Below are 72,089 nucleotides of genomic sequence, written 5' to 3'. Positions count from 1 at the left end.
AATTGATTCACGGACTTGTACAAGATTTAGTGTTTAAAAAAAGGTAATTGGCAAAATGGGGCGTGGCAGTAGGAGTGGCCTACAACAGAAAGGTGTATGACTTTTAAATTGAAAACTGTAGCATGGCCAAACACATGAACCGTTTGTTGTAGACTCTTGTGGAAGGTATCATTGCACTTTGTTCCTTTTTCATTGGCGACGTATGATCTGCCCCCTATACTTTAGCCACGCCCCCTTTCATAAGGATTTGGCAGAGTCTGTGACTTAATCCTAATTCTCATACTTTACCCTTTACTACTTTATACCCTCTACACTGCATAAATGTGGCTAATTTCTCTCTTATTTTGGCAATAAATGTGGTTGTATAACATAATACTATGTCCATGTAAGCTGTGTACATTCTTTTGCTGTAAGTCATGTACTCAGTGACCATTTTTGGTAATTGGACCTTCAATAGGCAGCTATCAGACTATCCATTAAATGTCAGAAGGATAAACATGCTTTACTTTGAAAATACACAAATGATAAAATGTCATTCATGTGTTGACTGTGGCTTTCAAGTAATAGCCTTTGTTTTTGTTCTTCACCAGGGACGTGTTTGCTTCAGAGGCCAGTGGCAGTGGCTCTGTGATAAAGAGATGGCTGTGAAGTGCTTTCCACTGTGTGATCTACTTCTCAATGTGATTACCTTAATGCACAGGAGCCATGGAAATGACTGTCTGATGGAAAAGTGAGCTGGCCTGTTTAAACATTTCCTACTGAGATACCAACAGCGGGACTCTCTCGGTGACCCGAGGAGGAGGAGGCGGTCACCATGATCGCCACAGCTGTCCTCTGGCTCTTCCTGGTGTCTTTTATCATTCTGACCATTGGTGGAAACGTGCTGGTGTGTTTGGCCGTAGGGCTCAGCCGTCGACTTTGGCGTATTGCTAACTGCTTTGTGGTCTCGCTGGCAGTGACAGATCTCCTACTAGGCCTGCTGGTGCTGCCACTGTCAGCCACTGTGGAGCTGCGCAGCGGAAATTGGCCCTTTGGAGGAGCCCTGTGTAACATCTACATCTCACTGGATGTCTTACTTTGTACAGCCTCAATTCTGACCCTGCTGGCCATCAGTGTGGACCGATATCTAGCCATTTCAGCTCCCCTTAGCTACTCCCGGAGAATTACCCCTCTAAGGGTGACACTGGCCATGATCGCCATCTGGGCCTTGTCACTGGCTGTGTCCTTTGTGCCCATCCACCTGGGCTGGAACACAGTGGACTACAAAGTGCAGCACTTGGACTGGGGCATGGGGGATGAGGACAAGGAGGGACGCTACTGCCAGTTTGAATGGAATAACAACTACGTTCTTATTTATGCCTTTGGCTCATTTTACCTGCCTCTGCTGCTTATGTGTGGAATGTATCTTTGCATATTCAGAGTGGCACGAGAACAGGTCAGTGTTTATTTTCATTTTGTAAAACACGCTGAGGTGGGATATAAAAGGTCATAACTGAAGGCATGCATTACTTTTTGCACCTGTCTGAGACTTTGGCAGTCAAGACAAAACATGATTTGGTATTCGTGATCTGCATTTTAATGGAAAAACTAACATTTGCAACAGACTTTAAAGGCAAACTATTCAGCATCCCCCCCAAAAGAAAGAATAGAAAAAAAGCTGGACTCATATAAATATCTTCTCTCTGAATCATCACATATATAGTTTCTACACCAAAATTAGCATATACATGCATTTTTTTAATGCGGCTTATGCACATAAAAAATATATTTTTAATTGATGATTGAAGATGAAGATGTGTTCTGGAAAGTGTGCAGGAGAGCAGAGAGAAACCGGTTTTAAAAAGCTATCAGTGCTTTTGTAGCCTTTAACTGAATCTCTGGTTTGAAGTTTAGTTTCTCTCCTGCATTGTTTGTTTGTATTTTCAAGTATCTGCTTTATTTGACTGTATCATGGTTGCTTTCAGCTGTATAGGACTCATGTTAAATTACTGCTGATTAAAGCCTAACATTTCTTGATTTTGGTGCTTCATAATAAAAGCTTTTAGATAACAAAATAATGGGGGAACTGTGTTTATCCACAGGTATATAGCTGCTTTACCAAAGATGAGTGTGACTGAGTCAAGCCAAGCAGCACATGCACATTGAAAAGGAGCCACTAAATACTCATGACTCAGGAGTAAATGCCAATTGTACCCTTTCCCATTGAAGCACACAAAAGCAATGTTAGTGTTTTTTGTTTTGTTTTGTTTTTTTGTATCATGTAAAAAGGCTTTCTGGCCTTCCAAAAGTGTGTTGTGGTGGCTGTATCTACAGAGTCCCTGTTCTCTGCCTGTATTTTCTTATTTTCTCATGTAATGCTGTGCTTGGGATGTTTCTGGGCTTGAGCTTGTTTTGTAGTCCTCGGCTAACACAGTGTGCAGGTTCTGAAGTTGGGACAACCATAAAACACATAGCGGTTTCCTCTGCTCTCTGTCTGTGAGAGCTGCAAATAGAGTTATACACACACAGGCAGAACAGACTGAGGATCACTTCAGCTGTATTCACAGAAAATCCCCTGTTGTGCAGAGGTGAGGGGATGTTTATTTGTATTTTAGAATATAATTGCTGTGAAACAATCGGAAAACTACACTTTATTTCTTTATATTTGCAGTTTTGTTTTCTCTAATGGTGCTCACTGTCTTAATTCACCCTGTAGTCCGTTCGAGGGGCTTTACTGTTACATGCACATGTTTAGTTGACTGTCTGAATGGTGGATAAACACTCTATTTCCTAGAAATTCTTAACAATAGAAGTCCCCATTATTTTATTACCTAAGAGCCATTGATATGAAGCACCAAAATCAGGAAAAGAAATCATGAAACAGTAAAATGAAAGTAGATGCAGGAAAAAAATAAACTTCAAACCATAGAGATTCGGTTAGAAGCTACAAAAGTACTGAGAGCTGAATACATAGAGACTTTTAAAAACTTTCTCTCTGCTCTCCTGCACAAACAGGAGATGAGTCTTGGCTTTCAACGCACATTAAAAAAACAAACAGAAAGGCAAACTTGTGTACAGGCAGGGGGAAATGAGGTCAATAGCCTACTTTTAGCTGGTTTAGCTGTGTTTAAAAAAAATGCACATACCTGCTAACTTTGGTGTAAAAATGGTAACACACATACAGGCAGAGTAGACCAAGGATCACAGGCTGTATTCACACAAAGTTCCAGTGTTGTGCAGAGTTGTGGGCATGCTTATTTGTGCTTTTATATTGCTTTGTTTTTGCTAATGGCACTCATTCTCTAAATTTACTCTGTGGCTCCCTCCCTCTCTTTCATTTGTTGAGGAGGGGTAAAAATTAAAGTGTGTGCTCCCTAACAATGCTGTATATCTTACCTTTAAAATTACATTTACAAAGTTACAGACACTCAGTTAAATCCTCTATCATTAGACCAGAGTGTCAGCTCATCTAATATTCTGTGTCCTGTGGTTCTCTAACCTTTTCTTAACCGTTGTCTTCAGGTACGGCGTATTCGTGCTGCCACTCCATCATTTGCACGCACAGCATCAACTGCAGCCATAGCCCGGGAGCACAAAGCTACAGTGACCCTGGCAGCTGTACTGGGGGCCTTTGTCATCTGCTGGTTCCCCTACTTCACATTCTTCACCTGCATGGGCATAAAGGAAAAGACAAACCCCCCTAACACGCTTCACTCTGTGGTCCTGTGGCTGGGCTATTTTAACTCCGCTCTTAACCCCATCCTGTATCCAGCCTTCAACAGGGATTTCCGCAGGTCCTACACAGAGCTGCTTCGCTGCAGAGGACTGTCGCACAGAAAACTGCAGCTTACTCGTGTGTCTGTGCATAAACGATTGACCTTTACTAACGGACAAAGGGTTTCCCAACAGTCTAAGAAACATATAGACACAGTTAAGAAAGAAAGTGAGGGGGAGAGCCTCACCCTACGTGAGAGAAATGGTATTCCTGATGAGCCAAGCTGAATGCCATGGATCTGTTGCTCCACTGCTGGACTGTAGACTGCTGTAAATTACAAACTTGTTCCACTTCTTGCAGTACAAGATTAGCTAACCATTTACAGTATCAGTTAAATACTAGTGCCAAAGATGATACAATTTATGTAAAACTTAAGGCACAACATCATGAATGTTCAGACCTCTTTTGTTATTGTTCTGGGTACAAAAGTAGTGCATGAAGTTCATGTGCTTAATTAATAAGTATACCAATAATTACATAAAATTTGTATGATCAATGAACTTCACAGCACTGAAATATCTGTTTATAAGACACATGTAAAAAAGCATATGGCAATGTCATTCAAAATAAAGCGTAGGCAGAGCAGAGCTGAGTGGAATAAATGGATGACTCAGTAAGTTTGCAAGCAAGCAGCATGGAGACACGGGTGGTTAAAAGTTTGCAAATTGTTTATTTTCTCTCCGCTCGACCCTGACAAAGAAAGTGAATAAGTGACCAGCAAGTTGATTTGATATGTACAATATGTGTATGTTTGACTTGAGCCAAGCAGGATGACGTTAATAGCTTCTTGGATGTTACCAAGGAAACTAAAAAAGAAGGAAGCGTCATTACATCAAAACAATTATTATATAACTAACAAATATTCTATGCTCCAGAGTTCTGCCATTGAATCTTATGGGAGAAAGTATGCTATTCTCTGAAGTGTCTTCTCTCTTTTTTTCATTTCTTAAGTAAGCAGAGAATACAATGTCTGTTAGTCATGTGATGACCCTTCCTGCTTTTTTAGTTTCATTGGATGTTTCAACCAATTAAGTGCAACTGAACAAGACATCCAGACAAAATGCATATAATAAGTGTATTATTATCATTATTATTAGTGAAGCTGCTAATAACAAGTATGACTTGTTTTTAAAACTTCTACTGCACACACACTGCATCACAATATAAAATAAAATCTATATACAAAATGTCATAACAAATTTGCTGTCTTGTTGCTTTGATTTCTTTCATGAATAAACATGAACAACAGTAGATATATCTTGACAATGCATTCCATTTATGGCTTTTCCACTGTCAAACCGTGCCGTGCTGATTTGCATTTCCATTGCCACTTTTATTGCACCGAGCCGTGCTGAACCCTGCCCGAGATGGACCTATCCTGGAGTGGGGCCAAAGTGAACCCGACCCGCCTCCAAGCAGGCTGTGGTGACGCCTCACCGCCCGTGGCCAACCAGTGTTGAGCCTCCTTTTCTCCACCGCTAACAAGCGAGTGTTGTGATACTAAGCTCATGTATGTGCAGGACAGCAGAGAGAACGATGTTTGTAAAACTCTCTTAATGTTCAGCTCTACTTCTGTAGCTGCTAACTGAATTTTTTGCTTTGAAATTTAGTTTCTCTCCTGTGTCGCTGTTTGTACTTTCAGGTATTTACATTTATTTCATTTCATATTTGCTCTCAGCTGTGTCAGAGTTGTGTTAAATTTATAAAATCCCCAAATGAACCTGATTGTGCTGCTTCGTAATAAAGGTGTTTAAATAACAAAACACCAGGGGACTTTTATTGTGAAGAAATTCAGGAAACGTTTATCCCAGAGATGTGTATGAACGGTTTGTCTTCTGCTATACAGGTGCTTGACTCAAGCCTCCTCAAGCTCAGTTAAAAGATACACCTTAAAGTGGGTAGCGGGTAGTTTAAGCAGAGGATGAGAAAAATGAGAAATGTAAATGGTGTACCTGATAAATTGTGAAATATTCTGGGTAACACTTTACAATACGGTACACAAAAATGTAAGTAGTTACTAAGGAACGAAATGAAATGGCTGCTATGAGAACATCATCACATGTCAGTGCTACAGAGTTCAGTGAATTCACAAGACTTTCAATTTTCTAGCGATGCCAAATTTATGATATTCAAATAGGGAACGCAGCCTGCAGAAATATTCCAATACACTCTTTTTTGAAAAGGTGACAACAACACATTTATGCAGTATGCATAAAACGGCATGGCTTTTGCCCCTAATTGCATGAGATTAGCATAAAGTGGGAACATCTGTAAAAGGGAGATGACTGGTTACCCATCGAACGTACTTTCATTCAGGTATCTTGATGTTGGAGGTCAAGGGATCACTTTGAGAATAGCCTTGTCAGTTTTTACCTCGCCAAAATTTGTAGTGTTATTTAGCACCCAGGGTTGGTATCAATAGATGCTTTGTCTTCTAGTTTCATGTGGTTTTTATGCATCTATTCATTACTTTGTAAACTCATTTTAAATCTCATAAGTTACCAGTATATTACAGATACTGTACTGTACAAGGAACAGCAGTATTGCTTTTATTTGGTGCGAAGAGTTTTAATTAAGACTATCGGGGTAATGTGCAGTTTTTCAAGCATTTTCAGGAACAAGACAAGGCAAGCTGAGTGTGATTGTAATGAAAGTTTAATGTGAGCCTCAGCGCTGTCAATGCTAGTTGAAGTAGGTTGATACAATAGGTTGAAACAGGGAAGAGAATGAAATCCCTCTTGGGATGAATTGATGACTTGCCTCAACCTTGTAAAACAGGATATGCTGCTGAGGAGAAGACATTAGATCATACTTAGATTCACGAATATAGGGCCTAAAAGTGAAAGCGAAGAAGCAAGCAGCTGCACAGTGACATCTAAAATGGAAGCAATAAAAATTATTAACTGTATTCAGGTCAGGTGGCAGAGGAGTTAAAGGTGAGAATGGAGGTGCAGGACCATTTATAGGTAGCACTAAATGCATCTTAACTAAGGAGAGTGAATTTGTAATTCTGCTCCCAGCTATGTTCGGTACATCTGCAGGAACGTAAAGGTCTCTCAGAGTTTGAGTATTGCATGTCCAGTAAAAGAGTTGTCTCTATAAAATGTAACTGATGATACTCAGTGACTGTATTTACATGTATCAAAGCTGACATAGTGCAGACCTGGAAAGAGCAAACGAAATGTGATATTTACAGGCTGAAGTAAATACTGTATAATTAAAAACTACAAAGGGAAAGTGACTTCCTGGAATCTCTCTTGGTTGGCACAGTGACACCAAGACTCCAGAAATTCACTGCTCCCAGCCAAAGAATATTTATACCACAAAATTCCCTGTAATAGTTGTTGTTTTTATGTTTCTTTTTCTCATTACTATGCTTTAGACATGCTGATAGGTACATTTTTGAAAAAGATGTCATCCTAGTTATTAGGAGCAGTGGGTCGCGTGTGTGCAGCACTGCGCAGTGTCTGGGGACAAACTCCAGCGCCTTGGTCAGGGTACTGAGTGGAAAATTGATCTAACACATTTTTCCTTGCGGAGGAAACCAGACCACACGTAGGAACCCACGGGGAGAACATACACAACTCCTGCCTGAAGCAAACATTCTTGCTGTGAGTTGCTAACCACCGTGCTGCTCACAGAGAGAAGTATTGATCATCCACCTCTCAGTAAGAAAGCAATGAATGATGAATGAATTATTCTCCAAATATTTTAACAGAATAATTATGTTTTCCTCAATAGACTGGTCATTTCACTATCATGTTGGGTGGGCCTAAATGAAACAACAAATCAAATGACAACTCATTATCATACTTTATCACTTGTCAAATGTCACCATGGTCAAATGTTACTAAAATATATTGTTTATACAAATGCACTGTTTACTTAATTTAACACACACACTTAAAATAATATATCTATTAAAGGACCAGTGTGTAATAATTACAGGAATTTATGTACATAAATGAGATATATTATATATAAGTATGTTATTTATTATTAGCAATCAACGTAAACTCATAATCTATATGTTCCCGTTACTTTAGAAATAGCCATTTATAGTTACATACTGTCTGGTCGACTTACGGAGATCATCATCCTGCGCCGTCTACGGCAGCGCAGAGTGGACAAACTGCACTAACAGTGAGTCTTGGGAAGCCCATGGCGACCTTACGTAGACGCCGCAGCGTAAACACGGAAGTAGACGGGGAGGATAGATGCGGGTGATTGCTGGCAAATCATTTTGCATTGTGAACCTTGACTGGCACAGTTTTGACAAATGGAGGATCATACATACACTGTACCAGAACAAAAAGCAGCGGACAGTGAATCCCCGTCATCCAAGAAGCGGAGACACGAAGAAACGGCAAAAACACGAATCAACATCAGCATAGTGTTCACACGATGGAAATCGCTGATGGAGGACAAACGTTTTCACAGTGACACCGAGGTTGCCTGTTCTCTGCTGGACAGGTAATTCATCCTACACACATAATTGTAGTTTGTTGTGAGATAGCTTTCGCTCGCCATTTCGTCCGCTGACGGCCACCGTACTCTTGGTGAGAGAGGGGCGGTGTCGGGGTAAATCCTCTTAGTTGCAATCTAAGGTTTGAACGCTAGATGCCACTGGAAATCACACACTTCTCCTTTAAAGCTGTTTTCAGTTATTCTGGAAATCTATAGTTGATTGTTGATTCTAATCCCAGGTCTTCAAATTAGAGATAATTTGGGTTTGTGGCTCAAACATATTTGATTGTTGAGCCTCATTTCCAGATTGCCAAATACTGACCTTTAAGTAACGAGACTCAACAATTAACTGTTGTAACCAACCCATGATTGGTCAAAGACTCCCATCACTGGCTAGATTTTTTTTTTTTTTTAAGTTATGTTGTGGGGCTTTTTTACCTTTATTAGATAGGACAGCTGAAGAGCAGACAGGAAGGGGGGGTGAAGAGAGAGAGGGGATGATATGCAGCAAAGGGCCGCAGGCGAGAGTTGAACCAGCAGCCGCTGCAGATGACTGACAGCCTCCATACATGCGACGGACGCTCTACCAACTGAGCTAAACGGCCCCCCACACTGGCTAGATTTTCTAAAGCCTAAAAACAGAGCCAAGAGGTGGAGCAGAGGTCCAATCTTGAAAAATACCATTGACTGTTCCAATGGATCATAGGAAATTTCTTAAATTAATTTGGAAGGTTTTAAAACCTGTCATCTGGAATGCATTTGTGATGATGAATTATACAGAATGTTCCTTTTAAAGAAAATGAATTGACAATGTCAGTCATTTGGTTGACATAAAAAAAAAATAAAAGTTAAAGTTGTTAATGGTCTTTAAGTTCTGAAATGTATGTTGTGTTTACAAAAGGTGCATTATAATGAATGCATAACATACATCATAGATACATTAACCGGTGCAAAAAAAAGTTATGTATATATTGACAATACAAATATCTGTGATATAATGCATTAGTTCTGGTTTAAAATGCATTCATAATAGCAAGTTCCATTCATGAACAGGCTCTAACCATTTAAATCTTATCAGCCTGGGCTCAGTGCATCTGTAAATGTTTGATAATAAACAATCTGCTGCCACTGAACCTGGAGTGAACCCCAGAAAATTACAGAGCAAAAGGAGTAATACAAAAAATAAAAGGCACCAATGCTGATTATTACCATCCCAAGAGTCAAGACATATGATAGAATTGTCTTGACTTGTTGTTGTACGTTACAGGAACAAAAATGTGCTTTTTAATCCCGTTAAAATTGAGTTAATAGAGTACAGATCCACAATGGTTCCAGGCAGTGTGCGTCATCATGTGTTTTATGAAAACGTATCGCTTGCTCAGATGTGGACTAATCCAATATTGTGCTTGTCTCATTACTTACATAAGGCCTGGTGACTGCACGACTTACTGTGATCTCAGATGTACAGTCTTTCATTTTCTTTGTGGTTATCTCTGTCATTTCATCTCTACCGCACAAAAATAAATACAATCCAAACACCTGTATGAGAGAGGAGCATTTTTATCTCAGTGTCAATAGTTGTATTACCCTCTTATTGTAGGTGTAGGTACAGAGTTTACAGTGTTTTAGGAAATAATCCAACCATGGGGATGGATTCTGTTTTTAGGATGGACATTTCAGTGTGATTACATGAAACACAGCATACCAGAAAGTAGAAACAGCACCACAATACTGTGTGTGCAAATTCAAAGGAGACAATAATGACATTTATGGAAAACAATAAAAAAAGCAATAGAACCAGAACAATAAGAATATTATTCCTATCTTGCCAATAACACAGCACAACAGCCATGCCTTTAGAAACTAATGTAAATCTTAAAGACACAATGAATAGAGAACTTCAGTCATAAAGAGATGTACTTAATTGCTAATTGCTTACTTAAAACAATAGTTAATTTTGGGACATAAGCTGGTCAGCTTACAAGTGACTGAACACGACATGAATAAATATTTAATATTATCTCATCAGTCTCAGCAGATAGATTTTCATCAGCTATGCTAGCTGTTAAACAGTGAAGACAACAACTCCCATGATCCTACTCCATGTCATCATCAAATTACGTTGTTGTTTTAACGTGAAAGAGACCCCTGGTGGCAGAATTTACATATTGTACGTTTAAGCTAGTTTATATATGAAAGCTAGTTACTGTACAAATGTAAGAGTGGCATCGATCTTCTATCTCTCTGATAAAAAACAAATAAGTATATTTCACAAAGAGTCAAACTATTTTCTAATATATAGAAATGTTCTGATGCCATGGTCAACTTTAATTTTGTTACAGCAATTAACTTGTGTTAGTTAATACATTCTTTTAAAGACTTTTTCATATTTTCTTTGACCATGTGACAATGATGGCATATACTACAGTAACTTAAAATCTGGAAACGGTTACAGGAATGTCTATCCATTGAATGTGGGCAAACTGCCTCACCAAATATGGGAAGGACAGAACTCTGAGTAAAGAAAGAAGACAATATTCTTCTGCCTTCAGAGGATGAGTAAGAGCAGTACACCGAACACAGGAGCAAAGGACTCACTGACAAAAGGCCCGCTGCTGCCAACAGTTTAACTGTAGCAGTGTCACACTCAGTGCTGAGGCAGGAGGAGTGCCATTGTGTGTGTTTGAGTCAACTTCTGAAGAAGCCAACTGAAGTGGTTTTTTCAACAGCTTTCTCTTAAATGAAAAAGTAAAGAAATGACAGTTCTTGGGGTTGGAGAAGAGGCAAAGATGGCAGCTTCCTCTGGATCCTCAAGGCCCCCAAAACAATGGGTGCAGTTAGTTCATCTGTGGTCCTGTCCTGTCTACCTGTCTTGTAGAGGAGCCCTGTGCCAAAACATACATTGCGCATACTCCTAAATAAACATATGTTTAGCAAATCACTACAAACAATCTGAGCCCATAGCTTATTTATGCTGCAGGGCCCCCTAGTGGGTTAATTTTTGCCAAGCTGTGTTTTCTCCATGGTGCATACTGCAGCCTTTACCAAAGAGAGTACGACTGTTCACCTGATGAATTTCCAGCAGATGGCAGTATAAACTAGTTTTCACTCTGCAGGCTTGATCTCCAGATATAATGTGGGTTTCTCGAGGCCTTGCCTTTTTCTATGTGGTATGCATGGTGTCATGTCAGGAAGTTTTGATGATTGAGTATGCAGATAAGATTATACTAAAGGAGAAGGTGCCTACAAGATACACTGACAACGTCATGTTTTGGGCTGTCCTTTATGACAGCACATCTTGTGGTGTCCTGGTAGTATCTCCACAAGGGGTCGAGAGTTCAGAAGGTCTGTTTGATTCATTATAAACTTAAGTCATTAAAGACAAAAAAAAAACCTCACAAATGTTACAGTTGGGAGGAGAGAATCAGCTGTGAATTTTTTGGTGTAGAAAGACCAAACCTAATTAAGGTGCACAGTTAAGGTGGAGATATTTCAGTCCACCAGTACTCTCCTCAGTACAAAGGTCAAGCAGAACAGTATAGAGATGTGGAACTATGTCAAAGAAATTGCTAAGATATAAAAGGAAGGACATGACTTCTTATTCTCCAGAATTGGTCAAACACCTATCAGAAATTCAGAAATGGATGACTGATATTGGTCATTTATTTGTCAGACAGCACATCTTTACATCATCTTTGCTCACTAATTATTTATTTATCTTTTTGACTTACTTGTCATGGGACTGCGATAAGAGTGTTTGAATAATTTCATCCATTATGCAACAGAGTGGGAGGTAAGGTGGGTGGTGAGGTGTGAAGCGCTTAAAAAGATTCCTGTTTTGGTTTCTCTAAAACCATTTGAGCCTGCTTTGCGAGGTTGTAAATACTGCCACTGTATTTGATTGGACTGCTGGCTGGTGTTTGTTAAGTCACACGTCCTAATTGTCTCCAGTGGACCTGAACAGGACAGCAGTTGCCATGGATAATTAAACAAATTTCTTCCGCAGGCTGCACTGGGTGCAATGGATTTTGTGGAGGGTTGCCAGTTGGTCAAACTAAATACACAAATGAAAGAGCTGCTATATGCAGTTTTATAGGCTACTTTTAATAGCAGCTCCAACTGTGCATCCTCTTCACTTTCTAAACTGCAGATTTCTTGTGAACGTGCCCAAAAGGCTGTGATAAATTATGTTCATACCTTCATCTCTGCTGTAACACAGTGTGCTATCCAGTCTTCTTTATGTGCATTCAGCTTTCTCTGCACTTCTTTATTGTTCCTCTGGTGCCAGCTGCAACAGAGGTGGAGCCTTGATGTGCAGTGTTGTAGAAGAACTCAAGTGAACTTATTGAAGTTTTATGAAACACATTTTTTCTCCTTGAAGTCTGTGAAAAGCAATAATAAATATGTGTTTGTCGCGCCACAGAAAAATACGTTACTGCCCTGCCAAATCTGCATGATTTAAAAAACTGCAAAGTGTATAAAACTAGGTTTCAAAATCCTGAAATGAACCATTTTCTCTGTTCTGAAATGCTGGGGATCTGTCCACTCTGTCATCTCAAGTTTGAATACCACATCAATCTGAAATATTGATGCTTCGTCAAGCTGCTTTGCTGGACTTGTACAGACATGTTTGAGCCACCAAAGCCAAAACCAGTGACCTAGCTGAGAATCGACTAGTTCCTCTTAGTCTGTAACAGAATGTTAATTTTTTTGTTCAGCATCAGGTTGGAAGTGAGATGAGCAGTAACTGTCAGGCTAATTTGGACCGAAAGAGTCCCTAAAGGTTGCTTCATAACTGACAGAGGTGGCTGGCAATGTCATTCATGAGTAGATTGCATGTGGTGGAAAACAAAATGCACCAGGTTAATGTATATATATCTTTCCAAAACATATTATGTTAGAACATAGTCACCAAAATCATGAAAACATGAAAAGACCCAGAGCTAAGCAGTACTGAATTTTGCAATTGAACTGTTAAACTGTTGTCCACAATTTCTCTCTTCTGGAGTCATGGTCCCCCCACATTATATAAGCCTCACAAACTAACACACGATCGACACGACTCCCCTCACCCCAACCCAACCCAACGGTCAGTTACGAATGCAACTCTCTCAGTGCAAATCAGCCAAACAGTTCACTTCGGCTCACATCAGTTCCAATGACACAAAAGAAAAAAAAAACTCCTGTCACCATCCTGTCTCTGGTGGCTAAAACATGACAGGACCTGTCCAACAAAGCTTCCAGACAGAGTGTCCATGTTTCAGGTCATTTTCTGGTCTGTTTGATACAGAGACAGCGGAGTGGACACGCCCCCAGTGTTTCAGAGCAGAGAAAACTCTTTTTTTCATGATTTTGAGACCTAATTATATATATTCAGCAATTTTTCAACAACAAATACATTCTTATCTGTATAATGTGTAAATAAACAAATTTATGAATTTGCATTACACAGACTTAAAATTACAAGTTGTTTCACTGTTGGTTTCTTAGTAGGCAGTTTATTTTTTAGCCATGCTGGCAACATGGCTTTTGAGAGCAAAGTGCAATAATTTTGCTAATGCCCTGACTTTTTATCTAGTGCCACCATTAAGAAAAATATTCAATTTAAACAGGCAAAACAAGTGACAATCCCATCATCCCATCATCTCTGCACCAGGTGATCAGTGCTAATTAGAAAATGTTAGCATGCTAACCTGCTCATCTAACATGAACATAATAATCATTATAGCCTAGCTGCTAAAAATCAGTATTGCCATTGTAAATATGTGAGCACACTGTGTTAGTATTTAGCTCAAAGCACCACTGTGCCCAAATACAGACTCACACAGATGCTTGCATAAAATGTACAAATTGTTGAACAGCTGAATTTTGCAGATAAATTGTACCTCTTTACCTCACTTCAAGTTTGATTTCCGGCTTTCAACCACAGAACAATAACTTGCTCACTATTCAATATTCATTCGTTTTCCCAAGGACAAAACCTGTTACATAAAGTCTCGTTTTTGTGCTCCAGTGTCCCTGTATACTGGCTGATCTGCTTTCTCCAACAGGTTTCGGCTGTCTAACTTGTGGTTTTAAAAAGATTATGAGCTTTTGCGTTTACAGCCAAGACATGTTTGCTGTCTTACTGTATATGTGTGTGTGAGTCTACAATATATGTGTTTTTGATTGTGTGTGTGTGTGTGTGTGTAGGTGTGAGTTTGTGTGTGGGTCTGGTAATAAAGAAGCTGTTGGCTTTGCCTCACAGTGCCAGCTATCTCAGCTCCATGGCCTCCCACTGTTCTTGTCACTTCTCATCTTTCTATGTTCAGATGACTGCTAAACTCCTGTCTAGAGATCCAGAAGCAGGTTTGTTTGAGCATGCTCAGTGCGGGGGCTTGGGAGACTTAACATCTGAGTGTGGGAGGCAACGCAGTGCTGCTGCAGGGCTCGGTGGCTGCCTGCACCCAGCAGCAGTTTATATACTGATCGCACTGAGCAGCCGACCCTGAGGAAATGATGGATCAGAGGGGTCGCTCAGCAGGATAATGAAAACCAATGAGTGAATGAATGAATCAAACACTGGGTTTAATATCATCGAAAATATGTCGCTTGTTTTTCATGAGCCTCTGAATATCTCCATCATCTTGGTCTACTTCTGATTTGCTTCACTATGGCAACAAAATTTTATCCAAACAAGTGCCAAAGTAATTTTTGTGAGTTCATTTATTAATATCTCTGTTATCACCATGGACACCACTTTTTTTCATGTTGCTAAGAATTCTTTTTTCTTTCACATCACATATTTTGGACTTTTCTAGTGGTGTTGAACACAAAAAATAGCAGGGTATTAATGCTAATTTTTTAAAAAGAGCTAAACCTAGCTAGACCTAAAATGCTGTCACTATCATTACCATATTTTGCAAAACACCTTAGGAATTAAAATCATGTTTGTGAATGGTACATTGGTCCAGTGATTAGTTTTGGTGAGTTTATTGCAATGCAATATCTGTAAAAGCTTTGGGTCATGCTTTAAATGACGTGTGACATAACTTGAGAGTACCGCAGAGATAAGAGCCCAGATGTGATGCAAAAATTCAACCAGTGAATTATCCAGGTTATGTATGTTGACATTGCCATGCGTGCAAATGGTCTCCGGGGGCAGACATGGTTACACTGAGTGGGTGGATAGTCAGCAATGAATATGCAATAAGTTACTTTGTGGACTCACAAGGTGTGCTTTAACTGTGTTGGAAAGTAACAGTACATACTCGTGTACTGTACCCCAAAATCAAAAATACATTTTTTCCCTGGCCTATAGTGTTGTTTATATATTTAGATTTTGTGGCATAAGTTGCAGAATTTTGGAGATATTGGCCGTAGGGATGTCTTCTCTCCAATACAATGAAACTCAAAATGCCAAAAAAAACAACAACAAACATTCAAAACCAGTGTCTCTTTCCAAAAATCATGAACCAGTTACTTATGACTTTCTTTCTGCAATATAATCTACCAGAACTACTTTCTTTCTAACAGAGAGAAACATATTACCATGATGAAACTGCAAGGTCTATGGGACAATCGGGACAGCTGCTTTTTGAAAAGAGACAATGGGTTTGAATTGTTTCAAATGTATTTTTTGGCACTTGATATCTCCAAAATCCTGCAACTCACACCAAAAGATGTAGCTCCATAAATAGCACACAGGCCAGGGGGGAAATGTGTATTTTTGATTTTGGAGTGAACCGTGTCTTTTAAGTATTTATGGTCCATGTACTTCTTACTTGTACTGCACTGTATTTCATTGTACTTTTTACTGATCAGTTTATAAATTACAATGTGTTGTTTAAGATTAATCCAGTGGATCCATTCAACCTTTTTGGGTTGTGAATTCTTGGAAAAAAAGGTCCTTGATGCACCTCCTTGTCACTTTTCAGTTGTCTCTAAGTTCTAAGGTTCCACCAAAAAGATGTCCATGATTGACAATATAATAATGTAATAGTCACAATAGTGATATTTTACTGCATTCTACTGAGTATTTTTGATTCTTTAAGTACTTTTCTGGTAGTACTTCTCTATTTTTACTTAAGCAGGATTTTTAATGCATTGATTTTACTTGTGATGAGCATTTTAAGATTGCGGTATTGATATTTTTACTTTAGTACTTTAGTAATCTGGGTATCTTCACATCCTGATTTAGCAGGTATCAAATAGTAACATTTTGATGGCTAAATCAAAAGTTGCTATTGTGGATATATATTTATGTATGTATGTATGTATAACTTTTTCAGAGGAAAATAAAAGGCATTGAGGTGTCATGTGGGCCCGTTCAGTAGCGTGCTATAGTCAAGGAAGGATTGCATGAATATCTTATGTAATTTGCTATGTGCATTCTGCCACTAAAACTGTGACGTACAAATTAAACCCCTTCACAATAAAGCCACAAATAAAGGTTTATTAAAAGAAAATAATCCTATTGTGAAAAAGTATTACAATAAAGTAAAACGTAGACAATAGTACTGATACTGTGAAACACAAAAGCATAGGTTTAATTTCACTGTTTTTGTTAAAATTATTGTTTATAATGTAACTGTAATTACAAGTAATCTGCACATACTGTTTTTGACAGTGAGCACTGTGTTGCTATTTTTACTCTGCCACTCCGTGAGTAAAGTGCTCCTCTCCTGGGATAAAAACAGGATTGTGCGAACAACCACCTCAAGTCACGAAAGCTATAGTCTTCCTTTAGCCTTTGTTTTATGGTTGTTTGTTTTTTTACGCGCGACATTAGGAATGGAGTTATTGCAGGACAGAGACCTCCTAAAATGCACTGGTGACTGTGCCTGTTAGAAGAATAAATAGAATCTATAAGCATTAAATATAGACAAGACAGAATACGAAGGGGAGGAAAATAGATGGAGGAAGTACTGCGTCATGCTCTCCTCGAGCATTTCCCCAGTTCAGTGGAGTGAGAAACAAAAAGCTCTGTCTCCACAAGCAAACTGCAGGCTTACATAACCTGTCTTAGTGACATTTCGTGATAGAGTAGACTGCCTCTTTATGGGCGATTGCTTGCATACATGTGAATTTGACACGGACCTTTTGGTGCTTTTTCAGCAGTGATAGCTTCTCAGTTGAAGTGGGTGCCTGATCACCATAGTGACAAAAATGTGCTTTCAGCATTACAGATGTACCTCCTACCAAAGCTGTACAGATGATAATGATGATGGTGATTAATGTCATTGCTGTAGACAGCCCTTCTGGCAGGATAGCCTCTGTTCCACAAGGTATTTTTAGATAGAGGGCTTTTAGCCATTTTTTTGTCTTTTGCAAATATTTTTTTCTATTTTTTCCATGAATATATCCACATCTAGCAGCTTACTACATGCTCACACAAATTGAGAAAGTCATACACCATATTGGTGCTGAACTGGTGCCACTTCCTTACTGGTCAATACCAAAATATTGATAAGCATAGTGAACTAAATTTTTATTGCTTATGGTTGTTAATATTTTCTACTGCAGGGACATTACCACAGCCCTTAACAACAGGTACTCGTTACCCCAATTTAGAAGGCTGATGAATCATTTCACCTCTTTTCATGTCATATAATTTTTTCATCAAATAATGGAAAGTAGCATTGATAGGAGTATTGGTAAGTATCAGTACTGATAAAAACCTAATGATACACATCCCTTCCCCAGACTCACCTCTCTTGTTTTCAACCAGAAAGCATGGGTATGTAGTAATTATGTAGTCTACTGCTTTATAAAATCTGCCTTTTTATTATTATATAAGCTTTGGCGTAGATCCCTGGGGGGAGATGGAGGGGACATGTCCACCCCAACTTCTAAAAGGCATGAAGTTGTCCCCCCACTGTAAATTATTTCAAAATAAATTATATAATTGACAATGTATATTTAATAGAAGCCGACTCCAACTTTAAACTAATTAAAAATAAATGCAACACATTTTGAAGGTTTTGCTTATGTCCATCCTATCTGTCATGCTAAGTTTTATGAGCTGCATGCATCACATTTGTCTGTGCTGCAGTACTGGTCCAGTCAATAGGTGTAGAGACTGTCTGTGTCAAACACTTCATCCAAGGTTAGTTAATGATGTTAGAGACTGAATAATGTGCTGATTGTGCCTTTAGATCAAGGTGAATCAGAAGAGTCTTATTGATGGTGTAGCTAGAGTTTGGTTTAGCAGTCTGTCCACTCAAAAGACAACCAGAGGCAGAGGATATTTCAACGTTAATAATTCACGTACACTGAACTGACCTACCTTCTAATAATGAACCTTGCAAACAGTAAAGGAAAGTAGGAAAGTAAGTAGGAACCAATCTGCTTTCAAGCTGTTTTTCTCCGCTTGTTGTCCAAATTCATATAAGAAGCTCAAAGTGCTATCAAAATAGAGACAGTGGCTCCAGGACTGAATTTCACCACACCTTTAAAATATTATTGAGATCTGCGTCCTTGATTGAAACTAAGGATTTCCAAAAGTTGACAGAAGTGAAAGCCCAGAGTGAAACTAATATGAACAAAAAGTTTGTATAAATAGTATAAAGGTTTGTTCAAATAAATTATCATTACTGTTTTAATATGGTACCCCGCCTCTCGCCCAACATCAGCTGGGATAGGCTCCACCCCCCCACCCCCCGCGACCCTTCAAGGATAAACAGTTACAGACAATGAATGAATGAATTTTAATATGGCAACTGTGTGGTGAATATTTTCTTAATGCTGACAACACTTAGAGGCATGGAGGCACGGGATGCTGTTTTCTTTTCTTATGTGACATCTGGGCAGAGAAAACACCTCAGAGAAAGTGCACTCAACCCCAAAAGGTCTAATTCACAAAGCCATAAAAATGTAGCTTCTGATTTAATACAGGGGACTGTATTATGGAAGTTTCTCTTCATGCTGACATATGACCTCTTTCAAAAAAAAAGACATATTCCAATATTGACAATGTGTCCAAGTAGATCATAAAATGTGTGAAAGAATGTGATAAAATTGTGTTAAGTTCAATTTCAATTTTATGTAAAGCTTTTGTCACCTCAATGGGGAGAAGATGTTGCACAAGTTTATAAAACTGTAACTAAATTTAATTTGCTGCAGGGACCAGAGCTCCTGCCTTAAAGCACAAACCCTCAACCCTAAATCCCATTTTTGAACACCTTGATATATTATCGAATCATGCATCATGCAACTGTGTAGGGCTGTACAAAAATGAGCAATGAGCGTTAGCCAGACTGAGTGAGGAAGCACAAATGCAAGACAGGAGGAGGGAGCACAGAGGAGGGAGGGCGGGTACAGTGGTGGCTGCTGGCGCTCTCTGCAGCAGCACAGATCTGCTGAGAGCACCAGAGCAGAGCTCCTTCACAGACCACAGCCGCAGGGCTCTCACTGCAGCTCCGAGCAAAACCCCACACAGAAATACAGACACCGGAGGAGAAAGTGCTACCTCACAAACCCGCAGGAGGGAAGACAGGACAAGGAGGAGGAGAGGAAAAGAGTGATCAGACAAAAACAGAGAGGAGGTGAGAAGAAGTGGATGAGGTTCTCTGCTTTTAATCTTGGACAAACAGAAGTTCCAGGGCACACGACTCTTCACGTTCTACTTTTGGAGTCCATTAATAATTTATCTTCTGCCTCATGCTGGTCTTTGGAACATAACTTTGCTTTTTTAAAAGTTTGACATACGACTCTGGATTTTTATTTCCAATCAACATTTCTGCCCATCTGACTTTCTTTCTTTTTTTTGGTAATTTTAGCACCGTTTAAATACCTGCTTCTCAACTTCACCAGTGTGGGTGTATGTGTGTGTTCCCCTGAGTGTGTTCAGCTTCTGACTGAGCAGGTGAGTTAGCAAGTACTTGGTTGTAACAGAGTGTAAGAAAATTTTAAGCTACACTAAAAGCTTGATGTTGCATGTGAATTATTATTTATGTCAGTTTCTACTTTTTCCTCCACAAATATCTCCTTAAAGGACCTTAAGATGTCAGATCACACAAACTACTGAGGCAGACTCCTCTTTGCAATAAGGACCCCACTCTATAGCAATATCCCCGGAGAGGACATTGTGGAGACATTTGTAAGCTCAAACCTTTCTTCAGACATATTGGAGGAAACATTTTCTTTCTGGTGAAGCCTCAGCCGCCGTCGGCCCCTGCCTCTACCTCATGATGGCTGGCTGTACCAGCCGCTGCAGGCAGGGGGTGCTCAAATTAATCCAGTCCCTGCAGAGATTGGTGTCAGGAACCCTCACAAAAGGTAATGTGGCTTTATACTCTAATGCAGATATACTTATTGTACACTTAAATGTGCATTTACATAGTTCATGACTTTTTCATGCGCACTCTAGTAGATACGTGGTGGTTGTGCCGAAAGGCTACACACAACATTTAATGGATATTAGAGTGTCATCTGTGATGGTGTGATCCATCCAAACACAACAGAAGTGATGTTGCACAACTTCAATTCTTTCACACATGCTCAGTGAAATCATATCGAGCTTTCTTTCCTATTTACACTGTGCTGTACCTTATATTGCAGTGCTATCAGGGTCAAGATTCACTTTCCACAACAGCCAACGCCTATTCATCAACAGCCATGTGTCCTGTCACAGTGTCCTTGAGAAGAACACTGAGCCCTTGCTTTGCAAACAGAGTTTCACTCATACAAATACAACATTACTTCCTATTTGGTGATTCGGTGGTGCTCAAATATAATATCATTTAACGTGGACATTCAATTTCTCAATCTGTTTGCCAGCATTTGGAGCTTCATAACTGAGTTTGAATTCATGTTTGCATTAACTTTTGGACACGGGAATAGTGTGATATACTGTGACTGCTGCTGTGTTAGTGGCAGCTTTTCTCTTTTTGTTCTTTTTTTTGTGAATTGCAGGATATTTTCACCTCTTTGGGGCTTTTAAAACGCTTTAAAATGAAACACCCTGAAAAGAAAAAAAACTGAACTGCTTACTATTCCATAACTTATCCACACACAAGAGCCATAACCTCTAAAGACGTCATCACTGCACATATTTTTGCGTCATTGCTACAACACTAGCTATAATTGGATTTGAGCTAGATCAATGATGTCATGCTAAGTTGCCCTATTTCAAAACTGTTGTCTTTTTATGTTTACGTCCCACCAGTTCATCTATTAACACCTTCAGCTTCTCCACAAACATATAAACATATTCTGTGCACTATCATGTGCAAACAAATACATAATCAATAGTGTCAAAAAGGAATAATTAGGTTTGCCTATTGGGTACCTTCTACATGCGGTGCATTATGTCTCTCTAGGACTTCCTGTATGATCTGAGTAAAAACTGAATGATGTCATCATGCATGCGTCATCCATACACCCCCCTTGGGCACCCGTCACCTGATGCACTCTCAACCTCTTGTCATGTTCATCATCTTCGTGTTAAAAGCCCTGGTTCTCTTTCCCCTCACGACCTCGGTCAGCCTCTGGTTGAAAGTTACTTTTCACCTTAAACGGCAAAAAACAAATGCTGAGTCACCAAGTCAGAGTGCAGCTATAACACTGTCACGACTGATAAAACACACCGATCTGCTCTCACTTCCAAAAAAAACTCTGCTCTGATATAAAACTCAAATAAACACCTACGCACAAATATGGCATAAAAATATATGTGCAGGTGCAGGCGATGCTTCATTTAAAATCTCTGTGGGCCGTGAATCTCAACTCTATGCATTTTTAACACCATTTGTCTCCTCCAGTACAAATGTAGACACCAGCTGCTTTTTTTGCCCAACATTTGGATGCTCTTACCAGCTCTAAATCATTTGGAAACATATCCACCAGCAGGAATTGATTTCCTTCATGGAAATAAAGCGAACTTGATAGAGCAAACACACAAAAAGCAACAGTCACATCACCCACATAGGAGTGGGCATTCTGGGAACCTCATATAACTTTTCTCTAATGTCTCAAATGTCCCAGACCTTTACAGAACATTGGGGACATTGCTTTAAAGTCCTACTTTGGATATAAATACTGCAATTCAAAGTTCCCAACATGGCCTTAGACCCTTAGACCATTACATTTTCATTCTTTTATGGTAACATTGCATCAGAGGACAGAGGACTTTTGGGACGTAAAGAAAATGTTCCCATATTGTTCTCTTAGGTCATATAAGAACATTCCCTTTATGGCGTTTTACAGCCTGGTCTCACTCCAAATTCGTCACATACCGCCAAAATGCCCCCCCCTCGACCGCTCATACAGATGCAGACGAAACCCATTTGCGGCTGAAACTGACACAAGGCTTTTCAAGTGACTTCAAAGTAAACCCATCCATTGCTGTACAAGTTGCCCCAGGTTGTTGAAGTAGTGCAAAGAGGGAGAAAGTCCACACACACAGCACCCACACCCAGGAGACCAGGGTTAGTGTCCTGTGTGAAACCAAAACTTGTCAGGTACATAAATTTATGTGACTTTTTTCACATGACTTTCATAGTCAATGTGTTATTTTAACCTAAACCTAACCATGTAGTTCTCTGTGCCTAAACCTAAACAAACTGTGACCCTTTCACAGTGTTAATGTTAGATACTGCAACCAAAGGGTACAGTCTGCCGCAATGTCAGACGCCGTGGGGTGGTGACATTTCATCGGTATGTGCCGAGTTGGGAAGAGAAAGCATCACTTTTTAGGAAGAAAAAGTTCCCTTAATAACTATCAGGAAACATCCACAGACAGAACTTGGTACATTCACATTTGGTTCACAGCTGGTCACAATACAATTACAATATAGAATATGTTATGTCTGCCTATTTGTCATTTTGTTACTTTACAGCAATGCAAAAGTAACATTACAGAATCAAAGTGTCATAAACAATAAACTGAAATAACATTTCATGGGGAAAAATCTCACATAAAGTCAGAAATCATGCTTATAAAAGAACTGATTTTTTACTACTATATCAAGTCCAGCAGTATAAATAGAAATGCTACATTTGCCTACATCTACCATAACATTTACATTTTACAAAGCAGCAAGTTAGTTGTACAAACACAACACAATAGTAGCTTGTATAATGTTTGATGATCTTATTGAAGCATTTTCTATAGTTTCAAAAGTATGAATATACAAGCAGAAACCCATCCAACTAATGCTTCTGAAGTCCAGCCCCTTTTGGAGCCTTGACCACCAGTCTCCTTTCTTGTGCTTGGATATGCTGGATGTGCTCGGCTCGCCTATGTTGATAAGAATACCAGATTCTGAAGATGGTTAAAACAGTGGTTCCCCAATATTTTTTTTGGCATGCCCCCCTTGAGAAACTGTAAAAAGTTCACACATTCCCCAACCCCACATTTAACATTAACTGGGGAAGCGACTGATTAAAAAGGGTTTACTTTTATTGAGGTACAAGTTAGAATGATAGCATCAGCAAATTGCCAACATATATCATATTCATTTAACTTTGTTTCACTTCAGTATATCTGCTCAGCTCATCCACACACACCCTGCCGTGTTTCTGCACCCCCCAGTTTGGGAACCACTGGATTAAAAGAAGGCATTTAAACACTCCATATCTGTATAATCACATCTTAAATTAGCTAATGTTGGCAAAATGCTTACTAGATAATCTACATCAGTCAATAGCTGGCTAGATACCAAGCATTTTGCTCTGTAACAAAGCACCAATTCTAGCCAACTAATCTACTTTGATTCTTAGCTAGCTAGTTACATCTGATAGCTAATGTCTGCAAAATGCCAGCTAATGAACTACCTAATCTGCATGATTTATTAGTCAGTGTTTTGCATTAGCTAACTTAAGATGTGTCCATATGTGGCTTGTGTGGCTTTTACAGGACATCTTTTAACCATCCTCAGTTTCTTTTCTTTCTTTTTCATAGACGAGCCCAGCACATAGCATAAGTACAAGAAACAGGAAAGGAGAAAGTTCCACTGTGTACCAAGCTTGCTCATCTGCTAGTGGGCCACAGAGTAAAAAAAGGGCTGGACTTAGGACAGTTTAATATTAATTTGTGCTCTTGTTTTACCTTCATACTGATCAACAGAGCAAATTCTCACAGACTACTTATGTTGTGTTACCTGGGATGTGGTTGCTGCCTAATAACACCGCACTGTTGACACTGAAATCAACTTAAAAAACAAACACCTTGCATATGTGCTTATTTGTATGATGCTCCTTCAATATGAATGAAATCTGCTGAGAGTGAAACTATGAGTTCACACTGGTGGCTATGTCAGCTACTGCGCTATTCTAGAAATAATACAGCCTACTTATGACTGCATGGGTTGACAATCTGGGTCATGCACTGCAGCCACAGATTTGTAGCATTTAAAAACTGAGATGAAACTGTGGACTATTCAGCCTTTTACGTAACAAAGATATATGCAAACAATTCCGAACTCACTTTTACAGTAAGGGGCTTATCTTCAATTGCTTGGACTAATTACCAAAGCAAAGTATTAATGTGGGAAAAAAGTTTATTTTTTTTCTCTATGCCTTTGGCTCCATATTGTCATTATTTTGAGATGACAGTTATCTTGCCCTTTGTGTCTTCAAAGGTAGTTGATGTAATGGAGTGTGAGTTCTTTTGAACATCTAGTCCCTGGACGTTGTGCCTCTGCACGTTTGCTGCCTCTCCTCAAATGTTCTTTTGTGCTTTGCCGATAGCAGCAAACAGCACTGCCCTTTGTTACTGAAGGTTAAGATGCTCGTGCATTGGGCAACACAGAGGCTGTGTCTTTAGTTCAGTTCAGTTTCATAATTGAATGTCATTGAGTTAATTAAGTGCTTCTAATCGAAATACTTGGTTATAAATAGTCTAAAATGGGGTCCATGGATTTTATCATCTTAGTCATTTTTAAATGTATGGGTTTTGCCTGATAATGCAAGAGAAAATACAGGTTGCTTTCTAATTTAGCACAACAACACTTAGTGTAATGTATGTGTGTTTCAAAGTGTGAATTATGCAATATCAGCTTCTCACTGTGGTATCTCAGGAAAACATGCACAAGCTTTGAAATATGCATTTTAAGAGGGGTGGACACACCAACAGCGACAGTGAGAACTGCAGCCTAAAAAGAAGTTGAATTAACCTGTTTCTGATACAGATAAATCTGAATATTATTTCAGTATTTATTGGAAGGCTACTGTGTTTCATCACACATGTTGCTGTTATTGTGTTCATATGCAGTCAAAAGTTTGGGCATACCTTACTATTCACTTCAATGAGAAAGTGCAATTGTGCAGTACTGTATGTAGAAAACAGAAACAACAGATGTCACTGGTGGACTCAGAAGGGGCACCGGTGGGAATCGCCCATCAAGTGTCCTTCAGTGGTCCTTTCCAGTGGATAAAATGTGATGCAGTGCCAGATAGGCTGCCCTACATGCTAGAAAATGAGTTGGCCTCTAAAGCCCCAACACATACCAGCATATAGCCAGTATGCAGTGGGGCATACCAGCAGGAGGGCAAAGTCTAGAAATCACTTTTCATTCGCTATAAACTGAAATGGCAGATAGGTTAATAATATTTGTACTGTGCATTTCTCATTTCTCGCTTTTTTAAGGCAGGGCACTGTGGAGCGCTGGGATTAAGCATCTGTGCTTCAAAAAAGTGCTACAGCTGAAAGCAAACATGAAACTGTGAAATTAAGTGAATACCTCAGAGTGCAAACAGTGATGCAGGAAAAAAAAACTTCAAACCACAGAGATTCACACACAGGTATTCAAGAAGCTACAAAATTACTGAGTGCTGAACACAGACACTTTAAAAAAAGTCTTTCCCTCTGGGCTACTCCACATGAGTTGAGTTTTGGCTCTGTGGTGCATATCAGTAAGAAATAGAAGGGCTTGGTTACCAAGGTGACAAGTCCCTATCCAAAATATGATTGGTTGCCTAAAAAACAAACCAAAAAAAACAATGTTGATAACACCAGGACCTTTCTGAAAAGTTCAGATTTTCAACTGCAAAGGCTCAAAGCCGCTGCACAAAAAGGGAGTAGCCCTCTTAAAAAGAAGCCAGGGGCAGCGTCTATTCACTAGGCGGACATTGGGACTCTGTGTGGACAAAGGGCCCTTGCAGCACCAAATTACAGACCTAAATTTGGTGGTTGTCTGTTATTAGTCTATATAAGCAAACATCTGTTAATCAATGTACCAAATGCCAGTTTGTACATTTAAAAAATATACATTTCGAGTATATTCTCAGCTGGAAAGGAACTGAGAGCTTCGTGGATAATTTTTACAAAAAACCACATGGAAGATTACAGATGTTATTGTCATTTGATAGTGGTATGCAACATGGAAAACAATACATAAAGATAAAGAGTATTATATAGACATAGACATACATGACTTGATTCAAACAACAGAATGGAAAGACTTGATCTTTACAAAAGTCTTTGGAATTTCCATTCAAACTTTTCTGCTTATGATCATGTCTCAGAGGAGCATAATCTCTGTTCTGCAGATTGGTGCAGAGGACCTGCATGCTATCACATGCAATGACGCATGGAATAAGACATGAAAATATGCACACACATGCATATTCAGCTTCACACACGCAAGCATGTCAGGTGGACTGAAAAATCTAAGTCCCTCGTCTCCAACACACACACATATCTTCCATTAGTTTGGTTTGTTATGCATATTTTCGTGCACGCACTTCTATGTATATATATATATGATGACATGAACCATAAAGCTCTGCCTGTTAACCTTTAAAATGATCCACTTACAAATGCAGCAGCATGTATATTCATTTTCAGACCTTTAAAACATTGCGAGCATGAGTGTCAGAGTTGCGGAAACAGGGATGGTGATAGGCTATGCCTCAGGCCTTAAACTGACTGACTCTCACTGTTATTCTTAGGTCCCAAGAGGCTGCTGTATTTCAAGTGTTTATACTTTTATACTGTACTTCATACTCTGGTTTCACATAGTGCTGCCTGTAAAAATAGATGTGTTGTAATCTGTAAGATTTAAGAAAAATGTAAACTAAATGGGAGATACTGCAGCTGTTTGCTTCTAGTTTCATCTGGGGATGTCACTGATAATGTGTCTGACTTATAACTGACATTTGTATTTGAATTATTAAAGTTATTAAATGGAGAGGGCAACAATCCCTTTCAATACAGTCTTATATATTGGGGGAAAAAGGCACACAACTTGCCCAGCTCACTCTTTTCTCAAGTAACCAGAAGTGGGGCCAAGCCTTTGCGCTCAAGTTGATAAGTCCCAAGTCATGCCCCAAGTCCTAAACTTTGAGGTTCAAGTCCTAAACAAGTCAGTGAATTCACTTCACTGTTAAGCTAATGTAGTGAAGTATTACCTCAGTAACTATGTTAGTATTAGCCTCGACTTAGCATTTTTCGTGGAACTTTAAATGTCGACCAAAGTTGTTGTTGCGTCTCCTGTTATTTTTGAACCTATCTGACATTCTGCTATTCATGTTTTTTTGACCACCACTCAGATTTTGTACTCAGACAAAATTATCCACCATATCATTTTTTTTTTCAACTGGAACTCAGCAACGTAACATTAGTTCTTCAATCTTTGGGACTGGTGGAAGGTGTCAAGTAAAAGACTCAAGACCAGGTGAACGCATGAGTTGTTGGTGTTAAAGTCCAAGTTGAATTGCAAGACTTGTGTCTAAAGTCCTAAAATTTCTGGTACCTTTGTGTCAATGGGAAAATCAAGGAAGCACAAACTGGGGAAAGTCCAGGTGTCCTGTGTGTCTGTGTATCTATTCATAATCAACTGACCACCAGCTTGGCTTTATTGTGTGTAATGAACACTTAATACTTATCAGTCTGCACATTGTGAGGCTGATAAGTATTTAGCCTTCATTACACCCAATAAACTGTCCTCACATCCTAATACACACAGGCTAAGCTAAGTATTCACAACTAGCATTGGCAGCTGTATGAGCCACTGGGCAATTAGCATCAAGACTATTACCTTACTCAAGCGTTAACATCTCCATATGTGAGTCTTACAAAACTAAGCTAGGTATTAACATTAAAGAAAAAGAGATATATTGATATTAAAATGTAATATATCTTTGCTAAGGTTAGCAAACTTGGGTAAATAATGCTGTATAGTGAACTGCAAAGAGTCTTCTCCATTTGTGCAACTGATGGTCTATATGCATTTTCATTAAGGCAATAAAATATAACATTTCTGCATTATAATGTCTGAGTAAGGTTGAACATTTTATATATTCTCTTTATTCGTGTACTTAGATTATGACAAATGTTTCCAACAATATTCCAAAGCAGAGAAATCCAAACTTTATTCAAGGTGATAGTTTGCTTCCTCCTAGCTGTTACTAGCTAGCTGCTATAACTTTCGGGGAAACATGGGATACGTTGCATAGGTCAAACAGTGAGGAAGGAAGTTGCGAATGTGACTAAACATAACATGAATCAAACTACATCTTTTGTTATCATTTAAATATGAGAGAGATCCCTAACATAAAAACTTACACATTGTACATATAAATGCTTAAAAGCAGTTTAGCATATAACACTATCCCTTCGGTCTTATTGTAATTTGCAGCCACTATTAAGCAAAGGTTATATAGCTTGTTTTAAAGAATCATGTCGACCATGAAGTGAGTATTTTGATGTGTCTGCTTGCAAGCTCTTGTGTTTACACAATTTCTGACATAGATAGAATAAGAGGGTAGTTGAAGACAGAAACCCGCTCATCCGGCCCCCTGCTGCACCTGTCCCTTGCTATTACAAGTCACATGTGTCCTCTAAGTGCATAACCTTGCAGCAAGCGTCACTGCGGAGACCGATTCACATCTACGGCACGTGTACTTCGACCGTACCTCTACTACGACCAAAAATATGGCAGGATTATCAGCATTACCCTGCACTGATGAACTGCTCTCCCCCAAAACTCTCTCTCTCTTTTCCCTCTGCTCTCATTACCCCTCTCTCTCTCTCTCTCTCTCTCTCTCTCTCTCTCTTCTTCTGTGGCTGTAAAAGCAGTGGATTGAAGCTGACAGTGTGTCTCCGCTTTTAATTTTTTACATCACCTCACTACACACTTTTATGTAACCGTCTTCTTCTAGATTTATTTTTATCTCTTGCCTCCTCTGTGTGTTTCCTTCTCAGCATTAATTCTCTCCATTGTTTTACTGATATTTACACACAGAATCCACTTTATACACACAGATATTTGCTGCAGTGAATCGTATGATGATGGTTGGGTGATGTGTGTTATTATAGTGAGGTGCTTCTGCCTACATGCTCATATGTTGTTGAACTCTGTCCATTTTTGCTCATGTTGTATTTGGATGTGAGCGAAATCAGCTTGCACTGACGAACCAAGCTGCTGATTGTATCATGACACAATGTCCTCTGCTGCCACCTGTTGTTCAAAGGGTAACACTACAATACAGAAAGGAGCGAGTCTTGTGAGCTATCTGCTAACATTTCAAGAAATACCCAGTGATTCACAGAGAAGTTGTGACTGTCGGTGTGGTCTGAGCTGATCAATAAAGCACACCATCATAATTATGTGGATTATAGCTATTTATTTGTGTTTTGTGACCACTAACTGCACATATCAATCACACTCCTCTCTTCATACTTCTCTTCTGCTGTTTTGTGTGCACAGGTACTTGACTGTATTTGTTCTAGGGCTGCAGCTAACCTTTATTTTCAATATCAGTTATGATTGACTGAGTGACGATTATTTTCATGATTAATTGATTGATGTAGTCTATAAAATGTCCAAAAAAGTAAGAAATGTTTATTACAATTTCCCAGAGCGCAACATCTATAAATTGCTTCCTTTGTCCAACAAGCCATCCAAAACTGCAACATTGCTTATTTATGATCACAATTTAAAAAAGAAAAGCAGCAAAGCCTCACATTTAATAAGCTGCAACCAGTTTTACATTCTGGCAATTTTTTTTCAAGCCACTAATTGATCAACTATATGTTGCAGCTCTTGTTTATTCAGTTTGCACAGTCCAAAGTCAGCTTCTTTCCTCGTTGTGTTCTAATCCATCGCATTGAATAGTGAATTAAAATATGCAATTGGCATATTTTTGCAAAGAGTATTTTATTTCAGGGCAGAGCTCTGTATAGTATGAGCCCTATGAGCACTTAAAAATGAGCAGTTTAATATTTTATTTAATTGAACTTATCCTTAATTTAGCATTCTTACTAATAAAAAGTTTAAAAGACTCAAGAAGTTATTTTAATAGTTAGTCCTCTTCATAAAACAAGGTCTAAAAATATACATTTTCAAAAACCTCTTATGGATAGGCATATTGTTAGATGGTTTTAATAAATATTTGTTACTTAATTAAGATATATTTCAAATAGTCAGTAAATCTTAGGGCTATGGGTAATTTTATTCACCGTATCACCATGGTGTTCAACGTCTTTCTTTCTTTAAACAATTACTATAACCACAATTTTACTGTATATACATTTGAATAATATGACTTTAAATGTAAACTGGGTACAATATTAATTCATATGTTAAACAGAGCTGTCCAGATCCATTGAGTCATCATATTACCCTTTTGCCTTCATCAAATCCACATTTAATATCTCTTAAAGCACAGCTAGTTCTAATGCAGAATACAGACAAGGTAAAGAAGCAAGCAGCAGAAGAGACGAAATAATTCAATGATGGGAGCTCTTATGTAACAAGACTATAGAAGCACTCATCAGGTCTAAAACTGCCGTCTCATGCCAAAACAGAGATTGCACTTTTCCCAGATCAAATGAGTTTTTTTTGTTTTTTTTTAACATAGTCTTTTCTACCTTCAAAAAAATGTGTCATTGTATTTTATCACATTTACACAATAGATTTTAGTCAGATGTAGGAAAAATCTAGTCTCAAATGTACCAGAGTTGAGCTTTTCATGAATGATTCTTCAAAATCACATGAACAATGCATGCGGTGGGAGATTGAAAGAGTCGAGGAAATTCAGAAATAAGAAGTTAACGGGGAAAAAGAAAGTCATCCAGCCATGCATCTATTTTGAACCAGAATCTTGATATTCAAAGGACAGAGTGACAGCACTTGATAAATCTTAATAAAATGTTTTTAAAAACTGACCTATCCTAAGTTCTGCGCCTCTTTTGGAACCTCAGTCAACTTCAACTACGTGCTACGCTCTTCTATATTATAAGAAAATCAGATTTTGAGGATTCTTAAAAGATGTTGCTGGGGGACCTGTAAAAGTGACATGCACTGTATATCGTCACATCTTAAGTGAGCTAATGTTAGCAAAATGCTAGCCAACAAGCTATCACATCCCCATAAATAATTAGCTAACTAGTTAAATCTAATAAGCACAACACTAGCTAAATTGCTAGCTAATCTACATCATTAGCTAGCTAGTAGCTAACATTTGATAACTTAAGCTGTGACTATACATGAGGCTTTTATAGATCTCCAAAATTTTAGTTTTCTTTTGAACATAAACAAGCATATTTAAGTACAGGAGATAGGAAAGTAGAAAGATGTCCAGGGTTTCACTGGGTACCAAGCTTGCTCAACTGTTAATAGAGCAAAGACCAAAAAAGGGGCGGGACTTGAGAAGGGTCAGTTGTGTTCCTGCTCCATTTGTCTTGATTTTTATTTATCTGTCACTTTTTCAATAGTGTCTACTGTATGACACAGTTGTGACTGATGAGTCTTGCCTGTTGTTGGTGATGAGCTGCACTTGTGTAGATCATGATTCATTTAGTGGTTAAAACATACAGAAGAGAGTAAGAAGTCGACAGCAGTGCGGTGTCCTTGGTGCAGAGGGAAATGGGGCAGAAAGGCAGTTCCAGATGGCAAACATCTGTCGTGGGGATTACAAGTGGTTACTTGTAGTAATCTGGATACTTAATCTGTAAATGTGTCTGCGTGGAATGTATGTCAGGGGGTTTATCTCTAATTATAATGGGAGAAGTGGAGGGGAAAGATTGTTTAAGCATCTGTGACATGACTGAGAATTTTTATTTAGGCTTCCTCATCTGAGATGAAGTGACTGTGCTGATTTTTCCAGGGAGTAAAAGTGATGAATATTTGATAGAAAAATGCAGGGAAATTACTGAATGAAATTCATGAGTGTCTGCAAAGGTGAAAAGGTCTTTTTTTTTTTTTTTTTTTTTTTTGTAATTTTGTAATGATTCAAAACAGATAAACTTTTCTACTCAAATAAACTTGATGAGAAAACGCGTTCAATAAGCTTTTAAGATATTTAAGATCTGAAGAGTTCTGAAAATAAATGCAAAAAAAAACAGTTTAATTAAATAAAACAAATAAAACTCTTAAATTTTTTTTAACATAAATATATGAAGTCCCTAGCATTAAAAATGGCTACTACTGTCTAAATAGTTTTCCCCTTCCTCATCCTCCCCAGAGTTGAGATTCAAGCAGGTTGCAGGGAATTGAACTCGAGTGCAAAATGAGCACAACATTATATTTTTGAACTGACAACTGTAAGTTGATCTTATAACTGTCAGCTGTAAGTGTAAATCGAAGTCCTGTATCCTGAAAACAAAAGCCCTCTTCTCCAAAAATACACACTTTGGTGTTGGAGTTCGGTGACTGGCTGCCTTACTGCCTGCCAGACCCCAGTAACATATTGCTCATTTAGACCGTTATAAACGTCTACTCCTTCTAAAAGATTTTTAATGATTTCTCATGACTCATAAACATACAATAACTCATTCAGTGATGATCCGGCATTATTTTGAGCTCTAATAAACATGAAACGGGAAAACAAACAGATGTTCCAGCCTGGAATGGAAATTTCAGTAGAGAACTTGCTGGCTGTGACACATAGCATGATAGAGGTGTACATTCATCAGAATTATGCATGACTTTATGTTTAATTAATCAGTGCATGTTAAGCTCTTACAGTATCTCAGCTCCACCTGGCCAACACAGGAGTGCCCCAACAAACCACATGTACACACACAGACCCACACAAGACTTAATTTGAATACCCGTGACCTGCGTATCTAATGTAGTACTGTGTACTACTCTGCTGTTCAAACAGCGCAGACACATAGCAAAGATAAGGCAAGTCTGCGAGGCTTACATAACTATGAGGGAATACATTTTCTTTTTATGAAAGACTACACAGTAGTGAGGCTTTTTTTTAAGGATTTTTGCCACCATGTGCCTTTCACATGGGTTTTGCTCTTTTTACAGCTGTAACAGAGGACGGGGAACGCAACTTTCAAGAAACAAGAAAGCTGAAACGCCATTGAAAAAATGGCAGACCATGAATTTTTTAAATCAAGAGAGGTTTTTCCAAAGCCCACACACACATAAAAGGAGAAAGAAAGAGTGAGGCAGAGTGAGCATTTACATTTCTGGTCTGTAGCCAGTGGAATATTTAAAAAGACATTCACATTTTCTGTGCTTCACTCCATCCTTTACATGGACCTTACATAGACCGATCGCCTTTTAAATGTCCTCCCTCAGATGAAATAATTGCAAATTCAGAGCCCTGCAGAGATTCACAGTCAGATTTCATATCACATCCTAAAACGGACTATTACAATATCATCTCAAAGACATATCTTTACTCATTAGCTGCCTTTTACCATAGTGAATGAAGCACTTATAATCTAATAAACGTTTACTTCAGCTTCCAACAAAGCTGCTTGAGTGTTAATGCCGAGCACTTGAAGGGAAATAAACATTACTCACTCCCTCTGCTCTCCTTTTCCCCCTGCACACAGTCTCATTTTCTTAAATCAAAGCTGCTCCCTGAATATTAATTGACACCATTAAACACTTTAACGGTCTTGTTTGTACCAAAGTAAAATAATGCTTGTTCTCTGCTGCCCTCCACATTAGAACAAGAGGAACAGACTAAAAGGTCCAGTCATGTTACTTTATAGCTAACATCTCCAGGCTCATTGATGGCACAAGCCATGTGTCAGGAAGCAAAGCGCTAATTGGAAGTGGTATTGAACTGAAGTCATCATTAACCATTGGTCTCAGTTGTGTGTGTCTGTGTGTGTGTGTGTGTGTGTGTGTGTGTGTGTGTGTGTGTGTGTGTCTGGGCAGTAAAAAGAGAAATAAGTAATGAAGATCTTTAAATGTACGACCTTCACCTGCCACCATTCACTTGTCAGCGGTGTTATTACTCAGTTATATCGGTTACCAGCACTCCACAATAACATGAGGGGCATGAAGAGGCAGGGAGCTGGAAAGAGGGGGGAAAGGCTGACAGATGAGTAGAATGAGGCACAGATCGGAGGGAGTGGCGCAGAAAGGCAGGAGCAGCTTGTGTGTGTGTGTGTGTCTGGAGAAAGAGATCAGAAATCCAAGAGAATCAGCTCAGTGACAGATCTGAAACACAGCAAGAGGAGACAACAGGGGCAAAGCCCCTTTAAGATCCAGAGCCGTGGAGGCAGATGAACACTGAACGACAGGCTGACAGGATCGTGAAATAAATAGACGGACTATTACTCTCTGGGTTGTTTGACCAGGCTGGTTTCCACGGTGACAACATGGGTGCAGTGGTGGGCACTTTGACCATGCAAACCAAGCAGAGGAGACCATCCAGAGGTACGTCAACATTAGTCAGAAAAAAATGGAGAGGAGACAAAAGAGCAACAGAAAGCTCGACTAAACTGAGTGAAAGAGAGCAGAGAGAAAGAAAATATTCAGATAATATTTTGAACTGTATGTAGTTTAGAAAAATTAGTTGTTGTTGTTGTTGTTGTTGTTTTTTTTGTTATTTTCTTGCACACATGCACATATAACATGAGCAATAACATTTCTATATTGGCCATATTTCTGTGGGCTATAAATTATTGAAGAAGGAAGTCAGTCTGAAAACAGCAAAAATAGACTGGCTAATGCATTTACAAAATGTAACCAATGGCATATATGTACATATAAAGTACATTAACAAATAGCATTGGTGCTTTTTTTAATACAAGTGGTTTATTTGAATATTTTTTTAATAAAAAAATGTATAAATATTTAATGAAGGAAGTGGCAGAATTGGGATGAAGTGATGTGAGCTCTGAGGCACACATGTACTGTGGTGATGATGGAGAGATTACAGTTTACCAGAAAGAAAGGTGTCCTTGAAAATAACCAGGGAGCAAAATCACTGCCCCTGACTCTATGGTTGTGTGTGTGTGTGTGTGTGTGTGTGTGTGTGTGTGTGTGTGTGTGTGTGTGTGTGTGTGTTGTGCATGAGTGAAAGAGAGGAGGGAGAGTGAGATGACGGTTCCAGGCGAGAGCTTGTGAATTAACACGCAGCTCACATATCATACCTCTCCCTGGCCTTATGCTTGAGCTCCTCGTTGTCATGGAGACTGGGTTGTAGGGGCACAAGAGATGAGTGTGAACAATTCTCAGCCAGGATGAATGATGAATTCATAGCAGCATGAAATCGGGATACAACACATGAACCAGCAAACAAAGCAATTACTCTCCTACATTAGACATAACACCACACGAGACAAAAGGTTGATGCTTTGTGTTTGTGTTATGCAGGCGAGATGGAATCACTCATTCTTGTTTAGATAAAATCATTTCAGAAGCCTTTGGACAAAAAGGGAAAAAAATGCAGAGGTCATCCTGTTTTGTTTGGGTCCATTAAAGTTTGTCTTGTGTTGCGAGCTATGCAGAGGTATACGAGATGAGACAACATAGATACGATCTTATTGATTCCCACCAGGGGAAATAAGTACCACAGCAGCATACGAAACAGGACAGAAAGGTAGGCATACAAACAAAATTAAGTTAAAGCTGGTAAGTATTACACAACTATGTCATAGACATGAACTTTATATGAGCAGAACTAGCCAAAATCTTTTCCAAAACCATGCCTGATATTTCTGTCTTGAGGATTTATTGCTTGTGTCACCAGCTACCAGCACAGCCATTCTATATGTTGCTAGTATGTTGGCCATGTCTGTGATGTCTGGTTTGTCAGGAATCACAACTTAAATTTGACAAAAGAGCACAAAAAAAAGTCAGTGCATAGATTGAATATTTGAAGCACCAGCTGCTGTCGTTCCATGACATGTTAAAAAATATATTATAAAAGAAAATGAGGACAGTAATCGCTGTCATTCTGAAATAATCTTTTGGATGATGCCCAGATTGATCGACTGCCAATAATCGTCGGTCAATATTCATAAAAATGTGCAAAATAATTATCAAAAGACATGAGCCAGTTCTCAGATGAGTTGGTGTCATTGTCTAATACTAACTTACCTAAAGGAACACTTCAACCACAACATAATTTGTGCATCAATTACTCACCTAGTGTTGCCTGTTTTTTTCCTCATATGCCACTGCCCCAGAAAAAATATAATGTTCCTTGGAAAAAATAGCCAAACTATAGCAAAACATTCATCACAAGTTTTGTAAGAGTTTTTACTCTTACAAAACTTGTACCATGCGAGTATGGTTTATCAAGCCTAGTCGTATGCCAAAAAAACTTGCCAATGAAATCATTTCTGGTCGAAAGCCAGTGGACAGAAATCCTTCATTTTTTTAATCAAGGCTTCTGAGCATCTGAGTCACCTGTAACACCTAAAATTCAGCATTATTGTATTACCAGTCCATACTGGCTTATCATCAAAGTGACCTATAATACTGCCAGGTGATATAACAAATCATCAGCTATATATTAGCTGATATGACTTGTAGATGATCTGCGATTGGTATATCTGCAGCAAAAAAAAAAAAGTAATCAGGACCACCCTAGTTTTTAGAAATAAGGAATGATATCACTCATATGTTTGTACAGTAAATATGTTGCTACCTCCAGCAGTCAGTTAGCTTAGCTTAGAACGCAGACAGAGACCAGGGGAAACAGCTAGGCTGGCTTTTTCCATACACATTTTTACACAATTTGCCTATCAGCACTTTTAAAGCTCACTAATTAAAATGGTACCTCTTTTGTTTCATCCAGATAAAAGCTGAAGTGTAAAAATGACCTGTCATGGTTTTATGGGGGGTTGTGAACCAGACTTGGCTGGGCGCAGTAACTTCCTCGCTGTGAGGTTGCAAGGCAACAAGCAGGGACTCCAGGAAGTTCCTGGGTAAAACAAACAGGATATGACCTTTTATTAGGGAGCTTGAGATATTGCTTTTTGGATTTTGTTACCATTTGACAGAGCAGGGCGAGTTATTTCCAGTCTTTATGTTGAACTAAGCTAACCAGTTGCTGGCAACAGCGTTATATTTACGGCAGAGACATGTGAGTGATTTCAATCTTCTCATCTAACTTTCAGCAAGAAAGCAAATAAGTGTATTTTCCAAAATGTCACTTTGTAACTTTGTTAATGCTTGGGCCAGACTGGTGACAGAAGCTGCGGCAGCGGTTGTTTTTAACAGTACGACAGAGCTGCTGTTTGTCTATAAAATAACCATCTGACACACCATTTGTCTCCATCACTTCATCACATGACACTTCCCTCCCACTACATGCTGATAAATGTTGTCAAGCAGCTGTTGCACCATTAACATCACGACTCCTGCCTCATATATGAGTATCAACACTGGGAACACTGGTAGAGATTCTTCCAGTAGATCCAACACTTATAATCTGGTATAATGAGGTTTATTCTCAAAGTGTTTTAAACCCCCAGGTGGTTAAAGGCTAGTCATTACTAGGAAATCTCAGTCACAAAATCAATATGTCTCTTTCCTCATCATGATTCAGAGATCAATAGCTTAGTGTTTGTCTTTCACTAAATCCCATTTTTCTTTTTTATGCTCTCCACACATATTGTATCCTCCTCCGCCATGTGTTGTTCCCTTTCTCTCACCTTTTATCTTCACACTCCACGTCACCTCCTTCTTTTTCATTTCCCAATGTCTTACCCCTCCTCTAATCAACAACTCTGCCCGTTTCCTTTTCTCACCCTCGTTTCGTTTCATCTGTTTCAGATCACACTGTCGCATTTGTGGGAAAGCAAGCGCCCCCAGTCAGAAAGAACACATGCATACGCCAATCAGCACTTTTGTTGATTTATTGTGTTTGACACAATTTTTGTAATCAGTTGATCCAATTTACCCACCACATTCATCGCGGCGGTCTATCCCCATGACAACAACAGTCATCAAGATTGCAACAGGAGCTCAGGGGAAGATGGAGGGAAGATTGAGAGAAAACAAGATGCTGAAAACATATTCTGAATATTCCACACTAGATCAGCATCCATGCTAATATCACAATAAATTGCTTAAACTGGCTGGAACAGTATCTCTGGGTTATTCAAATAGTTTTCCAGGCATGGGGAAGATCTCTTTCAAGCTTGTATTTTTCATTTCATATTATTTCTTAATTAGCATAAACCTAATAGGGGAGCCTCATAAATACTATATGTAACCTACATATTTGTCAGCCTTGAGAATGTGTTTGATCTCAGTAAGTGCACATATATACAGCTGCAAGTGGTGTACTGATGGCTGAGACCTTGTTGCACGGATTGAAACTGAAATATAATAAAAACAAACTGGATCCAAATGAGGATGATTTAAATATAAAAGCAGAAGCAATTATTCTTGTACAAACAAACAAAAGCAGCTAATTAGAGCTTACTTTCATATTATCATCACATATGGTTGATGCCTCTGGGAATAATTGCTAAAAAAAAAAAAAAAAAAAAAAAAGTGGGTGACCAACAGGCTATTAGATGTAAATTTCGAATCAAGGCTGCCTCTGGCAGATGATGCATGATACAAGATAGAGTTTCAGTGTTGAGGATTAATCTCAACTCTGCCGCTGAATGGGCTGAAATGAATGAGTCATTTCCACCATCCAAAAAGCAGGAGCATTATATTCATTTTAATCTCCTTTTCTTAAAGGCTGACTGAGCCAGTTGATGCTGACACAGCTGAAGTACAAAGCCTGTTTGGACTCACGTGTGTGCATACATGTGAACATTTGTCAAGTCACATATGCTTACTGGTCAGCTTTCATTGTGGAATTTTGTGGGATTTAATGGGATATTTATTTGATGTGTAGTCGTATGAAGTACTAATCAATAGTCAATGTATTATTTACAGTACACGCTGGTCGACATACCCCCACTTTGGAAAATCAGAGAGGATCAGCAACAAAAGATATTTTAACCACAAAATCATTAACAATTTAAGGGTATGCTATATTTAGAATATTTTCCCCACTTTGCCACCATTTTCTGATGGGAAACTGCCATCATAAATACTTTGTTAGTTTGTTTGTGTTATTGTATAAATTTTGTGTTTTTAAAGGACAGCTCAGATACACTGAAGTCACACAGTGAGACAAACAAACCAACAGATTGATGCAGCAGTTGCTCAGTAACTCCCATGTCCAGCCTGTGGAGTTTGGTTGATTTGGAGAGAGCGATATTTGGTGAATATAATGGCAGTTTCTTGTCAGAAAAGGCTGCCTGACGGCAATGCGAAGTAGTGAAAATATTATAAATTTAGCTTACATTTATAGTGATGTTGATTTTATTTTGTAAACCTTTTTGAAGTGGCTGAAATACCTTTTGTTGCTGACCCCATCCAGAGCTGAATAATATCACTTACTCTCCATAAAATCAAAACACACTGATTGTATATCTTAAGGAGCGTTGGGATATAAAAGAGAGCAGCATGTGTAAATATTCTGTATGTGTTTGGTGCTGCCAGTGTCTGCAATAAAGACTTCCAGAGAGCACATTATACGGCTGTTTTCTCTTGGATGTTTGCTGATGTCTGAGAACTTGTCGGCGTGTGGATTGTGTCCACTGCTGGATGTCTGGATGTTAATATTGTCCTGAAGCTGGAGACAGTCGCACTGAGAGACGGTTGCCTACAGCAGAGCCCGAACTCTTCACATCATTAACCGTCATCCATCTTCACAGCGTCCAATACCGTGCTCTGTGCCGCCATCAATAAAATCCCTCAACTCCTGAGGGGAACAAACATGTAGCTCCTCTAAAAATTCATCTTTTTTTTTTGTTATCTCTTTCTACCTCTATGTGAGTGTCTTCCTGCTTCATCGGTCTGCTGCCTCACAAGTACTCTTTTCTGCTGTCTAATCATATTTTTGATATGTTTCTTGCCGACTTAACATTCTCAGGCTCCACTGAGTTGTCTCTTTCCTGTGTATAACAGTTTTAAAGACCGGGAAGAGCAAATGTTGGACAGGGATTACAGGAGTCTAGACATGATTCTGTGTAACAAGTATATTTCTTTCTTCCTCTCTCTGCCCCGTAGATAAAACAGATGATGAGCTGGAGATGACGATGGTGTGTCACAGGCCAGAGGGTCTTGAGCAACTGGAAGCCCAAACTAATTTCACCAAACAGGAGCTGCAGATTCTCTACCGTGGCTTCAAGAATGTAGGCTACTCACACACTTTACGATTTTTTATTATTAGATGACTTTGGTACATGTAGCATGCACTCGCTTCAAACATTAAAGATTTAGACCACCCTAATTCCACAAAAACATTTTACCATTTTCCCCTGAGCTCAGGCCATGCAGACTGTTTCTGTTTGAACAAGACCCACGCTATTAGCTCTATGAGGCTGCCTTCAGGTAGAATTTGTAAGCTTGTGGTTACAACAAGGGAAGTCATGGACACAATAGCGTTTAAGTGGTTAAGTCATGATAACACCACTGCTAGGCAACAGCAAGACTAACACTTTAACAAGATAGCGAGTGGCTAATGTAATTGAGTAAATGCAAAGACATTGACAGATGTGTCTGTATATCAACATTTTCCTTGGACATTTTATACAATTATGAAGAAATAAAATACAGTAACTTACTATCCACCAAAAAATGAACTTCCATGGTCTGAAAAGATCAGCAAACACATAACAACTCATGAACTCAGAGCTTTGAGAAAATTTCCACTTCAGAGGTTGTGAGCACCACAAGTAGAGTGTGTTTGCGAACACTTGAAACACAACCCTATTTGAAGGCAGCGTTAGGCACAGCACTTTGACCATGTTTACTGTCTTAGCATGCTCACATTGGTAGTTAGCAAACACAAATAACAGCTTAGACTGATGTGAATGTTGTTCATTTTGCCAGTATTTATTTAAACTAATGTGCTGGACAAATTCAAAAGTTCTCCACGGATCCATTATAATAATCCATTAGCCTGACCAAATATTCAGGACCACCCAGAAACTACGTTAAAGCAACAACAATGAGTTTTTTTTTTGTTTTTTTTTTAACAGGTTAGGAAACAGCCAGTTTAATACCAATGTCTATATATGACCTACATAAGTAAATGAGTGAGAAGACTGGCTGTTTGTATGCAGTTATTCTTGGTGCCGCACTGATGGATGTGTCAGCTTGATGTTATTGAGTGGAGTAACCTTAATTCATCTCTTTATTTATTTTCTACAGGAATGTCCAAGTGGTGTGGTAAATGAGGAGACATTTAAACACATTTACGCACAGTTCTTCCCTCATGGAGGTAAAGTGAAATGTTTTCTAATTTCTTCCATTGAAGCTTTTTGAGAACAGGGGGGCTTATACATTCATTTTTTTGTGTTGCAGATGCAAGCATGTATGCACATTATCTTTTCAACGCGTTTGACACTACAAACAACGGCTCCATTAAGTTTAAGGTAAGAGAAAACATTTTGTCTCATCGATATTACACATTTCTTCCATATGCTACGCTTTCGGAATCTGATTTTGTGCTCCGTTCCACTGCTGCAGGACTTTGTAATGGGTTTGTCTATACTGCTGCGAGGAACACTGAGAGAAAAGCTTGAGTGGACGTTTCACCTTTATGACATTAACAGAGACGGCTACATAAACAGAGAGGTGAGGCTGCGCTCTCACAAGGTGTACAGTGTTTGTGTCTCACCTGAAGTCTCACCGCAATATGAATCTTGTCTTCTTCCAGGAAATGACTGAGATTGTGAGAGCCATTTATGACATGATGGGAAAATACACTTACCCTGCGCTAAAGGGAGACGTCCCACAGCAGCATGTGGATGCCTTTTTTCAGGTTCATTTCTAATACATAATATATATTTACATTAACATAAATATGATCGTAAGTCAAACGTTGACAGGTAATTTTAAACCCATTGTGTTTACACAGCATGAGGGAAAACAATGTTTCTGATCATGCTCCAGTAGCTTCCTAAATAAATCTCCATGGTTTTATTGAGACACTGCAAGTTTTTGGATAAGGTCTATAAAGTTTTATAGCTTTAGCAATCAAAGTCATTGTGGTGCATATAGCAACTTTGCAGTCTTTTTTCCCACTTTTTTAAGGTTAAATTCTCCTAATCTCTATATTGTTATCTATAGTATGTTTTCTACCATTACTGTTTGCTAAGTTTGTTGCCACATGAGCTAAATTACTAAATATGTGCTTCTATTTGATACTAATTCATATTGTATTACATTTTTTGTTTTGTTTTTTTCACAGAAAATGGATAAAAACAAAGATGGAGTGGTGACTTTAGAGGAGTTCGTCATAGCCTGCCAGGAGGTGTGTATTGTACTACATCTGAATTGTCTATTTCTATATATAATTCTAACAAATAAAAATATATAACAATATTTAAGCATGTTTTCCCAACTTTCTAGTGCCAAATATATAGGATTAAATATATAAAGAAACACATCATAAAGTGCATGACTTTATTCACAGTTATTTGTATATTAATAAGTTTTGCAATGGAAGTTCATTACTTGACCTTTGGGAAATAGTATGTAGTGTTTAATCTAAACACAAAGGTTTAATTACTCGAGGTTGACTACAATGAAGACCTTGAGATGTGATTAAAGTTCTGAAAGCTATTAAGTTTTATTATCTATTAAAAACATAAAAAAGTAATACATGTGCATCATGATAATTTGCTAATTATTTTTAAAATTACGTGTATAACAATGACACTGACAATGCAAACAGCGCATGTAGATGTGTATGTAGGTTTTCAACAAGTTCAAAATAATACACATAAATACACAAATGTCCATTATATTTACAGTGTGTCCAACGAGGCCTTACTCAGTGAGAAAATGGGCAACACAGACACACTCCACAACTGTTTGGCCACTAACAAAATTGGTTCAATCCTGTTTCTTTCATCTCGTAAACATTGTAAGAATCAGATCATTATTATCAGCCTTTGGTTTAGAACGTATCATTCATGTGTTTATTCTTCCCCTCTTGACTTCTGCAGTGCTGTTTTCACTTGCCTTTCTCAAGCTGCACTGTCTTTCTATCCGTCTTCAGCTTATACAAAATACAGCAGCTCGGCTCCTAAGCAGAACTGGCCGTAGATCTCACATCATTCCTGTTTTACCATCGCTGCTCTGGCTGCCAGTGAATTTCTGGACTGATTTTAAGATTCTTTTAATCCCATAGTATAAAGCTTAGCTCCTCCCTACATTTCTAGACTACTAAATCCTTTCACCACCAAGGGACCAATCAGGTCATCTGACCAAAATCTGTTGGCTACTCTGCGTCCCAAATGGAAAACCAAAGACTCTTTTGCTGTCCCATCACCCAGCAGGACAAGAAATGTCTCAGTTGTCCATGTAAAGGATCTTAAACACATATTCAATAAATATGAATCAAAAGAAAGTAGTAAATAACACATTACATTATTTTGGGGCTGTATGTTAATCATTTGCAGCCACATTGGCCCTCTCTGCAGGCGTATTGCTTCTGACCCATAATGCCACAGGTGCACCAATAACTAAACTCTGTTCATGTGACCCATTACACTCAACATAAAAAAAATAAAAGCTTGCCAAAAGAGCACCACATTTTTTAACCAAGCATTATTATTATTTAAGGTGATATGTTTTAGACACATTTTTAATCAAGTTTGCCTCATCGACATCTTATTTATTAGAATTTTATTTAATGTGTTGATGACTATTTGAACTCTTAACATTCATGTCGTTCATCTCATTTAAATCGCAATGAAAAGTTAAATTGTATCCGCAGAGAGCCTGCTGTCTGCCTGTATTTCTTTATTTCTTTATTTCTTTTTCTTTCCTGGGCCAAGGATGCTTTACCAACCCAAAAATGTTCGTATTTGATGTCCTGGAAATTAAACCCAGCAATCAACAGTTTTACTGGTGCATTTACAATCAGCTTGAACAAATCCTTCTGACTCTACCCTTAAAGAATAAAGGTTTAAAGCATCTAAATCATCAAACACCTCCCTTTTAAACAGCTTTGGAAAACTTGAAACTGTTCCTGCTAAATGTGCAAAGACAAATGACGTTATCTCTGGAAACTGCTGTCATCATGCAGCTTATAGAACATGGCTGACTATACAGAACTATATAGGGGTGCAGTACATTGCCAGTTAATTGCATCATTCTGCCCTGATTATTTGTCTTCTCTCTGCAGGATGAAACCATGATGAGATCCATGCAGCTGTTTGAAAACGTGATGTAGGACAAGATGAGAAGATGGAGACGAAGACATGGAAAATAAGAGGGCTTGGTGTGAGTGCGTCGTGCGTGTGGATGCATATGTGCAATACGTCCAGTCTCTCCTCCTCCTCCTCCCATCTTATCCAGCTGTGGTCTGGATCTAGCAAGAATGCCCCACAATGACTTGAATGAAGGGACTGGACGGGAACGCTTTGAGCTTTCCTACAGAGATTCTTTCCCACACACAATCCAAAGTGACTGATTTGACAGACTTGGACATAAGAGACATCACTCGTCTTGTCTTGAAGATTGGTCCGTTAAAGAGAATGATGCTCCTACATTACAAAGCTGCTCCCGACCAGCAAAGAGCTATAGTTCAACCAACGGAACTATTTTTTCTCCCCCACATAAGTGCATGCATTTGCAGAGGTTTGATTCATGTTCAAAAAATGTCAGATTTGTTATGGGAATTTGGCCATAAGGACTTGTATATTTCTCTCATGCATCCAGTGGTTGACAGATATGGCACGTTTCAAATGCCATGTGATGTTTTCACTGTTGCAGTGACCCCTGTACTTTTGTGTTGCCCTGGCTGTTGCTTGCCCGCTGAGTCTGTCTGATGCTTATTGTTAAGAGTCTGTCAAAAGCTTCCAGTTGAAAGTCAATTTGGAAACAGTTTGTTTTGTGGTGCCTGTTTTTCTGTCTATGTTGGAACTTAGATTTTAGTGAAAAGCAAGAAGAAACTGATTTATATTTTCCACCTGCTGCTTTGCTTCTTGTGGTCAAATCAGTGTGTTGTCAAAAATGAAAAAAAAAGTGAAAAATGTGCGAACATTTTGGATTTCATGATGAAGTGCCCATAGAAAGCTAATTTGTTGAATAATTAGTCAGAAAGAGGCTTGTGATAATCAAACCAGTGTCTTTATTTGACAGGTGATCAAGGTGCAACAATGATGACAGTAAAATATTTATATGGTACAACCGTATTGATCTTGCTCAGACATGTAATTATACAAGAAACAGTCAGGTCAAAGCTGCTGGGCCGTTCTAATGAAATCCTGGTATGAGGAAAAATTCCAATAATCTTGCAGGGACATACCACTGAATGTCAGCTGTGGAATGTGATATTTTGATGACAGCGAGGACAGCTCCATACACCCTTAGAAATAAAGTAACTAAATAAACCCATATAGGGTTCTTTTGTTTGTCCCTATAGGAGAACCCATTTTGGTTCCTGGTAGAACCTTTTATAAACTTTCCACCTCAAACCCTCTCAATGGATTATACTTTGAACCCAACATAAGGGTTATGGCTAGAACCATCTGTGAGAGGTTTCATCCAGAACTCCCTAAGTGCCCATTTCCACCTCCTAAGCTCTGGTTCTTGAACTGGGTCTGTTAAAAATCCTTGGAACCTTGGTGTTATCTACTGAACCAACCTGTGTTTCCACCAGAACCATTGCAATCAAAGATGTCACCAACAAAAGACACTGCACAATGCACAACAACCTGTTGAATATCACATATATATGGAAATGTGGGCAGATTCACTAGATAGCGCAAAGTTCCAATCTTGAATGGAACTGATTCAAGAACCAGAGCTAGTTTGGTAGAAAAGGTTCCACTCAGAACCCCCCATGAGAGGATTTACAGAGAACTCTTCTGTGGTATAATAGTTCCAACCAGTGCACTCTCTGGATGTTCCATCAAAAACCTTTCCAGATTTTAATTGGTCTAACAAGAATGCACCAGGGGGTTCTACCGAGAACCCACATATTAAACCAGCACTAAAATGACATTAGCAACATAAGCAAAGCAGAGTAGGCATGATGGGAAGTGTGGACCATCTCTACAACCTACAAAAAAAAGAGAGAGAGGGAGAAGAAAAGAACTGATTAAAGAGATTTCAGATGCATCTACATTTAAAAGTATAATTTTAAGATATTTAAATATTTGAGGGTGAGGATCTTTTAAAATCCATGCTTTCAACCATCACTGAAGAACTCTCTCTTCCAAAAAGGGTTCTTCAGAAGCAAAGACTTCTGGGTAGAACCTCGGCCCTTTTGGAAGCCTTATTTCTATGAGTGTATGTGTAAGTAAACATTTGGCGCTGCCTCCTCTGTCCAAACCAGATCTGTGATGTCACAGTGACGTACAGGTACAGACAGAACAGGGTGACTCCTGCAGATGGTTGTCTGTGAGTCCAGATGGGTTTGGAAAGCATTGCCATTATAGAAACCTCACTAGGACATAGTAGTTTAAGCACTAAAATATTCATCACTGTTCCTTTTGCAGTCAGTGGAGCAGCTCTTTGCTGTATGGTACATCAGTGTGACGTCACAGCCTCTGGTTTCTGATATCTCGGTTTGGAACAGAGTTGTTCAATCTCACAAACAGAAAATTAATTTTAAGCCATAAGAATAAATATGTAAATTCTTAAACTGAGTGGTGTTTTACTTTCACAGCGGTTCTTTCTTGTATATGTGTGTATGTGTGTGGCTCTCTTGCATTCATTTTTTATTTCTGCTCTTAAAGGACCAGAAGAACGTATGGAGGCCATGAAAAAAAATCAGGCATAGATCGAGCTAAATGTTTATAACAATTTCACATCATCATCTTTAGAAATACAACTCACTTGGGGTGCCCCTAGTAGATCAGGTGGTAGAGCATGTGCCCCATGTACTGAGGCTATCAGTCGTCTGCAGTGGCCACCAGTTTGACTCCTGCTGTGGCCCTTTGCTGCGTGTCATTCCCTCTCTCTCTACCCCCTTTCCTGTCTACACTTCACTCGTCACTATCAAATAAAGGCATAAAAAGCCCCCAAAGTAATCGAAAAAAAAAAGAAGAAAGAAATACAACTAACTGTAGTTAAAAATTTGATCTAACTAACAAAATATATTTAAAAAATGTCATTCACTGAGTAGTTCACTAAGCTAAAGCCCATTTCCACCACTGACAGAAGAAAATATCCCCAAGGTAAGTCATAATTATTTTTTTTAAAAGTCAGAATTATGAGATAAAAAAAAAATCATAATTATGAGATTAAAAAAAGTCAAAATTCTGAGATAAAAAGTTACTTTAACAACAGTTACAGTAGCAGCTCTTTGGTCTTAGATCTCCTATTGACAGAGATGGACTGTAAGAACATAAAGGACAACTTTAAACATGGATAAACATGCTTACTTACAATTTGGAATTGCAATCAGTGGACACATTGGATGCATTGACAAGTTTTCCAGAAAGATGATATTGCTTGAAGCTGACAAAACAAACAATGATCTAAAGTTCATCACTGGCTACTTCATGGATGCTGTGATCACTGCTGGTGGGTTCCCTGCCAGACTCTGATTTAGGAACAGAAAATGATTTTGACTCAACCTTAGTGGTTCTTGATATCACCTCATCCAAATAGGAATGTTATATGCACAACAAACTGATTTGGATGAGGTGGTATCACGAACTACTAAAAAACTCAAAACCTGGCACAGTGACAAAATCACAGTTTTTCTGAGTTTTTGTCTCTTAAATTTTTTACAGTAATCTCAGAGAATTCCTCAGGTTTCCCCCCACAAATCTCAGAGAATATCAGAATTTCTTTTTCTCATCAATTTGTGAGTCTTGTCTCTTTAATGTTAGAAAATTTCTGATGATTTATCTATCTTCATTTGTTTTTTTGTACATTGGTCTACCTAATGGCCCTAATATGCCATCGTAGCTCAGAGCAGCTCTGCATCAAATTATTAGGCATCATCCTAGAATTGTCCTGTATAATAAATGACATGACACATGACGTGAAATATCCCTTTTTATTTTTGGGTAGGTGCCTTAATTAGCATAACTGTTAACGCCCGTGTGTAATCTATTATTTCATGTGAAAACATTTTAAATCATAAATCATACAGAGAGAGAGGAGAGCAAACAAACCACTGTATCTAAACGCCTAGAGCTGTGCTGTGTGCGCTACATGCTGCGGCACACTGGGTGGCGCTGTGACCCGTCCGCTTGCCTCTTGGTTTCTCTTCAGCATGAAACAGAGGAGAAGAAGAAGCGAGGAGGCGGAGTGAGTCCCACGTTAGTTGGTGGTTTGTTACCAGTTGTAGTTAGTTCTTCCTTCACCGCCGACAAGCAGTAGGTTGTCAGCGTTTTAATCTCCAAAATGAACGGCTTAGACGAGGAACCAATGGCTCCACAGACCTTTCTTTATGGTGAGATAACTTCTGCATGTCGTGTCTGTAAGGTGTTTAACAATTCCCGTCCTCACGCTTGACTGCTGTTGTCAGGGGAAGAAAACGAGTATACTGGGCGTTTTAGCTGCATTTTGGTCCTTTTATAATGGAAGGTAATGTTCTTATTGCTATATTCAACTATTTAAAGTGTAATATCTTGCGTTAGTGGTCATTTTAAAAGTACAATAGGAGATTGAATGAGTCCTGGTGAACAGCGCGGCTTCAGACCATGCACGTGTTAGACTGTCAACATGGCGGCGCCCATGTTTGGTGAACCATGTTGATATTAACGCATTTTCTTCGCACAAAACGTTGTAATTGAGTTACGGTGTCATTTGCATTTTATTTTCATTAACGTGACACTTTAAGATAAAGTTAGCGGTGACAGTTTATTGCGTGCAGGGAAGAGTCATCTCAACGTGGGTTCAAACACATGCGGTCCCTGCTGACGTCCCTCTGAACTCGGTCGACTTTTATTAGTTCAGGCATTTTACGAAAAAATATGGGTCATGCAAATTATAACATAAACTTAACGGATTATGTGTCCTCTGTGTTCCCAATGAGATAAAAAAAAAAAAAAATGTTAAGGAATCGTTTTGAAAGTATACGGGACTGCATTCTGTGAGTAACAAGGGTTGAACCTCACACAAGCTACAGGAGAACAAAAGTATCCTCTAGAAGTCCTAAGGCATCCGGTTCAAAGGTGTTCCTTAACCATAACCTTGTAGTCCGGCCACTTTTTTGGCATTTTAAATCAACATCACTATCCGTATAAACCTTTTTTGTAGGCGAGGCGACATAAATTGATACCAATCCATATAAATGTTATGCATCTAAAGATTAAGAATATCCTGTTCCAGAAACAGTTTCTGAAGCCTTGGTGTAGACATTAGACAGGCATATTTTTTTTAACATGGGCGGCAATGGGAAACTTTGAAGGTAAAACAGCTGCAAGAGTTTCTGGTAAAGAAGAAATGGTGTATCAGAATTGTTTGGCAGACTAAAGAAGTACAGTAATATGGTATTTACCTCCTGCTTGTTATAGCAGTCGAAACACTTTTGTTAGGAAGCACCACAGACAAATTGTGTTAAATTTCCACTACATAGTTTTCAGTAAAGTCTTTTTATAGTTATATCTTTTGACTGGCAAGCTCTGGTGGATACTCTGTGCCCCTGAATGGGGTAAAGAGGTTAAGTCAACTCTCCAAAGTGGTAGGACTCCAGGCCATGTGGAAATGGGCCATGTGGAAATAGTCATATCAGTAGTCCATCTGGCTCCCTCTTGTGTGCTTTTAAAATATAGCACTTTGCACCCATATGATTTCTTATCTGTCTCAGTATGTCTCTCAACCCTCAGAATGCTCTTGCCGGGTCACTTGTGTGAGCTGTTGGCTTATTTGACTTTTTTTTTTTTTTAACAGGATGTGTGCTGGAAGCTGGGAAGGAAGTGGTGTTCAACCCTGAGGATGATGACTTTGAGCATCAGCTTGATCTGAGGATGGTAAGTACCCTGAGATCTGAAGGTGTTCAAAGACTGTAACATTTTATACAGAGGATTGCAGAAAATCTGGCAAGTTGTAATAAACTTGTTGGATGTTCTATATATTCCTCTGCTGACCACCATTTTGCCATTTGTGAACTAGTTTTGAAATTTTTCACCTGGCCTCAGTGCATAGCTGTAGCACCTGCTATACAAAGAGATTGACAGTTGATTTAATGACCCTAAGTAATTGCTTGAAGTGATTTTAAAAAGAGACAGATAGTTGTAAGTGGCTCATTGCTGGCTAAATGTGTAGTGTTCTCTGTTGGCAGTCTCGGAGAAATGGTCCAACACTTAACATTTAGAGAATAAAGTCCCCTGCGCCTGGATGGGACACAAGAAGCAGAATATAAATGAAGCAAACTGAATCTTTAGTGGTGAAACCAAATTTTAATTTGTAGTTTAAATTTAATTGGTAGCTGCTGTTGTAATTTAGTTAGTGAGAAATTAGCATCCTGTTGTATGAGGTGGTGATTAAGTGTTTTGTTTTGTTTTTTGTACCACTCTCTCATGCGTAGTGTTCAAGTTATGCTCACGTTTTCTTCGGCAAAATAATTACTGTCTACACTAGAATAATTACATGTCTGAGCTCAAAACACAATTTGAGTCTCAACTAAATGCTCCTCTAGCAAGGTCAGTGTTTAACTTTATTCCCCCAGTAGATTTAGAATAATAACAAGCAAACAATTATTTTACACTGTTGAATCAGTCTGTATTCAAACCAGAATTGAGTGACTGACAGCAAGTGTTGAGATTAACTGAACCCTTTATGTTCATTCATCTTTTGCTTTTTTTAAAAAGGGGATGTACTATAATATTCTGGGGAAGTTCCTGTGTGTGGTTGCACTTTCACTTGTTTTACTTACGTTTTGAGAAGGAACTGCTAAATTACATACAATAGGACATTATCTTAAGGTAATTCACCTCCAGTTTCTGACTATACAGTGCTTATACAGATTTTTTTCTTTACAGTTGATCCGCAGATAGATTTGATCATTTACTTTTGAATTCCTGCCAAAATCACTTGCAGACTATCACAGAATTCATGGTTGGGTTGCTTTGTTTTTACACCCAAAACAAACTAAACAAACAGGAAGATGCGTCATATGAGATGTGGTGTGAAAGCGCCCTAAAGGTTAAAGTAGAGTCACAGTCAGCTGTTCCTTTGCTCTCTCCAGGCCTGTGTGGACCCCAGCACAAAAGATGAACTTCACATGGTGGAGGTGGAAGGACAAGACACAGAGGGTCAGAAAATCAAGGCGGCACTGGTCTCACTTAAGCCCTCCACCCTGCCAAGTGTGAGTAAACTACTTCTTGTCTTTTGTACACTTTTCAGTGTCCTTAACGTCTGTTCAACTGTCCACACAAGTTGAATGTTGTATTTGTTGAACAGCGTAGCACCCTGCACAGCGTCGATGTTAACACAAGTGTTTGTTGCAGGTGTGTCTTGGTGGTTTCACAATCACACCCCCGGCAACTTTCCGTCTGAAGGCAGGTTCAGGTCCAATCCATATCAGTGGACAACACCTTGTCAGTAAGTACTTGTTGTAGGATGTAAGATGTTTTAATTGGTGACTGATTGTAATTGATTAATGTAGGGATTAACTAGTGTCAAGTATGCCTTTAATAGCACAGCATATCCATTTGGTTTTGGTGGTTTGAACAAACCCAACATTTCTAAATTTTTCTTAAAGTGATGGATGCTGATCAGTCCTTTGATGAAGATGATGAGGATGACGAAGAAGAGGAGGAGGAAGACGTCAGAACATCAAAGAAAAGACCCGCTTCCTCCCCTGCCGTCAAGTCTCAGGTGTGTTTTCAAATCCTTTTCTGTTCTAGTTTCAAATCTGTCAAAGTTGAAATGGTCATAACCAACTTTTCACCTCTTCACAGAAAAAAATGAAAATGGACATTGACGATGATGAGGATGACGACGAAGATGATGACGATGAGTAAGTGTCAATTGCACAAACTATTCTGACTTTCAAATTGCATTCACTTGAATACAGTGGGGTCTGAAAGATCAACAAATCAAAAACAGTTCTGTCTATTTTCTATCAAACTAATCCACATATTTAATCAAATTATGTAACAAAAAATTACATATTCTATTTAGTTCAAGGATTAAATACTTCATGAAAGTCCCATTTTCTTCATTATTGATGCACACACAGCATTCACTCTGGCATCAACTTGTTGCTTCATTTGAGAATCCAGCCTTCCCAGAGAATGTCTTGCGCTGGTACACAAAGATAGTTATTTTGAGGGCTAATAACTGTAAAAGGCAAGCTCTGTCAAATCTTGTTGCTTTCCCTGGACATCAGACAGGCACAGCTTCACTGCATGTTAAGTTAAGACCTTGATGCCAGCGGGCACTGCAGGGATCAGTATGACAAAGAGGATTTTCTCTTTCGTCTTGATTTTGTTTGTTGCAAATTGCCTCACATGTGGATCTCATCTCAATGCCCAGCAGGCAAGTTAATGGTCTGAGCAAGCTGATGGGTGCTAGTCATAGCAACACAACGTTGCAAATAAATTCCTGCAGTTTTAATTTTACCTTTTTTTTTTTTTTTTTCTCAAACAGTTATATTGTTACCTTCAGGGCATGTCTATCAACTAATGCTAAATTAAATTTAGCAGAAACACGTGCACACAGCAGTGAGAGGATCAGAGCAGAACCAACCAGCTTCCGTACAACAACAAAGCTCATTCCACTCATACTGCAGTGTAAACATTCACAAAAAGCAACATGAAAAAAACAGTTACCAGCTTCCAGCCTTCTAGTATTATTTAGATTGTTTCAAATTAGGCTTTATGCTCATTTTCTCTTGCCTGTCCCTCAGTATTAAACCATTAGTCCAACATCACTCCAGTCTGTGGCAGTTGCCACATAACATGCTATTGTCAAGTTCTTAAGGTTAGCCAAGGATATTGATTATTGGATTTTATGAAGCACTAATTCATTTATTTAATGCGTAGAAGTGTAAGCACAGTATTTCAAACTCCAGTGGTGTATAATGCTTGAGCTGTATTGCTATCTGAGAAACTGTTATATTTTGGCACTGGAAAGTCATTCAACGCTCAAGACAACAATTTGGACTTCAGCTGCTTTTTAATAAAACTCATTTGGCTAGCAGCAGTTCTCATAACACACACAGGACCATTTTAAATTAGTCAAGTGCTTAGTGAGTCTGCAAAAGATCAAAACAGTTAAAACTGTCTAAAGAACATCTTAGCATAATGTCGAACTGCATGAGAGAAAATAAACCTTTCTTCAAGACCTAAAATGATGTGCATCAATTTCAAATAACTTCTAAATGTATAAATGCTCAATTACATTTTTTTTATAATATGGATTAAGGCTCTTTTTCTGACTTTTTGATGTCATTTCTAACCATAATTGTTTGGGTATTTTTCAGGGATGATGAGGATGATGATGAAGAAGAAGAGGAGGAGAGCGAGGAAGAACAGACACCTGTCAAGGTAAGCACCTGTTTCATACAGTTTTTGCAGTTCCAGCTGAATGCCTGTGTAGTCCTTTCTTACTTACAGCTGATTATTTGTTACAGGCCAAGCCAGCGCCATCCAAACAACAAACCCCAGCTCAGAATGGCAAGAGCTCTAAACCCGGCACTCCGGCCAAGAAGCAGGTAATATTTAGTTTACATAAACTGGGCTTGTTTCTTTACTGAATAGCAGATTGACATGCTACTTAACTACTGTTGGATGTTGATGGTACATTAATATTTTCAAAGATTATAAATGCCTGTAAAGCTTACTTGTATCTAATTTAATCTCAGTTGATAAAACAAACAAACTAATATCTTAACTTAATGTTTTTTTTTGTGGTTATTTTAGGAAAAGACTCCTAAGGGGAAGGGCGAGAAGTCCCCTAAAACCCCAACAACTCCTAAAGGAAATTTAACACTTGCTGAGGCTAAAGCCAAGATGATGGAGGCGGTGACGAAGGTAGGTGTCCTTTTTAAATCTATTTGTCTATTTTTTGAAAATGTAAAACAAGGCATGACTAAATAAAATTTAGATTTGCTCATTCATTGTTATTCTGTCCATTTTACAGGGAGTGGGGTTGCCTAAATTCCAGCAGAAGTTTGAGAATTTCGTGAAGCACAGTTACAGAATCTCAGATACCAAGGTACAGTAAAAGTTCACACTGCCTGTTAGTACTTATCTTATACCCACTGTTGTCCTGTATTATAGGGCTGCTCCAGACTGCAGGTGTTTCTAATAGACCAGTAGTTGTCAATTAGTTGTTGCACATTTATGAGATTATTATAATTATTTAAATATAAACTTTTGGAGCACGAAGAGGATGCTAACGGCAAAAGTGTTAATGACTGAGTGTGTCAGAACAACCGGGACACTGAAGTTTTTGGTCATTTATTTCAACAAAGTCTAACCTCATTGTTCAAGGTACAGGAATAAACGTTCAGCTTCACAAAAACAAATACTTAGACTTATCAACTCAATGGATGATGTATACTTAAAAATTAACTTAAGTTACTAACTTGCTCCACAATGACTTCATGCATCCGTCCATGCCTGAGCCCACGGTGTCTTCATCATCTTCAGAGCCACTATTAAATCACTTCAGTACTGTATTCCCAGCAGTTAAACTATCATTTTAGTCCCAACAGCTGTGTCCCAGTCTAATGGGGCCAATAACTAGCTAATGGCAGCTAGAGCACAGTTAGCAGCAGTGCGCTAGTGATGACGGCGTTACAAAAGAAAGGGTCCTGGTTGTTTGGGTTTCACAGCAAAGCACAGCTCTCCATATGGAATTTGAGGTGTTCTTTTTTTTTTTTTCTGCGACTAACAAATGAATGAACATGATCCACTAAGACTCTGGTCACTGTTTAGTTGACTACTAGGGGGCAGCCCTACTGAATTCACTGTTCATTGAATTCAATGACCACTGGTCTTATATGAATAATTAGCTTAGTATTAAGATTAAAAACATTAAGTCTGCCCATTTTTGTGATTATTGGATCTTTTTTTTTGCATTTTATATCTTTTTTTAGATCTTTCATGGTAGAGTGATGAAATTAACATCTTTTAAATTAAAAATCTGACAGTATGTTTTTATTCACAGAATAAAAAGATAATCCTATCTAAAACTGGCCCCAGTTGTTGTTAACCCATTTTTTCATCCCACCACTAGGGGGCGCCAATGTTTTGAAATGTAAAGTAAATGCCACTGAATTCTCTATGTGCTAAAAGCCGTTTCTAAAAGAAATGTACACAGGAAGTAATTTGAAAAGAGTTAATTATAATAAATGCTGGTTTTCAATTCTTTTATAATCAGATATGATAGGGCCACCATGTTAACAGTTGTGGGTTTTTTCTTTAGGTGGTTGCGGAGCTGTGGAAGTGGAGACAGACAGTGAAGGATGCCAAATAACAGTTCCTGTTGTTTTATGTCTCTTTTTATGACTTGTTTATACCCATAGCACCTCTCTAATTTCTTTGAAGCCAAACTCTGTGCCTCACACTTATTTCGTACATCATTAATTCTAAAGTCTAGTCCAGCTCCACCTGTTCTCCTCCTGTATGAAGAGACGGTGATGTGGACGGTGACAGTTTTCTCCTCCATCACCCTCTCATTAGACCAGAGGAAATATTTGGTTTGTTGAATAAACCCTGGGAGAACCACCTTACAAATTTGCATCTTTGTAAATGTGTAAATACAATTCTCACTGATTGTTGGCACCTGAATATGGAGGATATCTTCATGTATGTCTTTTTATATATAAATACAGTAAAGGTTAATGCGGCCTCATGCAGGAACAATAAAAATACATCAGATTATTACACACACTTAAAGCCCATACAAGGAACAAAACGGCTCAAATCTGTTTTCAGCAGCCAGTAAAACATCAGCTAATGGTTGGCCATGGTCACATTTACTCGTTTTGGTAAAGCTGGATTTTTGGTGGACACCATAAAACATAAAACTTTGCACTTTTGAAATGTTTTGAATGTTTATGCTATAGTGAGATTCTAAGGTGAAGATCCCATTACAACAAAATGTCCACCTGGTTTCAGTTTGAAACTCTGTATCAGAACACAGATTTTTCTAATTTTTTGTGTGTTCTACCGTCCGGAAAAAAAAATCATTTTGTATTAAGCAACGTTGTATTGGCTTGACTACAAATAACAAAAAGGCCAATGGTTATAAGTACGTACTCTGTGAGTGAGTGACTGAATGCATGAAGGAATTTGCAAATTAATTTGTTGGTTGTAGGTTGCTTATAATTCTTCAAAACAATGTTCTATGAAGTTCTCACCTAAGTAATATTGCAAATGTTGATGCATGAGGCCTGTTACAGCAGAAGATCATTCCATGTTGTCAAGAAACAAGTGTAAGTTTGTATGACAAAATGTGCTGTGGGCTTGGATGGAATATCCCAAGATTAATTAAATAAAATAATACGGATTGTATGTAGTGTTGCAGTTGCACTGATGATTTTACCCATTTTGAAAATAAATGCAGTTGATTATTCTCTGAAGTTTTTTTTTTTTTGTGCAGCAATCTACTTACTATTGTATTTCAAGCACAAAAAATGTCTTGTGTTAATGTCCACTGTATTTTACATGGTACATACAGCTGTCTTACTGAAATGTGTTCTAAGTGGCTTGACCTCTGTTGGCAGAAAGTGTGGTTTTAGTTGATTGGACATTACATTCTGAGATTTTGCGAACAACTGTTAAAATAACATCTTGGTTACATTTGCAGAATGTTCTAAGAGGTTCAGTGTTCCCCTTATGTTTCCTTACAAGCAACAGTTGAACATTTTTTTTCTACTGTAGAGCGAATGTAAAGATACCAGAACATTGTGTGAAGATTAGTTTGTTGAAACTGACAAAACAAATGTGGTTATGTTACAACAATATTCTGGGACATTTAACATTCAGTGAAGGTCCCTGCAACATTTAGATTCAAGATGTGTTAAAATTACATCCAAAAGTTTTGTGTGGTTGTTCGAACATTTGCTAAAACAATAGCAAAGTGATATTGGAGCATCACCAAATAAAAGCCTGTAAAGAGCATTCTGGGAATGTTAGGGGAACGATTTGTGTTGGCTGGGTTCCCTTCAGATCAAAGCTGCCCTGAATTTGCTCTGTTTTCATTCTTTATTTTTTTTTGTGTGTGAAGAATCGTATATAATTTTAAGTCGGTTCAATTTCAGTTTTGAGCATGGCAGCTATGTTTTGTGGTTTAGGCTAGTACATTAAAAACACCTTGTCATGTGCAGCTTTAACACAAAATAAAACAAGTCTCCCGTACAGGACTCCAGTCATTTAAAAACTAGCGTGTTCATGTTTGTGTGACGACAGATCGAGCAGGATGCAGTAATGAGGCCACTTCGACCACCATTAAGCCCTTTCTGCTCATTTTCACCTTTAATGGTGTAATAAATGACCACTTAGACAGAGCAGAGCATGATTTACTGTCAGGATGATAAAAAGCGTGATGGACAGTGATGATTCATCATCATCAGTGACTGAGTAGCACAGGATGTGATGGCCTGGATTTACTGTGATAAACAGATCCACCGTGATTAGATTAGATTAGAGGAGCCAACGGGTGTGTTGTGGTCAGAATTTATGCAGAGGGGTGCAAAATGTTTTCCAATAAATACTGTGACTGAAAACTGCGACACACACCCCGCTAATGACAAAATACATTTATCAGCAAAGTTTCACTGGAGTCATGCATTGATGAAATATACACCCAATTCATCAGGCGTCTCAGAGCACAGCACAGTGTGGATATAGAGTCTTATGAAAATAAAAGACTTCTCTGGTTGGATTGATTTTATAGGACAGAAGCAGACTGAGGTCAGATGGTTTGGCCACTTAGGAGTGAAATCGTTATCATTATTACTTTTCGGATGTGACCTGAGGGGAAGAAAGAATAATGATTAGAGAGTGTCGGGCAGAATGAGAGCAGAGGAGAAGGAGAACTGGAGCAAGACACTGCTGGGCCTGATAAATGACAAGAATCAGAACCTGAAGGCGTCTAATGACAAAGTGAGGAGGGATGAGACAGTGTAAAAAGACAGGAGCAATAAGGTGAATTTGTTCTGCACTGAAATAAGACATGCACATATATGTCATTATCTGTATCTGTTCAACCAACAAAATTATTTGTATCTGTATTTAGAAGAAGTAGACATGGTTTATTGTGCACGTCATTTTAAATCAGGCAAAGTTTGTATTATCTAACCAAATATTTATTGATAACCCAACTGTTGTACCTTCAAAGCATCAAGTTTATTTAATATTTGCATGTAATAAATTACAAAATATATTTTAACATCATACAATACTTTTCATCTCTCCTCTCTCTTTTTTAAACAAAACCAAGTTTAATGGACTGAACACCACCACAGGTTTGACGTGGGGATCAGTTTTGCATTGTTCATAGAAACTCTTCACAACAAGGACATAAAAATATTATTCAGCTGAAGAGGATAATCTTAAATTGCAATGACGCTGTGTTCATGTTTCTTGATGTGCTAATCTTACTGCAGATCACAGTACTAGAACATTAGTTTTTCTGCCCTATAAAGTGTCCTTGAATGCCTTTCAAAGTGCTATACAAATAGAATATATTATTATACATATTCATAATATAATATTATATTAAAATTGAGGACTTGTGTAAAAATTTGCTTAGATAGAAGTAAAAAGCAGTATTTTCATAAATAACAATGAACAACTTAAGGTATAAGTAATATCTGTTTCCATGGCATTATTTGTTTCTATACTGCTGTAAAATTTTTACTGCAAATCTTTTTCCACATTATCTAACAGCTTATATTGGATCCAAAAAGATAATCACATGCTGGCGTACACAATAATACTTTTACTGATGCCCCATAATATAATGCACTATTTATAATCAAGAGTACATTAATTCATCTGTATAGTGTCTACCCTAACGAAAAGCAGTTACCTACATACACCACAAGGTGGCAATAAAACCAAAGCAACTTTAATTTGTTGGCCATTATGATGCTGAGTGTGAACAGTTCAAGGAAGATGGCTTCCAGCCAGAGTAAAGTGAGGCCCTGATGATTTCAGATTCCTGCCCCAGTAGGAAAATCATCCGCAACCTGACTCTGTCATGTTTGTTCAACAACATTTCTAAATGCCAACATAATTTCAACATACTGTGTGTTTGAGGGGAATTAAAGAATCAGAATTAAATAACATCTGCACATACCAGCTTTGTTTCACAGCTTGTACAACACCTCATTATTGAACTACTGGTGTGTATATCGGTGCATAGAGCCTCTATTTTTTACATTAACTTCTTTTCTTTTCTTTTCTTCACTTCGTTTTCATTTTGTCTTACTTGACTTTACTTAACAGACTTTCTGTACATTTCAACAAGTTAATTTAACATAATCACATGATTTGACATCAGTCCAGGGGGTAAAGTACCAAGGTTTTAGCTATGTCAGAATCAGGGATCATGATTTGCAGGAGTTAACATTAGAACTTAGTACAGACTGGGTCTGTTTGTTTAATTTTGTAGTTGTTATAGAAAGATCAGTACATTTTTTCCCCACATTTAATGATATTATCACTATTCTTGCTTTGGACTGAATTGAATTATGAGGTCAAAACTAACGTTCATAATCCACTCAATTTTTAAGACCTGTCAATTGTTTGACTTTTTAAGGCAAAACAAATTTGGGATTTTTGACTTTTCAGGGACCCACAGTAAACCTTGTTTAAATCTATTTTAATATTTAAAGAAATTGTCGTTCTTAAAATATATTTTGAGCTGTATTCCCTTTTATCCACGTTATTTTGAATAGAGGCATTTCCACAATCAGAAACAGTAAATTTTTCCACTTTTATTTTATGGACAACACAAACTTTGCAAAATCACAATTTAAAAAGTCTTAAAAAAAACTGAACATTTGATGCATGCAACAGCTGTTGAGATTAATAAAAACCAGAGCAATAAGCAAAGCCCATTCACACAAACATTAACATAATTACAGAACAAGTCAACAAATAGATACCTCACAACATCTGTTGCTGCATGTATGTGAGCAAAGACAAACACAATCGGAGTTAAAATAATAAGTTTACTGTAATTTATAGTTAAATTTCAAACTGGCACTTGATTAAAGCAAAATAGTCTACAGTGGTACTGAATGATTTGTCACGTTCATATAAATAAAGGCACAGATACATGCACACAATCATATCAAATTCTCTCTCAGGTGCCAGATGTTTAACCCATATGGATTCACCCTACAAGGTAACAAATGTATGGAAGTCACCTACTGCAATATCTGCAATTTCTGTTCAGTGCATTCAAACTGTTCTCCCAAACATCTGGTACATTCTAATGCACTGCAGCATGCAGCATGTGAAAAATATCCTCGTACCTAGCTGGATAATATCATGGGTGTTTCACCTTATTTTAATTTAGTGCTTTACAGGTGTCAACTAAGTGGATAGTGTACTACATAGTATACAAATCGGTAAGCACTGACTGTAGTTTCAGGAGAGGACAAGGCCAACAAGCTCTTTAAGAAGTAAACAGCTGTTATTTAAAACTTTAATGCTTTTGTTAAAATTATAGTACAGTAACATCACAGGGTAGCCCTGCAGAAACTAAAATATAAAATAAAATAAAAACACCTCCTAAGATACATCTTTTCAACTTTTCAATCTCTGAGATGGACAAGCATGAATGTCAAAGTGTTCCTTCAGCCTCTAACACTGAGTCCCGTCCTGTTCAAACGTATTCCTTGCTGCTGGGGGGTCTGGAGATGGGATACTTGGGTGAAGGTTTGCCTCTTGGGCAGGATGCTGCAAGCATGCCGCCTCCAACTACAGTCAGGAACGCTCCAGCCCAGGCGATGAAGATGGCAGAGCCAAACTCATACCTGCACAGAAAGAGTGAGATAAAAAGGTCAACATACGCCAGCAGAACCTTAACCAACATAAAAACTAATATGCACATCAGAACACATTCATCAGCACCAGAGGAGTGGTTGGACACATGCAAATGCCTGGATACATAAGGGGGAGGATGATGAGCTTAAAGCTGGTATCTTAAATAAACCAACACGTGTTCACCTGCACCTGTTCAGCTGACAATGCAAATTTTATTCAAGTAAAAAGAAAAAAAACAGACCCTGCACAGGCACAATGAAAAAAAATGGTTCAGAGAGGTGAGCATAATCAGCAATTTCCCTTGCAGAACATGGGAGTTCCTAGTCTACCGCTGCGTTGATTGGTTATTTAGCTTGTGTTATTGTGTGACCTGTTTTAAAAAAAACATTCTGCAACACTCAAACTGATTGAGGCAGTGGCAGACGAGCAACTCCCATGTTGTATGAGGTAAAATGACCAATTTCACTAATGAAGTTCGGTTGGTTAGGACAGAGTGATATTTGGCTTATGTAGCAGTGGTTTTTTGTCAGAAAAGGCTGCATATTCGCAAAGTAAAGCACTGAAAATATTCTAACAAAAGTGTATATTTATGATTGATTTTTTTCCCCAGGTGGACTCTTTCAAGTTGCTATAATACTTTTTCCTGTTGCTGAGTATTAAAAGCAAGTGTGCCGGCCGGCATCGACTCCAGGTGATACGCTGACTGATAGCTCATATAAATCCACAATAATTAATTCAAATAATCCCTTTAAATTCTCATATACACTTACTTGGTATTGACAGGGGTGAAAGGGTTGTAGAAGGCTTGGATGATGTCATGAGCGTACCAAGAGCAGGCGACAATTGAACACAAAGCTGTGGGAAAACAAAGAGCACATCACTGAAACTGAATCCAGGGAGCTGATACTCAACAACAACAAAAGAAAAAAAAAAGAAAAAGAAAAAAAACAATTAAATGGCTTCTTACCGCCAATCAGGATGATGATGCCTCCTGTCATGGCAATGCGGGACTTGCGCGTCTTGTCATCTCCTCCACAGTTGGTGCACTTCATTCCCATGCAGGCTACGCCAAGCCCAGCCACCGTTACAATAATGCTGACAATCATGAGGGCGCGGGTTGCCTGGAGGGCACCTGGAGAAGAGGACAGGATAGGGTTAATCCATTAGTTACTGTCGCAAGTATTTTAATACTTACAACTAAACAACTAAACAGTTGGTACATAGAGTCAAGGGTGTGGCAAGGTCTTACAGCCTTTACCAGACTGAAACACAAAAAACACAAGCCGTTAGTGGCATTTGAAATTAAATTCTCCAGCGATTTGTGGTGATATCACTTCCATTAAAAGTGTCAACTTATTTTTTGTTTTATGTGTTTAGAAGCCGACATTTGGGGGAAGAAACACTGTAAACAAGCGCTGTTCATGTGCAACAGAGTGGCTTCTGTCTCCTGTGTCTCACTGCCGCTCCCTATAACAACGCACCACAGAAACTGGCTCTAACCGGAAGCCCGAAGGAGTGCAAAAAAGGGGGGTGGGGGAGTGGGTGTGTGGGTTTGTATGCATGCGTGTAAAGTCAGAAACAGGTCTGACCAGGTTTCAAGTTTCATTATAAGGAAGACACTCCCAATTTCAGGTGCTCAGATACAGGCCGCATTTCAGCAGGTGGACATTTTGTAGCTTCATACTACGCTCCAAAAAAGGCACAGGCCCACTTTAGAATGTGAAGAATGCTCAATGTGGCTTCTAGTTGCACTTTTTCTAGTTTTGGTATCAACTAATCCTAAACTTCAGGTATGTTAGTGGAATTTGAGCAGGAATTTCTGAATAATGAGCCATTATTTGTGCACATGCTCCATATCTAACCACAACTTTAATCACACACTTGTCGGTTTGTTCATGTTTGAAGAGGTGATAAGATGCATTGTGCTACAGATATTTTATCAGATGTTATGATAAGATGTCAATACAATAAAATAAAGCTTTTTTTTAATTAAACATAAGTGGTGTGGAGGAAATGGACAGTGTGTGAACTTTTAACTCACTAAACATGTAAATTACAGCAGTGCATTTCACTGAAGTGAGTCAAGAAACACATAGGAGGGGACCTTTATTCAAAACATTTCCCTCTGACATGCTGGCAGTTTACGCCCGAGGGCAGTCGATCAATCAGTTGATTCTGAAACACGTAAAGTTAAGAACCCAACTGTCTTCATGCTGCCATTGACCCATTTAGCCACTGCTTTAAGATAACAGATAAGAGTCATAAATACAGATACAATAACAGCACATGGACTTGTGATTTTACAACTTCTTCGTTTAGCTTTACATGTTCTTTGCTGCTAATGGCCTTCAAATGAATAACCCATTTCATTTTATTACATTTCCCTGAACTACTTATACAGTCTGCCACATACCATAAACAGGAGGTGGGGCCTTTTGTAACGGTTAAACCTGTTCCTTATACAAGTGTTGCACTCAAACATTTTTGAAAAAGCGAAACTAAATGCTGCATTTATGCCTAACACTGTTTTCCTGACATTCTGTGTTAGGCCTAAAGAGTCAACATTTTTGGGCCAAAAAGGTAGCCAACAATGATTTCCTGTTCATTTGACGCCCTAAAGGCCAAACACAAAGCTGTTTGTGGGCCTGGTTTTCAGACCTGTTGACTAAACAGTGTCTCATACAGGTGTTGTTTAACCTGTAACTACCTAGACAGTGTAACTTAAGTCCTACACTTTGGGCTTCTCCACCCTTGCAGGACGAGGGGGGTCCAGTCTTACTGGACAATGGCTAATCATTGTCTGAGTGTGAAAATGGTGCATCAAATCCCTCAATCACACTCAGTCATTAATTTTTTAATTAATAACTTCTGTCGCTGAGTTTTCAAGCTGCTCTGCTGCACAGTGCAGGTGAGGTCTCTGTGTGGTTTAAACCAAATAACTGCATTCTGAGTGAATAAAAGGGTAGTTAATAAGTGACAAAACCGGTTAGGCCAAGACACAGGAATCTGGGAACAGCGAAGCTCAGAAGTAATAAAAAAAAAAAAATGGCGGAAAGAAAAAAAAGGTTACAAGCTTAAATGCAACAGGTGCGTGTTTCACATTTCCGGATACATATTATGCAAAATTATGAATATATTAACTTGAACACCGGATAAACCTTGAGTAACAACAGGCCTATGTGTTTCAGAGTACTTCTTAGACCGGTGGAGGAAAAAGGTGACACTCATGACAACATTTAACAGCTTTATAAGGTCTTTCAAAGGAACAGAACTACCCATAATATGACTAAAAACGTCTTAAAATTTTGACACTGTTTTGAAGGACACGAACTTCAACGACACATAATTTGTATCCAATAAAAAACTGTGACTTACTGTTGAGTTGCAGGATGGAGTCGTAGACTTTACACTGGATCTGGCCTGTGCTCTGAAACGCACAGGACATCCACAGTCCCTCGTACATGGCTATCGCCGTGATGATGTTGTCCCCAACATAAGCAGACATCTTCCACTGGGGCAAAATTGTGCCAACTATCAATCCAATTAAACCCAGGAGGGCCAGGGCGAAGCCCAAAATCTGCAGACCCGAGTTGGCCATTTTTTTTTTCTTCTTCTTCTTCTTCTTCTTCTTCTTCTCCTTCCTCAACACAGACGACGTCCACCTGCTGCGAGGGTACAAATCCCACACTCCTCACAAACTGAAAAAAAGCTAAGTTTTCTCTGTTGTTGATAAAGTTAGCTCCTCTTTTATTATTTATTCGAATATTCCTTAGCTTTCTGGAAATTAGTTCGCAGTCTGCGGTGATAGTACACTTGATAAAGTCTGTCTTCGGCTTTTCACGCACCTGTTCCTCAGCCGCACCTTGAATGGGAAGAGAGCAGCGAGAGCGAGCTTTTTTAGGCGGTTTCTATCGCAGGTGGGCGGGGACGCGCACGTAGTTTCGACTCATCAGCCGTGAGCTGCAAACACCTGAAGTTTCATGATGTCAGTGTTTCCTGAAACGGTAACAGACCCCTGGTGGACCACAGACAGACAGATACACAGATAAATACATAGATAGATAGTGCTTATGTGAAATATCTTCAAGTATACTTAGTATACGTAAAGTATATGTCTGTGTATATATGAATACACGTGCATGATTAATGAAATTAAAGTTTACCTTGTTATAAAATTGACATTTCCTGTATATTTTGTATTTTGTTTGTTTTGCAAGCACACAATATTTATTCAGTTTCGTTTTTTCTAAAGTCTTGTTTTAATTTTGTTTCAGTTAAATAAATGTTTCTTTTAATAATGGTTTGATTTATGTTATTTCTAAGAAATATAAATGATAATACAGAAGAGCATCTGTGGTACATGTCAAATTTATGATGAACTGATCTTTTAATGTCACAGCATTTGATAAATTAAAACAGAAGTGGAAACTTAAGAGCCAGCCTTAGTCCTGGAAGTCTAACCACCACGAGATGCTGGGTAAGCAGAAAAACACAGGAAGATTCAAAACCACAAGACTTTTTGCAATACTATCAGAATTTGACATTTATGATTATTCTAGAATAATTACACATCAGATATGGCTACAGTATGTAATAACACAGTACATACAGTATATTGTAAGCTAATGTTTTTAATCAGAATTACAGTCACAGCCTTATTAAGTATTTGTAATACTGCCATTTACTGTAAACATATTTTCATGAATAGGTGAAGCACCGAGAAGAGAGCCACGTTTCTAGCAATGTATTCAGGTCAGTACATGAAGCCAATACATGCAGTCTACAATATAAGTGCCAAAATGGGAAGTTGCAGTTGTAAGTGGAAGTTGAGTGGAAAATCAAGTTCAGTACAGTTAAAATAATATTATCAGGAGACCTGAGTCAAATAAGATTCACTGTGTATGTGATTTTCAGGACCAAAGGAAAATCATATCTGTAAATAAGCTGTTGTACTCATTTGAACTGCTAAATTCAGGGAGATTTAATCTCACACATAAAAAATAGTTTTTAATTCTGCACAAGTTGAACAATCAATATTTATACATATATTTTGGGAGCCAAAAGTTGGGGTATCAGCTGCCAGCAACAGTTCTCGCTTTTTATGAAATGAGGAATTAATTTCTTGTTAATGTTAATTTGTTTTATTTCATGACATGATTTTAATTCAGCATGTGTATATGCGTGTGCGTGGCTGTCATGTGCTTGACTTATACATCACATCTGGTCACACTGAGGTGACAGAAGCACATGCTTTATCTGTCAGAGGTCAGCCCAATTCAATTGAACTCCACTCCTCCATGGAGGAGGTACAAGTTGAAACTGGGAAAATCAACAAACTGCAGCAGGAGTGGATTACCGCCTACACAAGAATAGATCAGTACAATAGCAGGTACTGTGCACTGCTGTACTATGTGCAATGGTTGTTATGACGACACATAGTACATCCATTTAATAAAAAGTATCTTAAAACAGATGTAGCAGTAATCATTTGGAAAGCGGAGTATGAGTCAGAGAGTTGTTTGATTTAGCTGATGCCTGATACTGTATTGAAGAATATGTATTATTGAAACATTACCAGTTAAAAGTGAACCTCCACTATACTAGATATACTAGAACCTAGATAAAAATGGTGATAAAAAGTAAAGTCAATAAAAGCCACAATAAAACCTTAAGAATAGTATTTAAATAAATAAGTAATTCTTTTCCATTAGTTCATAATTTGTCTTTACTTATTACGATTTACATGAGCATAAATAGTAACAAAACTACAAACATCTCTCTTGAATCCTTCACAAAAGTAAACACTGTCCTTGTGACACACCTACGAGAGGTGAAGCCATAAGAAGTAATCCAGGAAGCTGAGACACTGAGTTGTAGTTTCAGGAGCTCTGTTCCCTGAGGGAGAACAGTTTTCACATGACAGACGCTCCGACCAGTTCACTATGCCAACATGAGGAAATCCCGGGATTTCACATCAGTTTTCAACCAGATAAGGATGAAGTCTTGCACACCCTGTCAGATTTGCTCAGGTTTTCGTGTGAGAATTAGGTTTTCAAATTGAATCTTTGTTACATATTGTATACTGCATACATTATATGTGTATAACAGTGAAAATGTGAAATTAGAAACATGCCAATTTGACTGAATGATGCCAGAAAGAATCAGTTCCCTTTTGACTTTACTCTGTGTTGTACAGCTACATTATACTCTGGCGACAGTGGCTTCAGAGTTGGAGTTTATTTCAGTTACTCCACCAGTCAAACAGGTTTTATTTACTGCTGCTGGTATCAAAGGATCCTTTAGACAACATCAAATATGCTATTTAAAAAAAAAAAAAGATAATGCACAAGCAAATCTAACAAGCACAGGCATGTGGATTTCTCACACACTTTTACTAGATTGCATAAAGTCTATATATATATATACAGTGATTTTCAGGTTTCTATGATACTTGCACAATATCAGTTATTTTCATATTGATACCCGAAGTCACTCTGAGTCATCACAAGCTGGTAGGTGAGACAGGGTAAGGAAATAGTAAATATTTTTAACTTGTCATAAGTTTCTCGGCGCGTCAGATGAGTCATCTGAGGGTAACAGATGACACTGAACAGAGCAATGTAAATGTGTTTGTTGTGCTTCACAGGGTGTGTCCACTCTTGGTCTGTTGTCTCAGTTCAATAATTTATTCATTTATTATTCTCAATGTTCTTAAAGGTAAATCCCAAGTCAATGCCAAAAATACTTTTTTAAAAAGTCTGATTTGAATGATATGTAGGGCTGCAACTAATGATTATTTTCCAAATCGATTAATCTGTTGACTTTTATTATTATTATTATTATTATTATTATTATTATTATTATTATTATTATTAATTGAATGTCCAGAAATTGTGAAAAATGAAAACCAAACCAAAACCCAAGATGACCTTCTCAAGTGTCTTGTTTTGTCCACAACCCAAAGATTGTCAGTTGACTGCCATTGAAGATTAAATAAACCAGGAAATATTTACATTAGAGAAGCTGAAATCAGAGAATTTATTATTATTATTATTATTATTATTATTATTATTATTATTATTATTATTATTATTATTTCTTTATTTATTAATGAAAGTATGACTCAGAAGGATCAATCATTTATCAAAATAGCTGGCAATTAATTTCATAGTTGATTAATGAGTGATTAATCATTGCAGTTCTGATGATTTGTACTTGTCTCTAAAACTGAACTAAGCCTCAATAAAGGAGTAATTATAGCCTTTAAAGGGACAATTCACCACCAAATTAAACATACATATTTATCCTCTTACCTGAAGTGCCATTTATACATCTAGATAGTGTTGGTGTGAGCTGTAGAGTTTTGGAGATATCGAGATGAGATATCTGATAGTCTTGATTCTGGAACATGATCAGTTTCATGTGGAACTACTTCCTGTTCCCACTAGAATTCTACAGGAACTACTTTATTTCTACTAAAATTAAACTAGTTCTTACATGAAACAAGGCAGACATGCAGGCAATATCTCCAAAACTCTGCAAGAACTATGTATTTTTGACTTTTGGGTCAAAAATTCCTTTTCAGTTTATTTTGTTTTTCAGTTAGATCATGTTAATCTGCAGGCACTTTAGTTTCATGAAGTTATTCTGCTGTTTAGAACTATTAAGACTACACTATTAAGAAGTTTTTCCCAAGAAACTGATGAGTTGAAGGTTAATCTCAAAGTTATTACCTGACTTATTCATTTGATATTTTGTGTCATAATTTATGGTGGTTAACCACTTTTTTTTTTTCCTCTGATCAGATGTTTTCCAATTAGGATTTAACCTCACTGACACTTTTGTGCTGATGTTACCGTAATGACTCGCTGTAATCCTTACACCCTGAGTGTGCATGCTGTACCATCATTCTAGGGAGCACGCTGTAGGACAAAAGGTTACATGAGGTTAAATGAAACAAACATAACTCTGAAGTGCAATGCTGTCATCTGGTGGTCACTGGGAATATAAAACACAAACCTACAGAGGCTGTATCTAAATCACCACAGTAAGCTGTGTGATCAGTCTGTACAGAAGGGCCAGATGACCATTTTGATGAAGATCTTAGGTAGATTTCTGAAACTATTTAACTCTGAACTCCAAACTTGTTATTGTATCAGTGTATTCTTGTGTTTATTTAGAATCTATAGTTGTTTTATAGCTGAGATATGTGTGAACTTCACTTACCAAAATGCATTTCCAGTGTTCTCTTATAGTGACAGTGCTTAAGTACTGTATGTTTGAACATGGACAGACTGATTATGAGACAACGGCTCCAGGGCACAATCATGTAAAAGGCAGCAAGACATTCAGGCTAAAATAGACACAAAGCCACTTGATTTTGTGAAAGTTTTGTGTCTTTTGTGGCTGTTTTGTGGTAATTTCATGTCTTTTTGTGGTCTTTCTGCTTGCTCTCATGGTTGTTTTGCATCTCATTGGTTGAATGTGTTTTGTGTTTGTTTTGGATTGCACACCAGATTTGCACAGCATCTTTTTGTATTTGATTTGTGTCTTTTCATGGTTGTTTTGCATCTCTGAATTTGTTTGGCATCTTTGTGACTCTTTGTGGTATTTTTGTGTATGTTTTACATCTCTTGCATTTCTGTTGTCATTTTGTGGCTTTCTGTAGTCTTTTTTTTTTTTTCATCTTTTGCATGTTTTGTGTGTCCACTGTTGTTTTGTGTGTTTCTGTTGACATTCTGATTCTGACTTTTTGCAGGTGAAGCCTAAGGGGCCCTATGACCACTGAGGCCCCTGTACCTGTGTCCTTCAGGTCTGTTCATGTAATCCATCCTGTGTTTGAGAAATCAAAGAATAAGGATTTCATTGGAAATCATGTGGCTGCAATCATCAGCAACCTTGAAGCCAATATTTTCAACCTTACAACCTTTTCATGTAAATTAAATCAAATCTAGTGAACTAAAATAAAAACAATGAAGAAAAAAAAAAAAAAAATCTACACCATTTACACAAATCATATTATATATTATGAGCGATATTTGCCAATTTACTAAACAACTACATATTGCTTATAATGTTTCAAAACTGCCCAGGGGTGGATGTTGGGTACTTGTACTTTTATCAGTGCTTTTTCAAGTCTGGACTTTTACTTGTACTTAAGTATGCATTACACCATGTAATCTACTTAGTTTGTTTTAAAGTCATAATTGAGTGCAATTTGAGTTAATATCTAAATCTTTCTTCTACATTTTTGTAGCCAATCGGGTGACCTGATCACGAACCAGCCAACAGAAACAATGACATTTGGACAAAAAACAAAACACTGCAGCAGCACAGGTTTGGAGTAAGAATTTTAATGATAAATCATTCATCAGTTAATGACCGTTAAGAATCTATTAATCAATATCTAATCAATAGTCTAAAAATAGCAGTAATTTCACCTCATTTAACATTGTTCTGTCTGGTGAAGCCATTTGATGAATAAGGAATCTTTAACTTAAAGAAATGACCCACAAAAAGAGAATTAGATTAAGAAACCTTTATGTGTTTTGTGTCCAAAAAATATTAATGATTGATCAGTTGTAAGCTTTTTCATTGGTTATGAAAAATGCATAAAATTTGCAACCTTGGAGAGATGAGTTGGAGTTGGGAGTAATTCAGACTGAAGATCTGGACAAACAGAAATCCGTTTCGACTGAATGCTGCTATTGGTAATTCATTAAACATCAGCACTTAAAAAGTAACTAATACTAGTAGTTTTTTAGAAGAATATTTTGTACTTTTCCATAAGTACTTTTTCTTGTAATTGAGTGCTATTTTAGTAATGTAACAGTACTTATACTTGAGTACAGATTTTCCACCACTGTGTAACGCCCATTTTAGAGGATGATGAAGAAGATGATACATGCAGGTCATTTGCAGAAACATAGTTTAGTTCAACACTTGACAACCATTGGCTTTTGCCTATATGAGATGATTTTACTCTTCCTTTATGAAGCAGGTATTCTTTATTTAATATTTGAGATAGTGAGTTGTAAATGTTCTTTATCATGGAATCATTTGTTTTTGTAACTTCTCTTAAAAATGTATGACACAATGCCAAATGGCTTTTGTTCATTATCTCAGTTATCACTTGTTTTGCATTGTACAACAGTATTTTGCTTCCTAGCAATTTTTGACACTGAGACATTATTTTCATATTTTACCCTTGACTTTGTGGATTTGTGGTGATTTTGTTCATCATTTCATCATTGTTCATCCATCCATCTGATGCGGTGTTATTGATGTTATTATCAATGAAATCTGGTTGAATTGTGTGTGTGTAGTCAGAAGAAAATTGGCATTCAGTGCTCAGGAAAACATAATTAAACGCTGCACATGCACTGAAAACCTCCAAGGTTGTGATTTTCCCACGTTTGTTCAAATTTAGCATGTAGATGCCTGTAATGGAAACATGCGCATACTGAGGGTAATTGGTTCCTGCAGCTATCGTGAGAACTATATTTGGTTTAATGCCTTAATCCTTATTTGCTGCATTAAGAAATATAAAGCTCCATTCAGACTGAGCGCAGACTGCTCCTCTCTGTGTGGGTTTACTGAGAATAATCTTATATAAATGCAAGAGTCATGCTTCCATGAGATTTGAGATGCCCCAGTAAGGCACAGGGAGGATCAGAGGAGGAAAAGAGGACTGTCTGACCCAGTCTGGGGTCACGTCTCAAAGGGGAACTCGTTGTGAAAGTCAGTGACAGCCCAGAGCACACAATAATCTGCTCAGATCAGATG

At 38.2% G+C, this 72,089-nt stretch overlaps 4 protein-coding genes across 7 annotated transcripts in view; 3 read left to right on the top strand and 1 right to left on the bottom strand.

The window, feature by feature from the left end:
* Nucleotides 1–5,050, top strand: part of hrh2b (histamine receptor H2b) — a 12,484-nt gene extending 7,434 nt beyond the window's left edge. For 2 of the 3 annotated variants that reach the window (XM_084730861.1, XM_084730863.1), the window contains exons 2-3: nt 591–1,435; nt 3,502–5,050. In XM_084730861.1, the coding sequence (XP_084586987.1) occupies nt 815–1,435; nt 3,502–3,981 (1,101 nt within the window). In that variant the 5' untranslated portion in view covers nt 591–814 and the 3' untranslated portion in view covers nt 3,982–5,050. The remainder of the gene's footprint in view (nt 1–590; nt 1,436–3,501) is intronic. The other variant, XM_084730864.1, reaches the window with a different exon arrangement.
* Nucleotides 5,051–20,118: 15,068 nt separating this feature from the next.
* kcnip1b (Kv channel interacting protein 1 b) lies at nt 20,119–45,343 on the top strand. 2 transcript variants are annotated; one of them, XM_084730860.1, is made up of 8 exons: nt 20,119–20,479; nt 40,435–40,559; nt 41,581–41,650; nt 41,734–41,804; nt 41,899–42,006; nt 42,089–42,193; nt 42,623–42,685; nt 44,567–45,343. In XM_084730860.1, the coding sequence occupies exons 1-8, from the start codon at nt 20,389–20,391 to the stop codon at nt 44,612–44,614; spliced, it is 681 nt and encodes a 226-aa protein (XP_084586986.1). In that variant the 5' UTR covers nt 20,119–20,388; the 3' UTR covers nt 44,615–45,343. The 2 variants fall into 2 exon arrangements, with proteins under 2 accessions (XP_084586986.1, XP_084586985.1); XM_084730859.1 differs by lacking the exon at nt 20,119–20,479 and adding an exon at nt 34,440–34,779.
* Nucleotides 45,344–48,628: 3,285 nt separating this feature from the next.
* npm1a (nucleophosmin 1a) lies at nt 48,629–54,558 on the top strand. The gene is made up of 10 exons (XM_084730858.1): nt 48,629–48,796; nt 50,239–50,318; nt 51,536–51,655; nt 51,798–51,891; nt 52,052–52,167; nt 52,251–52,309; nt 53,777–53,840; nt 53,927–54,007; nt 54,216–54,326; nt 54,436–54,558. The coding sequence occupies exons 1-10, from the start codon at nt 48,748–48,750 to the stop codon at nt 54,517–54,519; spliced, it is 858 nt and encodes a 285-aa protein (XP_084586984.1). The 5' UTR covers nt 48,629–48,747; the 3' UTR covers nt 54,520–54,558.
* Nucleotides 54,559–60,232: 5,674 nt separating this feature from the next.
* Nucleotides 60,233–65,180, bottom strand: LOC146318742 (claudin-7-B-like). The gene is made up of 4 exons (XM_084730857.1): nt 64,680–65,180; nt 62,272–62,436; nt 62,075–62,159; nt 60,233–61,294 (listed from the first exon to the last, which is right to left on the bottom strand). The coding sequence occupies exons 1-4, from the start codon at nt 64,900–64,902 to the stop codon at nt 61,144–61,146; spliced, it is 624 nt and encodes a 207-aa protein (XP_084586983.1). The 5' UTR covers nt 64,903–65,180; the 3' UTR covers nt 60,233–61,143.
* Nucleotides 65,181–72,089: the final 6,909 nt, after the last annotated feature.

The sequence above is a fragment of the Lutjanus erythropterus genome, chromosome 11 (genome assembly GCF_056507025.1).
Source record: "Lutjanus erythropterus isolate fLutEry1 chromosome 11, fLutEry1.hap2, whole genome shotgun sequence".
In the NCBI taxonomy this organism is placed as follows: domain Eukaryota; kingdom Metazoa; phylum Chordata; class Actinopteri; order Lutjaniformes; family Lutjanidae; genus Lutjanus; species Lutjanus erythropterus.
The sequence above is the reverse complement of the archived record's forward strand: the minus strand, read 5'-3'. Positions and strand labels throughout refer to the sequence as shown.

Excerpts from the sequence above, each read along its gene's own strand:
- kcnip1b (XM_084730860.1), top strand. The coding sequence starts at position 20,389 with ATGATGGCTGGCTGTACCAGCCGCTGCAGGCAGGGGGTGCTCAAATTA. Across the intron at positions 41,651-41,733 it reads ACAGTTCTTCCCTCATGGAG|ATGCAAGCATGTATGCACAT; the intron begins GTAAAGTGAAAT and ends TTTGTGTTGCAG. Across the intron at positions 42,007-42,088 it reads ACGGCTACATAAACAGAGAG|GAAATGACTGAGATTGTGAG; the intron begins GTGAGGCTGCGC and ends GTCTTCTTCCAG.
- npm1a (XM_084730858.1), top strand. The coding sequence starts at position 48,748 with ATGAACGGCTTAGACGAGGAACCAATGGCTCCACAGACCTTTCTTTAT. Across the intron at positions 52,168-52,250 it reads CCCCTGCCGTCAAGTCTCAG|AAAAAAATGAAAATGGACAT; the intron begins GTGTGTTTTCAA and ends ACCTCTTCACAG. Across the intron at positions 54,327-54,435 it reads TGATGGAGGCGGTGACGAAG|GGAGTGGGGTTGCCTAAATT; the intron begins GTAGGTGTCCTT and ends TCCATTTTACAG.
- LOC146318742 (XM_084730857.1), bottom strand. The coding sequence starts at position 64,902 with ATGGCCAACTCGGGTCTGCAGATTTTGGGCTTCGCCCTGGCCCTCCTG. Across the intron at positions 62,437-64,679 it reads CTCCATCCTGCAACTCAACA|GTGCCCTCCAGGCAACCCGC; the intron begins GTAAGTCACAGT and ends CCTCTTCTCCAG. Across the intron at positions 61,295-62,074 it reads TTCACCCCTGTCAATACCAA|GTATGAGTTTGGCTCTGCCA; the intron begins GTAAGTGTATAT and ends CTTTCTGTGCAG.